The sequence below is a fragment of the Opisthocomus hoazin genome, chromosome 1, assembly GCF_030867145.1.
Source record: "Opisthocomus hoazin isolate bOpiHoa1 chromosome 1, bOpiHoa1.hap1, whole genome shotgun sequence".
NCBI lineage: Eukaryota > Metazoa > Chordata > Aves > Opisthocomiformes > Opisthocomidae > Opisthocomus > Opisthocomus hoazin.
Window position 1 is genome coordinate 133,324,094 of NC_134414.1, and position 72,089 is coordinate 133,396,182.

The window sequence follows — 72,089 nt, forward strand, 5'->3', positions numbered from 1 at the left end:
AGTCTGGAGGGGCAAGCAGCAAAACCTGTAGGTTTACAACTACACCAGCAAACAGAGCCTGGTCTTTTACCTTTACTGGTGTCCTTGAGGACAACAGTAGCTCAGCTGCCACGTGGCTTTGCCATCCTTGTCATCTGGAGCAACAGCTGACCTGCCATCTACTCACCACGAATTGCACTCCTGGTCTGATGGAAAACCAAAAGGAAAAGGAAAGGTAAAAGGCTCCCAGATGGGGCGAAGGCTATCTCTTGGTCACCTTGGCTGATGTGATAGATCACCAGCCAGCATGATACTAGGATTAGTGAGGGAGGGCACCTGGCTGGCAGACCGTTTGGGAGCTGTCTTTAGGCAAATTCAGACTCTCTAACATGACGTGACAGATTGTTAGCCTCCTCTGTTAGGGAGAACGTGATGACCACTGACAGGTTACTCTGGGATCTTTCTGTTAGTATAAATTCTCTTAGTTCAGCAGGGATGAGGAAGCATACGTTCTCTATTGCTTTCAAATTGCCTTCGTAAATGTCAGCATCACCAGCCACCAGAAACGCGTTCCCTACAAACTTGGCTGTAGCACTGTGAATGAAGCTCCATCGTGATTCCTGGCATTTTCTTTTTACCGTGGAACTTCTGAAACATAACATTTTCCTCAAGTGTAAGCTCTAAAATTACCATAATGTTGAAAATATCACTAGCATCTTATCGAACCATAACTACACCATATAGTCCCAGTGAAAACTCAAGGTGATCCTCAGTAGTGCTTGTCAATGTCGAGGAAAGGAACGTAGAGAAACAAGGTGATCAAACAGTACAGGGGAGCTCTGTTTTGGATCTAGCCCACTGGCCAAAGTGATATTCATTCAAGAGAAAAGGTGCAACAATGAAGTAGGGTAACAAATGGAGGAGAATTATGGAAGTTAGTGTTTCTCCATCTGGAGAAAAAAATAGGGCATTAAGTTATGCGGCATCTCTAGTCAGCAACATATGTTTTGGCTTCTTAAATTAAACCTCAAGTTATCCTTGGTTTCTCAGTCAAGCACTGTCTACATGGGGCTTTAGTACCATGCTGAAAAAAAAAAAGTTTGTGCTATATTTAAATGCAGTTCCAGTTAAACTAGTTTCAATCTGACCGTGTAAAAAGGAACAACTTCTTTAAAAGCCATTTAAACTATACAATCACACACCTAGGAACTGATCTGGTCAAGCATTGTCACTGAGTGGGAACATAGGCTGGAATGTGGCTTTTAAAAAATGGTTTGGTTCCCATTTACACGGACTAGACCAGTTTTGTTGAAACCGAGTCAGCTGGAATCAGGTTTAAATAGGCTGAATTCAAACCTGGGTTTGGAGGATGGCTCAAAGCCCACTTCTTCAGGTTGCAGTACTTTTTAAAAACTAGTGCAAATGGCATCTTATCACAGCATTGCAAGCATGCAGTGTTCCTCGCCTTGTCCAAATATGGTTGCCATCAGGTCACAACACAAGGGAGGAATATGCAGCAATCAGTCAGCCCAAACAGCTCTAACTACAGAAGTTCTTTATTTTACCACAGCAGGAAAGGCACTCTGGGCACAGCAGGCTCAGTAAACCCTCAGCTTCACTTTTTTTCCGGAGCAGTCCGCTACTCCTCTTTGACAATTCAAATCCACTCTGACAGTAGCAATACATGCAGCTGCCTTAAACAATAAAACAAAACAAAACCTCACCTAAACAAAAAAGGGGAGCATTGGCTCATAACCTGAATTAACTTCAGCAGACAGACTTCATTTCCTCCCATATCACGCCTCTGTAGCTGTCTCTACTCTTACAGAAGCAAATGCCACTTTACAAACTAAAGGTGCTCTTCTGCCACTGGGTTATGCTGGCTCTCAGATGAACTGTGCTTTTGTTGGGAATCCACTGCCTCGTTACTGGAAGATACTTCCAGCAGTTTTCATCTTACAGACTCCTGCAGATGGCTCAGAAAGAGACTGCGTGTTCTACTGTCCTGCCTGGTTTCAAGGGAAGAGTCATTCAGTAGTTCACCTAACACTACACCAGGGGGTATCTCCAGTTCTTCTCTTCCAGTTCTTTCAAGCCAGGATGGATGAAATCTAAGAGCGGAAATCTCAGAGCTTGCCAGAAAAACACATCCTTAACTCTAAAGTCTCTCCTGGTTCCAGACAGACTTGTTCCTTCCCACCCAGGACCTGCTTCTTGTATATTACTCCTCCTCTAGTTCTTGATACTTTTCTCAAATAAGGCAGCCCAACAAACTGATCAGCAGCAATCTGCTTTGCATTGTGCAGCTCTGTGTACAGTCTGTACTTCCCACTGCTTGGTACTACCGAAGCCAAAATGTCTTACCTTCCAGTCTAAGGAGAAACTCAGGGCATGAATAGATTTCTGACCACCCAATCACTCTAGACTTTCCTTAGCAACTGGGTGACTACCTCCCCCTTTTGTCAATGAAGCTTCTGTGTACATTAGACAGGCGGTCCCTCCACTACAGGACCAAAGCAGATGCACTCATGTTTTACATTCTTCTCCCAGTTGCTATACAGAGCATTTTTCATGATCCTGTTCTACCTTCTGGCTGAAGTTGTAATTATAGTGTGACTGAAGAGATTCAGCACAAACTTTTGAGAGTTTACAGACCACAAAGAGCTACAGAAGAGATGGATCTTGCTGCACATTACTACTGGTTTCTTTTTTCTTATATTATGCTTGTTACAAAGTTAATGACCAAGGCATAGGCCAACATGCATCTTGACTGTAAAAATATTTTCCAACTTAGGATTCCATTTGGTTCCAGCCAAAAGCCTTCGTAATGCTTGACTATCTGTTTGAGGACAGAAATCAGACCAAAGATCTTAAAATGCTAGACAGTAGCTTTGCCTAAGCAGGAATATTCCTTATTGTACTGAATTGCATGTAACCCTTTCCTGTTCAAATGTCCCTCCTGCTCCCTCTGCCCCAAAGGCTTGACTGGAACAACTTTAATCGAGTGTTCAGGATGACTGTTTATTGCACTGTTCCCATAACAGCCTCGGAAAGACGTGCTTTTTTTCAGTGACCTTCCCCTTTGGTAAGCCTGCTTTGTGGCTTCACTTCTCGAGCTGAGAGATCACGCTTACACTGACGGGATGCTAATCACAGTTGAACCTCTCTGAAGAAATCCTATCTGACAATGCAAGTTTTGATATCTGAACTAGGAATTGGTATCTTTATGTTGAAGCCTCATGTTGTTTGTCATTCTGAGCAGTTAACTCTTAACTCTCTCACAGCCCCAAAGAACGGAAAAGAGGGAAAAAGATCTGTAGCACCCTGAAACCTGTGATGCCTCTTCGGTTTCTCTTATAGTGCTTTTTTTTACCTTTTTTTTTTGTACAGAAGCTATCCAATACAACTATCTCAGTGTCTGACTAGTTGCTTAAAGTAAAGGTAACCCCAGTTCTCTTTCAACCTGGTCAGGTTTACGGTACGTCCTGTCTTCTGTGCCTATCCCTTTCTCTTCTCCCTTCCTGCTTAATTGGCCTCTTCCAATCCCACCACATGTAAATACATTTCAGTAGTGCAATGCAGTGCAGTGCAGTCATACTTAGTGCAAAAATAAAAAGCCTTCTCCAGACCAAAAGAGCACAAACTCCCCCACCCCCACCCAGCCCCCAAGAAATCAGCTCTCAGTAAAAGTATACGAATGCCCCAAAACAAAGAGGGATTTGCAGTCGCCCAGCTGCACTTTCACATGCCTCATTTTCTCTCCTGCCACTCAATGCAGAGATGTCATTAGCAGATAGGACAGTAAGTCAAATGACAGACATTGGAAAGGAGACAAGCCATTGCTTGGGGGCTGCAGAAAGAAGAGAGAACTAAATGGATACAGCAAAAAGGTCAGTAGTGGTTTCACACAAAATTGTCAGATGCAAATTTGCAAGGGCACACCTTGCACAGGGCATGTGTTAAGTGTGGATAAAAAACCCCCAAAGCTTCCCTGTTCCCAGTATACAGTCCTTCTTTTAACAGTGCCCAAGCTAAGGTTCTGTAGTGCAATCAACTCTTCAAAGCGGCAGTTCTCTCTGGCCACCCTAAAACAAATGGACAGATCAACACTAACTTCAGTTTTCTCCCTCTCATGCAGACACGCATGTGCATCGAAAACTCCCTCCCCCATCCTGCAAATACACAAGCATGGATATACAGGATTTTTTTTATGGCCCTTCTAGGGCTATGGTGGGAAAAGCAGGAATTTTAATGACAGGCATATAAGCTCTTAAGTACCTTAAAATGAAAACACGTAAGAAAAATAAAATAAAGCTCACTAATAACAAGGGCAAGCAGGTTACTGAATCCAAATCAGCCCATACCTCCCCTAGCCTATCTATCCCTTTTAACAAAATAAAATATCTGCCAGGCCTTGCCACTCATTAAGATATCACTTGGGAAAACACAACAAAGACTTTGGGGTACTCACTGGTTTGGAGCTTAATTTCAGTTTGGACAGCCACAAGAGTCTCCATCTAACCCTCGCAACTACTAGAAAGGATTGTGGGGAACTACTAAAACAGTGTAAGAGGCCACAAAAGCAAAGGAGCAGCAAGAAAGGAAAATATATGGATAAAGAAACACATGAGGGCAATACTGCTGCTGCTATACTAATCTCACTGTAATTGTTCAGCATACAGAGGGATATTGCATGCCACTTCACTTAGGCTCAGGCACATGCTTGCTCAAGCCGTCCGCCTCTTCTCCCACTCCCAGTCCCTTGCTGAAGTTGGCAGCCCACCCCAGAACGTAAACAAAAGCAAATACCAACAAATAAACCAAACCATAACCGAGAAAGCAGGTTCCTCCTCTCCTCTTCTCTCTTAAAGACAGAACTGTGCCCTCCCCTCGAGGCACACAGATACATCGTTTCATCCTAGTGCAGAACAGATTAACAGCATTTCACACGCACAGAAATAAGGAAAGAACCTGAGACAAATAATCTAAATAAGGATGCAGGGATCCTGAATATTCACCTCTAAAATAGAAAAATGCCAGGTCGTAAGGACTTTTGCTGCTTATCAATGAGCCTATCATGAAAAATAAACAGAGCACAATGGAATCACTGGCCGTGGCAAGGGGACAGCACCTAAACCCAGTCTCTCCGGGTGCAGACACACAGCGGTGTGTCCCATGCCAGAGCACACATGAGACGCAGAACGGATAACGCTTGCTAGGTCTTCTTCTGCAATGTCTATAAACATCAGTTTAGCCAGTATAATCAGCAGCAATGAATTTTCTTGCTGTTCAGCTGTGTGTACTTTGAGGGTGTCCTACCTGTCTGCTGAAATGCTAAGTTCACACTAGACTACGTGGGTTCCCATTCATCCTCCTGCATACCCAATGCAGTAGCACTATTTAAAAAAAAAAAGTCCACAAAAAAGCTTGATGTATAATCTGAATTTGGGCTTATAAAATCAGATATTACAAAGAAACAACGTTATTTCACCCCCATGAATACGTGATCACCATTACATAAAAGGTACAGCCAGAGCGCTTCTGCGTAAAGCAGTCACAAGCCTAGAATCAAGAAACTCCAAATATCCAAATACTTCTACATTGTTCCGGCAATAGAAAAGTTACACAGCAAGGGTGTAAGTCATGGAAAAGCGATTGCTGTGTATCATATATTTACACTAGCTGTTGTGGCTCACTATTTAATTGTTTAAGATAAACACGCCATCACCAATCAAACACCAAGAGGCCACATACTTACGGAATAAAAGACTCAAGGTTATTTATGACTCTCTGGACAAAAAATAGTCCCATGCCTTGTTCAAAGGGAAGCAGCTGTCCTGCCCTGTACAGATCTTTTGAATTAAGCCTCCCAGCAAGAAGGGGATACTTAATCACAGAGCCCTTAACACAGGAAAAATCTGCCTGGTGGAGTGAAATAAAATCTTGAGTCAGTTTCATGAAGAATAGAATCTTTATGCAGTTACATGCATTTATGGGGCATGCATTACAGGGAACCTGTAATTGTCCTGTGACATCTTCAAAGGTGTATACGAAACTAGTTTTTAGGACTATAGCTTTCTGTAGGACTACATATGCTTTCCCTGTCAGAGAAAATGCACTGAAGTCAACAAAAGGGCACGTGAGTCCTGCCTGTAGAATTTAGCCCACAGAGTATTGGTCCAATCAATTTTCAGGATTAAGTGCAGACCTCACTGATGCTGACAAGAAAGGTCACGCGTTACATCCTGCCTGAACTGAGCAGCCTATTTATGTTATGTTTGACAACAAAAGCTCATTATGGGTGGAGTTTATGGGAAACCACCAATTGTCTGCTTCATTTCATCATAAGAATTTATTTGAATCTGAACTTTGGAGCAAGGATCTAGGGGACTGAACATTCAGCACATATGAAACTAGGAATAAATTCCATATTTAAAGGATCCTTATGAGTTTCACTGCAGTCCAAGCTACATCCTGGCATCAGCAAAAAGGCAACAGGGCACCCCAAAAGACAATGAAACCTGTTCAAGATACTTGTGAACAAGCAGTTCTGACTCCAATAAATGAAAGTGTGACACCTCTTCCATCAATAAATAGGAACCATAAATTATTTCAAGGACATTATTACACTAAAAAAAAAGAGAAGCAGCAGATACTGGAGATTCAGTCTTTTCCTCTCAGTGGCATGGGTGAAGAGCAAGTCTGTTGTATGGAATTCAAGCATTCCTCTCTCCTGGGAAGCCCCCCAGTCTTTGGTGCAAGCACCCCCAAGATAGGGGACTCTCATTCAACCTTGCAGCAAAGAGCTTTAATATCACTTTCTGTCCCTGCATAGTAGCACAGAGTAACATTGTCTTAGTACAAGGTTCTCCCTCTCGTGGTGACAAGTGTTACCTACTTCAACTGTTGTGTTCCTCAAAAGCTGTATAACACAGAAAAGAAGTGCAAAAAGGAGCTGAATATAAATGCTCTCGACCACAGCAACATGAGACCAAAGCTTGCATTAGCCCTGGAGGTCTACTTGGTCAAGGAGGAGATGGAAAACAAAAGTAATAATGACAACCATATACTGGAATAAAGCTAATATTTGGACAGAGTCTTCCCTTGATGTTTCTATCATACAAGGCAAGTCTCCAATGCAAGAATCTATAAAACTGTAAAGCCAGTATCAACTTCTGTTTTCTCTCTTAGAAAAGCAGAAAATATGCGCATACGAAACAAGTTTCTTAGAACATCACAATTCTCAAGACTAGCACTTCTTCAGAGAATGAAAAAGAAAGGATACATGTTCAAAAAAAGCAAGATTGCTGGATTCACAAATGACTGACTGTCTTTTATGTAAAAGATATGTTAAAATAGTGTTCACCAGCTGATTATTTTGTTAGTTTCACTTTCCCTTAGGCAATTGTATCTGAACACACTGCGTTCTAAAAGTACAATCTCTAGTGTGGATAATCTACCTGTTTGGTACCATCCTGTTTGTAAAACCACTTCTTAGCCTAAAAATATAAACTGTAAACTGTATAAGATGCAAAATGAACTGAGGTGTTTAAAAAAGCATTAGGAAAAATAAAAGGCAACAAAGAAGTTAAATCAAGAAACACATTAAACTAGTAATTATCCTAAATGAATTACTGAACCTTACAAAGGATTAGCAGGGGAAGCTTGGAATGGGTACGCAGCCATTTAAATGATCAAGTATTCTCAGTGAAGAGAGAACGCTCTCCACGAAAATAAGCATGATTCAGCATTCGGTCAAAGGAAAAGGCAAAGACCATGGTCAGAAAATGTGGACCACTGAATCAGCACTCTGTTGCAGCAGCTAATTGGAACTAATTTGGGAAATGGCACCTGTTTGGCTTAACGGGACAAAGCCCATCCTTCATGTAACAGGGTAATCTAGTTTTGGGACCTGCGTAATTAATATTGAGAGGATAGTCTCTTCCTTCCCGTATAAATTGGTATACACAGAATAAAGAAAAGCCAGACTTAGAAATCACTGCTGGAAGACCATAACTTTTAAACTGCAAGTAGAAAGGAAAGGGATGTGGTAGTGGCCTCCACGTAAGTGCAAATGGCAGATGACAGGAGTCTGTAAGGAATGCCAGCACTTGATGATTCCCATGCTTGAAGTTCTCATTTTATTATCCCAAGATGTGGCATAGGTAACTCCTTCCCTCTCTTCCCATTCCTAAATAACTTTTAAGTTTATTGATTTGCAGTGACACAGATTTCCTCATTCTCAGTGAAAGCACAATTTATATTTGATGTGACCATCTCTCATTTCTCCCAGTCTTCACAGTTAGGAGAAATGAGATATAACAAATACCTCCTCCACAACCCTCATCCACTTGATTTTGCACATTTTCATTTAGGATTGATATGTTATCAGTCAAAGGAATGAAGGTCAGCTGAGATGTACCTGAACTACAAAAGCAAACACAAATTCCCATGCTCTGGTAAGTCTGTACTCTTACGAAGTTTGGATCTAGACTTGCTGCCTGGGCCATCTGTTGCAAGATGAAAATACAGAAAGGACACCCCAAGCCTCAAGGCTTGCATGTCAATCAGCTTCCTCTGGCCTATTTGAATCTAGCTGTTGACATATCCCTAGTGACATTTTTTTCAGCAGCTCTGTGGTGACAATTAAAATCTAGTGGGACCGACCCAAAATTCAGAACGAAGAGCAATGTGGTGTCAAGATTATAAAGGTAACACTCAGCTTGGAAAAGTTTTGAACTGAAACTCAAACTTGAAAAGTTTGTTTTCGTTGGAAAAAGTGGTATAAAGTGGATAAGTAAAGATGCGATTGGAATACACATATAGTGGTGGATGGAGGTATTTTTTATCCAATTCCTGGCAAAATCCACTGGTCACATTTAAGACAGTTGTATGTAACTTCTCACATTTAGTATAACTGTAACATTCTAACCCAGGTTTAGTATGGAGGATCATTTTTGGAAATCTTAGAACTTTAAAGGAACAGAACTTGTGAAGAGTAAAAGACCACTTGCGGCATCTTTATCCAGGGCTAGGAATGGAAGAGGAAAGTCTGACATAAACTTCTACAAATGAAATAACAGGACATATTAGAAGAGCGTTAATAGATAACCTTAATTGTCTGGATTAGTTGTTCTTCTGATATGAAAGGGTAGCAGGGAACAACCTCTAACTTTTTGTAGAGCCTAATACTGTTTTACCTTTTCTTAAAAAAAATAACTTTCCTACATTTTGCTACATAGAGATTTTAAAAAGCTTGAAAAAAATACTTGTAAAGACAATAAAGAAGCCAATAATATGAAAAAGCACAGTAGAGCTGTAATAATGATTGTTAAATGCTTGAAATAGCTGCAGCAGTTGATTGGGTTGTGAATGATACATGTGAAAAATAATTTTTCTATGATCATAGGCAGATGCAAAAGTTAAATGATTATACTATGTATATATATTGATATAGAATTGCTATATATATTGTGTACTGTATGTTCTAGCTTTCAGAAATACTGTATTGTAGTGTACTGTACTTAACTAAGCAGATCTAAATAGCAACTTGTCATTTTCCACAAAGTCACTAGTACTGTTAACAAAACCCAAAAAGTCTATTTTCTCCAGTAAAAGAAATACATACTGTTACAGTCACAGACATCTTGACTACAGAGAGACAATGTACACTGAACCAAAGAAAAACCCCAAATCAAAATACAAACATCACCCCAAAATCAACCAGCCAAAATTGTTGCATTTATCATCTTATTCAAAAGGGGAAGGGAAATGCCACCAATCTAAGAAGAGGAATAACATTTACTCAACTTTGTACGAGTGAAAATGAATGAAAAATTCCCCCCAGAATCTCCAATTACCCTTTCTGGGACAAGGAGAATCCCTCAATCAGGCAAAAGAGTTAAAAGAATAAAATGCTACTTTTAGGGCCAACATGATATCAAAATAGGCAGCTGTAGCTAAACATACTTATTCATCCCACTAACTAAACGGATGCAAAATGAGTTCTAGAAATCCTGCAGTTCTCACAGATTACATACTGAATACTCTCACTGACCAACTTCTTCTCCTCCTCACAATCTATTCGTCTTCTAGACACACTAACTATGTTCCTGAAAAGATTTTGATAAAGACCAAGGGAGAGAAAATTAATTATTAATTGTTAATGACTGCACACTTGGAATGGATTACTCAGACTACCTGTGAAGATATTCATAGTCAACATGTTTCAGAGTACATGAGGTGGGGAAAGAGCTGTTTGATATGGTGCTTTGGATCGTAAAGACTCCAGACCTGGAGTATTTTAGAGCCTATCAATACATTGTGTTGCTAACTATTTAAAGACTTGATAATTTCTTACTGTTCTTTTTAAGGGGAGCAACTGGCAAGTTAGATTATTTTGCTTGGATTTTATTCCTTTGTCAGGTGAACATGTTGAAATTTAATGGAAACGAGTAACTGAACTCAACAGCATTGTTTCACAGCTGTCACCCCTCATGGATGCCCAGCTCTGCTAGCGAAGCCTGCTGATCTGGACTGTTCTATTTATTTTCTGGTTGAAAGACCACACAAGGCTGTGAGAGGCACACTTCAGCCTTCCCTTCAGAACAGGTACTCACAAAAATGCACTGGACCAAATCTGGGTGTCACATTTTGAATGAGGGCAAACATCCCATTTGGGCAAACATCCAGTTAAGAGCATTTGGCTGACAGAATGCCTTTTATGAATATTCATATACATATATACTGTGTAAGTAGTGCACTTTTTCTTCATAAGATTCATGTAGATTCACGCCAATGCTCCACAGTTAATGCTGTAACTGTTGTTTCATCTAAACCCTCTCCTGAATCACGCATGTCCACACACTCAATTAGCAACGTCCGTAAAGCCACAAAGAGATAGAGAGCCATCTACCTACGCATGCACACATACGCATGCATACTCACACACACACTTGCATGCGCACAGACAGAGAGGCCACATAGTTTGTTTTTATTCAAAGATCCCATAGGTACCAAGAGACCAGGTGACAAATGAAAGTAAAGGACTTCATGGGAAAAGTGAGAGGAAGAAAGTCGTGATGTATTTCAGGGCAGTTGGGTGAATGTAATCCTGCTTCCTGAACATGAGGGTCCTCTCCAGTCTAACAGTATATATTCAACAAGGGGGCTGAACTTCTAGGGGACTTTATACAGTTCAAGAAAGAACATGGCAATATCCAGGTGGCAAAAAGAAAAGGAGCAAAGTGAAATAGAGAAGGTGCATAATTAAATGTATAGATCTCAGAAAGATACCTGTCTGTTTTGTAGGAACAGGACACTGCAGAATCAGGCAGTGAAGCACAACAAGAAGGATCTAAGCTCTGCACTTCCCTCAAGTGTCATACAACTATGAACTTGGCAAAAAATCACAAAGTCAACTGTATGAAGTGTGCACACTGTAGAAGTCTGCAGTTCTTCCTGGAAAATACCTAAAGCAAGAAATGCTTTGCGACACTGGCACCAGATTTTCCAACATGATAAAGTCCCAGTGGGGACCTTATGGAAGCGTAGGGGCTACTGTGGTACCTAAGCCCAACCTGACACAGGGCATTTACAAGAGATGCTTGAGGTGTGGCTGCATGACTGTGCATGAATTTTCGCAGCACAGAGGGCTCAAGTGCTAATAAAGTTTGCATGAGAAGCGGAAACAAGAATGTCCCTATGGGCTGAACTGGATAGGAGTTGTCACACATGATGGGATACTGGTGGTTCGTTTGTATAATAATAGTGCTGCAGCAAAAGGATATTGTTGGAATGGTTTTTCTTAAAAGAAATCACAGCAAAACCAATCAAAGGGTCTACATTTATCTCCAGTGACACGCATGCAATCCCAAAAGTGCCAATACAGGTTGCACTGATAGAAATTAAGAACAGAATTTGTCACTGGTAAGTAGCTCTTCACTGGATTTCTCTCTCATGAATTCCACTGGCATCGGTGAGGCTGGAGTCAGTAGTCAAATCACAGCCTTATCCCCATATTATTCATTTTGTTTAGGAAGAGTATTTACCCTCCATTGTTTTACAGCGAGCTGATGCCAACCAACCCAATCAAAAGGAGGAGATCGCTTTGGGAGGGGAACAAACCTGGAGCTGTAACTGAAGGTAGGAAACAGCTGAGAAGCACCATCCAATATGAAGAGACCACTATGCCTCACTAATATTTCTTTACCTCTTCCCTACCCTCTCAAACAGGAAAACACAATATAGCACATTTTGTATGAAGGAAATGTTTTAGATGAAACTTTACTACAGGTACAAAACATCAGTACACTCCATACTGCTCAGATGCATTTCTGTTTTAAGGCAGCAACTGTATATGAGGCTGCAGTGTATTCAAGGCTGTAGTGTATTTGCTTCCCAAAGAAGTATCTTACTGCTCTTTGCTTTTTGAAAAATACTTGAGGACAAATAGGTAAATTGGGGGGTTAAAATACAGTTAACAGTGTTTGGAAGACCTTCTTTTTCAGCTTACTTCAACGTTACATTTCTTTTCCTAGGAGAAACATTTAGAGTTTTCCTTGGGCACATGTGGTTGCGCACAAACATCTCAGTTCACTGACTCTGGGGAAAGGAAGTCAGTGAAGTAGACTTAGTTCTAATGGTGGAAACTGTGATCATATATAACATGAAGAATCATGTCACAGTAGCAGAGTTCTGCAAATCTTGAGTTGGCCTCTTCTTATTTTAAGCACTTTCAATGAACAATCCTTGGAGAAACTGGCATTTAAAAACCATGACTAATACTTCTCCTGATGTGACTTTCCTAGAATTATGTTTAGAACAAGGTTGACCCCTTGCATTTTAAAATAAACCCAGAAACTCTTCAGTTGAGTTACCTATCACAACATGAATAGTGATTTAAAGCACATTACAGGTCCAATTTACTTTTTTACCTTATTCACAGTAGATCAGTCAACTCTGCTTGTCCTACACTTGGACTCTCTCGAAATGCCTGGGGATCAAACACTAGTGCAGAGGCTGAAATGCAAAAAGAAGCCAGTGCAATTGCTAAATCTATAATGAAAAAATATCTATTCATATTTAATTTTGTATTTTTTCACTAAAACCATATATCTTAAAGCAAAATTATCTAACAGTATCCTAGTAATTAAAAATATTTATTCAGAGTGAATATCTGTCCAGATACTGGCAGACATACACAGGGAAAAAAGTCTTTCACTCACCAAAATTTTGCACTTGCATAACTACTGTTTTCATCTTAGTTACTCCTGATCTATACCAGAGGAGGATCAGAAATAGAAACATTGAATGCATAACATTTCTTCTGTTCCTAGAAGCACTAATGTAGTTGATTAGTTATCAGCACTGGGAATAATTAGATGGATATACACTATTACCTAACATATCTGGTTTCTCATCTACATATTTTCTTAGAATAACTAAACAAAGATTCCCCCTTGTGCTTCACAACAACAGGTCGAAGAGAATGAAGCATACTTATTTTTCAGACAGGCTGTCTGTCAGTGTCTCCCTTATGGATCAAATACCTCTGTTCTATGCTAAAGAAAACCTCACTGCCTTTTGTTTTGTCCAAGTTAGTTTGAAGAATATGCACATACCTAAAATTCCCTCCAAATTTCCCAGCTTAGTCATCTGTGAAAAATCTCAGACTTCTTTGCTCCTGCTGAAATGAACTGGAACATTGAGTAGCTTTGAAGGAAGTTAGCTGAGACCTTATTACTTGTAGCAGGAGAGGTAAGAAGGTTAACAGCAGTAGAGAACACTGACTTGGCACGGCCAGAACAAGGCCCCGATGGTATTAATCTAGCATTAGGCCACCTTCATACAGCCACACCTTGGCTGTCTTACTGGCCATGCTGCAGAAACCTGGCATTTCCAGTGTCTGTCCCTCTGCAAGGCCTTCCTACCTGATCTTGGTTTCTGTCACCGGGACATTCAAACACTGGGAAAAGTTTTCATTGCATTTACAAACTCCAGACTCCAGATTTAACGTATTATCTGCAATTTCTCTCATAAGCCTTTCTTCAGCAGAGTTGTGTGATCACTCAGGGGCCAGATCCTACGGAATGACAAGCCTCCTGGGAGCAGAGGAAGCTCAGAACCTCTCAGGCCCAAGTTCTCATCACATTATGCCTCCTTCACGAATTTTCACAGCCAGCATAAAAACAAATAAGGGAATGTGAAAAGTAGCTATTTTGCTTCAGGCTGATCAGATGCTGCTTCAGTTAGGCTACCTGCTGATTCATTTCTATCAGGTTTATTTCAATAGCTCAGAGGAGCTGCATTCTGAATTGAAAGGATTGGATTATCAAGGTCTAGTTTTCCTTGACAGAACAGCCACCAGGTCCTAATTTGATATTATATTTCTTTTTGAGCAGCAAGTCATCTTCAGCAGTGAGAACTGGAGGATTTCCTTAGCACAAGACTGTCAGAAAGGGCCACAGATCTACAGTCCTAAGCATACTGATGGCCTGGTTATGTTTGTAAAGGTTTGGGTGCTTCTGGTTTTGGATTGAACTCAAGACTCCTGCAAATAGTATGTTTTGTACCTTTGCCCTATGGGATTTGTTTTCAATACTAAGAGAGGCAGGACATGCTAGCATAATACTCACTAAAGGCAACAGATTTGTTCCTCCACCATGTGAATGATCCAGCATTAATCGAGTAGCTCAAGGTCGACTCAAATCAATCAGTTTGGGGCTGGTAAGAAGCGAGAGGCCTGATGGTATTTGGGTTATTACTCAGCTCTCCTTTGGATGAAAAAGAAATCAAAAGAAGAAAAATTGGTACCACTTGGCCTCTTTGATCTTTGAGCAAAGGGAAATCTCATTCTCTTAGAAAGTCAATTAAATGCCAGTTTTTCCTGTTAGCGTAATGTGACTTTGCACTGCTTTTGAAAGTAACTATCAGTATGGTCCAGGAGTGGACCTAGTGGAAGTACGACAGTTCCTAAGCAAGTGTCCCCAGAGCAGCTCCTGCAAAATATCTATACCTATTTCCCTTGTGAGAGACAATTCGTAGGGGTTTTGTGAGGGGTGGGACCAGATCGAAATATCATATTACTAGTTCTAGACTGGTGTACTCTACTGGTGTGTTCCCATTATTTATGAGTTGTACTTGCTAGTCTCCTGCAAGACATCACTTTAGGAGAACCTCACTGATGCACACGCCCCACACACACACATGCACACACTCAGTAGCTGTTCTCTCCTTCCTGACCAGCAGACACTGACGTTGTGGTCCTGCATTCCTTGTGGATTCAGATCTCCCAGAGGCAGACTTCAGCAGAATGGGCAAGAAAAGTTCAATTTTGGTTCTCTGATATATGATTTCACGTAATACAAGAACAAGGGTGTTTCAATGAACAGCAACAAAATTAACCTGAAAAGGAATCATTTCAACAAGGTGGTAATTAACCTGAGGAACTCACTTCCACAGGATAGCACTGGGCCACCTAGTGATTAATATGCTAGATCTTTAAAGGATAATGAGAATTATCTGCCACAATATGTAATTTTTATATGCGATAAAAAATTAAGGCCATAAATTATTTTGTCTTTAGGTTATAAGCAGATACATAGATAATGAGGGTGATAACATATATTCTCTCTTAGACTTATTACTTTGTAATTATCCAAAATGAGTCTTTCATCTTCATCCAAATCATCTGTAACTGGCCATGTGTCAGAGACAGAATACTGGGTGAGGTGGATCACAGGACAGATCTGCTCTGGCCAGTCCAGCATTTTTAATTGACTTCATGAGCCTCAGCAGCAGTAAGAGAAGGCACTTACCTCTCACTCACTCTAAGGCTTCCTTTATTGCACTTCTGTCTTGCAGTGAGGCCTTGATTTGTATGCTTGAATTTATGTCCTATTTAATGCCCTTTTCCATTGCCAAAGCAATATAAAAAGAGCTTTAGGGAAAGTGAGAATCAAGCTCAAGGAATGCAGGATATTGTATGCTCCATCAGAGGGATGTGTGCCACAGTCTCTATTTCTCATCTATATCATTTTATCAGGTGTTTTGAAGGAAGCCTTTCAAACATACCACGATGGATGCGCTCAACACTGTCAAAAGCAGTTTGCAGATCATTATGACTGCTAGTGTACAACAGGTATTCTTTCTGCTAAGGAATATTATAGCAATAGATGACACTTGAAGGTATCTGCAACATTCAGACATTGCAGTTGTTTCCAAGTAGTAAATAAATATTTCAACACATGGGAGGAAGCATTAAAAAAGAATTTAACATTTTGAAAGATAAAGGAGTCTATGCTTGAGCTCCTAAGTTCACAGAAGGGCACTTAATAAGTGACCTGATGAGCACTTTCAGCTACATTTGCAGTCATGCTGCAAGTTGCTGCATGTTTTACAAAATCAAGTCACTAATTTTTTAGCCCGGAAGTTCAACAAAACCAATTTATATTTCAGGCAATCATTTGTGGAGACCTTGGCCTAAACTCTTTGACAAATGGTTTAGAATTCACTCTAGTATGCCTTAGCTTTATTTTAAGAACTTTGTTTATTTTTTTAATTGGCACGCTTCATTCATTCACAACTGATCTTTAATTCACTTCAAATTTACTAGGCCCCATAATAAATTTGCATTTTAAAGATGATGCCTGTCTGATTTAGGGAAGGTTGAAAATTGAAGAATTAAAATTTAGGTAAGAATTTTCTCTCTAAACACAACAGTATTCAGATTTTGGTGGAAGTAAACCCTGATTCTTATTTGCTGTGTACTTGCATATCTCTTCTGGTATGAGAATCATATTCCAGAGTATGCTACATCTTAACTATAGTTCACCAGATTTAACAATGGCAAATTAAACAGCTTTTCCCCAGACCTCAGATGACAAATGAGCAGCTAAGATTTTTAAGCTGTGTAAAATTCTTCATTAATTCCTCATATGGGAGAACACCAAACTCTTCAATACTAAGGATCTCAGAGTAAGACCTTCAATCCCTTTGTATAGGTTCACCTTCCCCATTTTCTTCCACACCCTTGTCTTTAGAACCTTTATTTTCAGCACAGATTTAGCATGTCTTTACATGGCAGATATTAGTTCTCCCTCTCTGTGTTTCAGGCTTTGTCTTTTCACTTCTCAGTTTACACGCCAGCATTGCTTACACCAGTGTGGTTATGACAACAATATTTGTTAACTAATTTGTACTCCTTCTCCAGTCCCCTTGAACTACTCAAACAAATTGGTAAGGAAAAAAAGATGTTACCATATAAGAGACTCATTTGCTCTGGAACTCGCCTCAAAGTCTCTTTATGCTGCCTACTGCAGCTGAGAATGAGGGTTTCAACGTTTAGGACCTGCTGAACAACACTTTGCAGGGTATAGAAAGATTCTGAGACTGAATTACCTGTCAGGTTTTTTTCCCGAAAATATAAATCAGCAATGGAACAGGTGTAGAACATAGCAATGAGGTTACCTGTGCTGAATCACAGACATCTGATACAGAAACCACAGGTGTAATGAACACGCAAAATGGTATGTGGAGATCTACCAAGTCAATAGTTACAAAGTTGCCCAGCATAAAAGAATGCCTCATGTGAAATGCTCAGTGTTCACAAGCAAAGTTTTGTAAACTTAAGAAAGCTCAATTTAAATATAGACACAAGTAAAAGCTAAACTAGCAATTCTTCTTTTTTTTTTTTTTCTTTTTGCATATTTTTTAGGTGCTTCTTTTCTGCCTAAAATATAAAGTCCAGAGTGCAGCTGGTGCAAATCCTAGCTATGGATTCCAAGCAAGACAAAGAGTGTCAGACACTGATCCGACTGAACTAAGGACCCATGTACTTTGGGAGTTGGCTTTGGGGGAAAAATTCTCACACAGATACACAGAAGACAACTAGGGAGAACACCAGCCCAAACACATTAAAACAAAATACAAAACACCAACATATATATGCAGATCAGGAACCAATCTTTCACACTGATCCTACATTCCTTGCATAGCTGTGCATATGCAGAGAATGCGGGATGTGGCCCTTCAGTAGATATTTTTGCAAATGAAGAAGGGAAGATTATTTGCAATGGTAACACTTTAAGTCATTTTGGCATTAGCACAAATTACCAGGGGCAGGATCAGATTCCCAAACAAATATGGAAGCTCTCTAGCGAGCAAGGCAGGGATGAGAGAACAATACAGCAGATTAATTCTTGTCCAGTGACGAAAAAAAAGGAAAATTCTAGTTATTACACACTTCCAAAACTTTCGTTACTTTTTCAAATAAAAAGAAAGAAAAGACTACAGATTTTTAACATCTCCTAAACCAAGGGAACATTGCTACAAAAATCTCCTTCTCAAAAGGAACTGCCCTTCAAAGGAAATAAACTCTGAGATGGAACCAAAAAAAGAAACAACAGAACCTTGGTAAGAGTCAAAGAGAGAACCACGTAATTTAAAAACAAAGTAGCAGTTCAAATGATACTGCAGGATGAACAAACTCTAGTAGATAATCTCACAGATGACTTCACAGAGCCCCTCATCGACCCAGGTAATTCTTGATTCCATTAGAAAAGAGAGAGAGAAAATAATACTAGAAAAGAAAATTAAGAAACATCCTTCCTTTTTTTTAAAATAATAATCAAGATCATCTCCCCTCCCCCCCTCTATCTGGAAGCAGGTTAGCTAACCTTAACAGTCTCAATTTAAAATAAAATATATATTTATATATATTCATATATATAATAAAAGAGAAGATATTAGTGGCAGTGTATGCAAAACAAAAAAGAAAACAAAGAAAAATTACTTTTAACAATCTCACTTTTTTTGTTTTTTTACACAAATACTGTTGTAAATATATTAAAAAAATCAGCATTCTATCTGGTAAACGTCACTTTTGCCCCTCTATAAAATTTTGAATTAAAAAAAGTCCCAAGAACTCTTTTTTTTTAATTATTATTCCCCTCCCCACCCACCCTCTATTCCTCTTTCTTCCACAAGAATAAATCCTGATGAAACTTTTTTTTTTTTTGCAAAGATTGTGGGAACTAACCCTTCTCTTGTACCTAGATCCATAGGTTGCAACCTCTGACATCTTTGATTTTCCTCTGTGTTTCTCTTTGCCTTCTGTGAAAGTCCCTCTTGATTGTGCTGAGGCCCTGGGCTCAGCGAAGACACTGAATAAATTACAAAAAAGCCACCGTTGCTCGTTGTCTGAATCTTCTTGGTTTCTGCTGTAAGGTGGTGGTGGTGGTGGTATGGGAAAAGCAGCGGGGAGAGTGCGCCAGAGAGCGTGGGATGGAGCAGAATCCAGGTGAGGAACCTCTGATTCTTTTTCCCCACCCTGCAGGGACTCCACACTATCCAAGCCACACTGCCTTGCACTCCCCTCAGCCCTTTCGTGTGTTTGTGGATGCGTGTGTGTGTGAGAAAGCAGACGTGGTGGAAACCAGCAGGGCCTTGTTTCCTCTGGTTGCTGCTCAACCAGAAGCAAAATATTCCACAGTTCTAACTGGATACTGTGAAGTCCAAAAGCTGTCAGCGTTGTGAATTATGTCCATTGAAACACTGTGAGCGGTGTATTTATAACGACAGTAGGCCTTGTAGATTTGTAATATATTTTGTTTTGTTTCTTTTTTTTGTAGTGCTCTTCCCAAGTGAGAAAAAAGAAATTGTTTTTTTTTTTTTTGTTTTTTATTTTTTCTGTCTGTTTTTTGATTTTTTTTTGTGGTTTTTTTTGTTTGTTTTTTTGTAGTAAAGAAGGGTTGTATTTAGAGGCCAGTAGTTAGAGATCCAACCAGTGGAGCTCATGAAGCACTACCTGGCCTTAAGGCCACCATCCGAGAGAGGCTGGGAAAATTATTATTCACCCAGCCTCCGGAAATGTAATGTACCAGCAGGCAAAAAACAGTTCTTCATGTAGTACAAAAACAACAAAACGTAACGAACCCAAAAAAAAAGGAGGAAAATAAAGGTAAAAATGAAACAAAAATCATTTCTTAAATTCTAGTGCCATAGCTTTTTTTGTTGTTTCTATTTGTTTTGTTCATAACAAAGAGAGAGAGAGATATTCTACTTATCCGTCTGACACATGCATCCTCATGTGGTCGTTGAAATGCTCGATTTGGTCAAACTTAGCTGGACAGACAGAGCAGACGTATGTGGTCCCCTCCGTGCAAGCCACCACCCCGGCAGGGACGGCCCTCGTGCCGGTGCCGGTGGCTCCAGGCGTGCCGTTGGTGGCACTGTGCAGAGCCACATGCCTCTCCAGCAGGGTCTTGTGGGAGAACTTCTTCTTGCAGATGTAGCACTCATAGGACTTCTCCCCGCGGTGGAGGCGCATGTGCACATTAAGGGAGCTCTTCTGGGTGAAGCGCTTGTTGCAGATACTGCACTGGTACGCCCTCACGCCAGTGTGTGTCACCATGTGTTTGATTAGGTAATCCTTTAACGAGAAGGAGCGCCAACAGATGCTGCATTGGTGGGGTTTCTCACCTGCCCATTACCAATGAGAAAGAAAGAGACAGAAAGAAAAACAGACAAAAAAAAAAGATAATACAATTAAACCAGCTCTGTACGACTCTTTGCAACAAACTAACGGTAAGTTTCACAGAGGTCTTTGGAGAGGTGCTCTGGCTAAGAAAGAGTAATTCTGTTAACAAGCATGTTTTGATACACAAAGTCCTTTGCTACCAGAGGTTTCAAAATGCTTTACAAAGTAGGCTGTAGGTATTTCCAATCCACTCACAGTAAAAAGTTGCTCAGGTGACTTCTTCAAGTTCACACAGTAGGCACTGACAAGGACAGGACTAGAGTTAAAAGGTCCTGGCATCTACCACCAGCTTCAATGGCATAGCCTGCCCTGCCCACGCTCCTGCCTTGCTCCTCATGCTCACTTCTAGACAGGTCTTAGTCAAGTTACTTCACCTTTCACCGCCTCCATCTCCATACCTGTATGCAATGAAAGCGTGGACAAAGCTAGTGACTACCAGATAGCTGACCCGTAACATACTTGTTTTTGTCAAGCTGCTTTAAATTTCTCAGAAGAGAAATGCAAGAGATTGGCAAAGTAATCCAACTCTTTATAAAAGCTTTACATCTGTTGCCCCTTTTTCTGGTCAAATCTCATAGCTTAAGCATGGGTAAGATTAACTGAAAAGGGTACCTCAATACACAGAATTGCCTAGGCCAGACAGCATCATGCAAAGGACAACCTAACTGATAAATTTCCAGTGCAACAGACATGAAATTTAGATGATTTGACTGTCAATTAAATAAAACCTCTTATCACGTAGACCAGAGATACAAAATACTTATGTCATCTATCACATTGCCTTGTGTGCTCCAGGCTGTCGTAAAACTGATTCTGGCAACTTGTATTAGTGAACTCTGATCATATCCAGACAAACCAGTGACTACAAGGATTAATCGAAAAAAAAATTTGGCTGAGCACATATGATTGGTTTGTCCAGACTACTCTTCATTCCTCCTCATGCTCAGAGTTCTTCTGGGAGACAATACCACAGCCTCATGTTTCATGGTATCAGGCAACATTTCCATTATACGTTGCTGTACTGATAATGTGCACAATATCAACACCCTGAATCCCCCATCAAAAGCTGCTTTTTAATTTCTTTTCTGAATCACTTGTGGTATATTTCAGGTGTGGTAATTCATCATCCCCAAAGCTGTCAGGGAGAGAGATGGTACCATAGCTCTGTAATGATCGAAATGATCCTCTGTTTCACTGACTGAAAAATGACTTTCCTTTGGTCATTCCGCAATTTCCCCTCTAGCGGAGATCCTTTTTTATTTTTTTTACAGACATCCTGCTTCTGCCTTTTTACAATCTGTCTGGCAATGTTTTAAATCCTGAAGAGTCAGTCTTGAGGGACCATCACATGCCTGTGGTAATGTATCATTTACTCTTTGTATAGTGAGATTACAATATGCTACTTATATTCAATTTTAAGAGGAGATAATTAATATGGATTGGATGGGAAGAACCTAGTTTTTCTCTCTCCTGAGTCTCTGTTTCTTTTTACTTCACAGTTTGCATGTATGACAGTGACATCTGGGAATGAAATCCACACACTGCTCTCCCTTGCACTAATGATGAGTTTGTCCCTACTTGGTGAAAGACACTTGGTCAAAACACATTAAATCCTTACTTTCCTGCTGGCTTTGCCAAACACAGTAGCGTGTTGAGTACAGACAGACCAATATGTGGAAAATGATAGTGTGTCAGTTATAATAATATCTGATTAACTTAAAAGAGACTGATTATTATTTACAATGCTCATTTTGGCCTTACGCAATGCATGTCCCAGAGTTTGTAATAAGTCAGTCTCCTCTGCTCTAGACCCTGTTAAGACTATGCCATAAGAACATACTATTTTTTGCCTGCATGTTTCTAAGATACACTGGGTTCCGGATTTCTAATCTTAGCTTCAAAACCTTCCTGGGATTTCTTCTCTCCTAAGAATCTCAAAACTTCGTAGGTTTTCTTTTTTGTATGCAAATGTATGTGCTTCCTAAGTGAGCACTGTAGACTCTTTAGTCCCACGATTCTTCATCTTTAAGTCAGAGCAAACTGAACTAAATGTGCATATTCCTCCTTATGTTTTTTTATTTCATATTTGGCTGGTCTTAGACAGCAACACAGGACAGTTATGGAATATTAATCACAGTGTGATACGCAGGAGAAGGCAACAATGGTCTACAAGGTGCATGGACAATGCACGCATTCTAGCACTGTATTTCCACAACACTGCATGTCTTGGAGAACAGCACTGTGGGATACACTAAAGCCAGTCTGCAGGGAACATGGAAAAATATCCATCTCTAGTATGTTTGTGTCCACATGAAAGAAGAAAGACAAGTAGGTTTGAGCCTGCATTGCAGTGCTTTCATTGCATAGAAATCTACATCAGAGTGCAGTTTCTAGAAGCATAAAAACATACAGAGACTTGGAGGCCTTTAGGTTGTTGAATTCTTGTTTACGATTGGACTCCTCCACGGCTTCTCTTGTGAGCCCTCCAAACAGCAAGACGAATTCAAACACGTGCATCTCCCAAATCTTTCTTTTTTTCTGTGGATCTTTTCCAGAGCCACTCTGCCTGGCTTCTTTTAACAGGGCTGAGGAAAGTCACCCTGACAGCGGCAACAGCTGCCTCCTCTTAGTTTTCGCAATGATCCTGTCCAGCACTAGACAAGGCAGTCCTACTTCTTCTGAGGCTATACATATGAAGGTTATTTTCAGAAGGATTTTCAGAAGCCCTGCCCTCTGTTGGTTAAGGTGCAATTATTCTCCCAGACACTCCAGCAGCCACTTCATTCCTAAATGAACTTGGAAATCATTTATCTACCCAGTTCTCTCCTTGTCACCAAATTTCATTATTGTGGGCATTCTCAGACCCACACAAATAAGGTATTAATTAATGATTGGAAATGCCTATCAATTTCCTTGGTTGACTTTATGCATAGTAGCTAGGAATGTTTTAGGTCAGGTCTCTCAATATTAGTCTTTATCTGACTCCAAATACCAAATGCAGTGCACAGCTGGGGGTGGGGGAAATAAAGCACCTAATCTCAGTGAAAAAGCTTTTCTAGCTTTTAGAACAAGGATGTAGGCAGATGTATTTTACTGTGTTCTGAAGGGGATATTTTTCTGAACAACATAATACTACCTAGATAGTATTTTCGCTACTCATCCACAACAGAAAGATGGATAACATAAACAGACACAAAGGGTAATCTGGACATTCAGGATCCTTGATCCTTGCAGTCATACATTTTGCACCAGTCCTAAGAATTGGACCTTTTTGCACACTGCCTTAGATGTCCAGAGAAAAATTTCATTTAAGTGGTAACTATAGATAAATAGAAGTTAAAAGTCTACAGACACACATGGAAGTAAAATCTATTGGATACAATAGGAAGGCATGACTTACACTCCTCCCATACCTTGGACAATTTCTCCAGGTTCTACTCCATGTATCACAAAACCAGCATTTATTTTAAGATCTGCTGTTAACAAAACCACTGCTTGGTGAGAGAAATATTTACTCTTTCTCTAAACTAGAATTTCTCTCCAACATCAGAATGAGCTGAGGGGTAAAGCAAGAAAAATTTAGTCTTGAACCCAGGATAACTTCTCCATGTAAGATACATATATCTCCTTGCTTTGAAGTCTCACAACTTCACAAAGCTAGAAAAGGCAGTTTTGGCTCAGTAGTAAATATGGTTACCTATATCGTCTCAAAAGACCATATACTAAAGCAAATGCGTTTTTAAACAAAAAGGGTGCTGATGTGTTCTTCATATATTACTTTAAATTTTTCTCATTGAGCCCTATGTTTCTGTACTTGCAGCTAGTGAAACATCTGACTTACCAAGAGACACAGGATTATAGCAATCAGCTTCAGTGAAGTACAGAAAAACTTCCTGAAAAAACTCCAAATTTACTTTCAGATACAGTTTTCCTTTAATGACTTATTACAGCTTCCTCATGCCACTTCCACTTCACGTTGCCTGGTCAGCTTACAGGGGACAACAAATGCTTACGATTTTCTTGGATGGGTGCAGGATATATTTTATTACAAGTAAAATCAGCTTGTTTCTGCATCATGCACAGTTAGGCCTCTATAGCGGACCTACACGTGTCCGCAGGGGCTCAACTTCAATGCCGTATGCTCAGAAAGCGTTCAGTGATACCAGCTCCCTGGATAACCTCTCCCTCCTGTTTGTACTGGGGGCCAACAGGCTGGGAAACAGAATCTAAGTCCATGTTTGTCAAGGACTTTCTCTGGCTTCATTTATAAGCCAAAGGGACATACTCTTACCTGTGTGTACAAACATGTGCTTGACGTAGTTCTGTTTGGCGGTGAAAGTCTTGTTACAGAGAGTGCACTCATAAGGCTTTTTTTCACCTTGCCCACCTGCTGTGCTGTGGCCCGCAGATGGGGCCAAGGGCTGTGGGGCTGGCAGCTGGGCAGTAAAGGTTGACAGGCCAGGCTGGGACACTGTCACAAACTGTGTCTGTTGGCCAGCTAAAGGCTGGGGCAGGCTGAAGAGAAAAGGCTTAGGGCCACTGCCAGCAGACTGTGTGGTGAAAAGGGCAGGCAGGTAGGTGTTGCCAGCTGTGCCAATGACCTGAGTGTTGCTGGTCAGAGTCAGTGGCATCCTCAGATTGCTGGTGAGGGTTTCTGTCTGGCGTAAGTAGATCTGTGTGGTTGGCAATGTTTGGGCAACAGTTGTGTTGACAGAAGGCTGCAGAATCCCCTTTTCGGTGCTGTTATTGACTGTGAGCACTTTGCTGTCCATTTCAACGTCATTGTTTCTCTCTGGCGAGGAAGAGTTGGCATCTACATGCTGCTGCTGCTGCTGCTGTGGCTGAGTGCCATCAGCGGGGACGTCATTTTGATCTGCTTGAGAAGGTTCTTGCTGCCCATCCCGGCCCAGACCAGCCATAAACTGCTGTTCCATGGAATCGGGCTCAGTGCCAATGGAGGAACTGACTCCCGAGTCAAAACTCTCCCCTTTGGGCTCACTCTCAGTGCCTTCTGCTTGGTCAGTGTCCTCAGTGCATTCCTCAGACTCATTGCGCTCAAGGATCTGCACCCTCTGTTGGCCATAGTAGTCATAGTCATCCTCCATCTCCTGCTTAATATGGATGTTGCCCATCAGGGTTTGAATTCGGACAGGGCGTGGCTGCTTGCGGCAGTGTGTGGTCTCCGGAGTGGTGGAGAGGTACCGCTCCATCTGTTGCGACCGTTCATGGATCCGGGTAATCCAGCTGGGGTCTTCCATGTGATGGTCCCTGGGGAGCCCCAGGGCTGTTTCATGGTGGCTGACCACAGCCCCACTGTAAAAGGAGCGCTCCCCACTGCCATTTTGCATGGAACAGGCATAGAGGGCTGAGTAGATCCTGTCCACACTGTGCTGCGAATGGCTTTGCAGGTAGCCAGACTCTGTGTCAGTGCTCTGCCCCGAGGTGCCTGATTCAGGTGTTCCCCTGGGTGTCTCCTGGCCAGAATCCTGAATCACTGGGTAGACGTCTCCCACGTTTTGTGAGACAATCCTTGTGCACTCATCAATCACAGTCTTGATCTGCAGGATGCTGGCAGCTGTGAGGATTTGGAGGGCCTCCGACTGTGAGACCCGTAGCACCCCGCTGTACATGAAGTCAATGAGCTTTTGCACAGACTGGACTGACACCACTGAGGGGATCTCGATGTCACTGTAGCCCAGCAACAGCTTGTCCTGGAAGAAGGGGCTGCCAGCCGCCAGCACACAACGGTGGGCGCGTAGCATGCTCCCGTGGATGCGGACCGTCACGTCACAGAAGTGGCCACGGTTGCGCTGCTCGTTGAGGGTCTCGAGCACAGAATTGCTGAAGTTGTGAAGATTGATGCTATGAATGCGCTCTGTCATCCCCTTGCAACTGATGTTACCTGTAGCAAAGCAGGTGACAAAAAAACAAGAAAAGAACAGACTGAGTCTTGTCCTCTGCAGAGCCACAGTCAGGGCATTGGCGAAAGTGACTGCCCACTGGGTAAACAAAACAGATTATACCGTAAAAATCACACAAAAAGGCACCGCTAAGAAGACATCCCCTTTGTAAAGCTAGAAGTAAACCTCACTACTCATTTGCATAAGTTCAAGTCCTGAATTTTTGGACAAAAGCGGATGAAGAGAGGTGTAGCTGGGCCTAAATTCCAACCACATTCCTGGGCCTTGAACTTCCTTGTCAGCTTATCTGGCTTTAAAAAGCCCAGACCCAGCCAATTGTAAACAACCAGCACATGGATTAAAGCTGGATTTTAGGCTGTTTGGATGTGGATCCAAGCCAGCAAAGATCAGATTCTTACTTTAATGACCCTTTACACCAAGCTGTTAATACGGAGAGTCTATATGCAAATGTGATTTCTGTCTAGATTGGTGTTTTAAGGAACATGGATCCTGTGTTTTATGGTACAGTTACTTGTATCAAAAAAACTGGCAGTCACTTTGTAAAATCCAAATCTAGTTCAAGATTTAGGCTGTAAATGTTCCTAAAATCCTACGCACAGTTTTGTCTGGGGTTGTGGTTTAGAACATTTGCTACCCAATAGTGACAAACAGTCCTCTGTAAGAACCCAAAGCAAAAAGTTAACACGAGCTGTCCTCTTCATTTTTACCATATCCCAAGTTCTGACTGGCACCAGAATGCCATCATAAAAAAACAAATGTTCTCCTGCTGTTATTTACTTGACAGAAACTGGAAAACTACAGACATTCACTCTAAGGAAGACTTTGTCTTAGTTTGGCTGAATAATCTAAATAGAGAACAGTTTAGAAAAGCATCAACCGATTTGGGTACAGAGCCAACGTATCCTTCAAAATTAACTTTTACAAGTGACTAAAAAGTAACTTCTTAATCTCTTGATCCACTTTTCCCTATCGCCATGTTGCTTACTTTAGTCTTAATGCTTTTTTGTTTCCCTTCCTATTCTTTACTCATTTTTTGTGTATTTAGATTTTGATGGGCAGAAACGACGGTTTCACCTTTTAACTGTGAAGAACCAACTGCCTTTTGAATGGTAAACATATAAAAAATTGTTAATAATTTCTTTCTCTTGGCATTTGTAGTACGTACATCAACTTGGTTCCCAGAAAAGTACACAAAGTAATGCAAAATCACCACTAGTATTACAGGCATTTTGTCTTGAATATTTGTACAAAAGCTATAACCCCCCCTTGCCACAATTACTTCCTAATGTGTGAGAATCCAAAAGTGAAATTTGGTAGGAAGCATGAGTTAATTAAACTAGCTTATTGTCACTGTCTGTTTTAACAGAAACATACAAAGCAAACAAATGGCATTGAAAGTGGTTTCATATACATGCCTTTTAGCCCAACAATGTCCCTCTGCTCCTGCCTAAAGGGTGCTTTACATCTCATACAGAGGCAGCAGAACACTACTCAATGCAATCTGCAGGAAAATGTGGCGTCCTCCCTCCTCTGCCTTTTCCTTCTCATTTATCCACTCCTGACCTCTCAAGCACCCTCTACCCTGGTGGCTCAAAGAGAAACCACCTTGGACACAGGTGGTTATTTTAATTCTCTGAAGTAGCTGAATGACAAAAGGGAGGCATAAAGGTCAGGAACTGGAAATCCTGAGGGTCAAGCTGTCTGCAGAAGCCTGACGCTAACAGATGTAAACGAGCCAGTACCAGAAGGGTACTATTTTCAATGTGAGGTTAGGGCACTAGGAGGGATGCTCACACAGCGGAAACAAGGAGGAAACCACTAACAGTATCATGGAGGTTGTGAATCACACCTGTCTTCTTCATAAGCTCTGCCAGGAAAGCTGTTTCCTCCTCTGATGAGACTGATCATAGGACTGGAAAAATATCTTTGGGAGACTTTCCTTCAAGGGCACTGCAACTATTATTACACAAAATAACGTACAGATGAGATGTATGCCCTCCTCCTTCCAGATAGAGTTATTCTTCAGAGGCCTCCAGGGCAGTTCCAGATGCTTTCCTTCCCAACATGCCAGATCACATGAGGATTCAAGATGTATTTAAATAAAAAAGTCAGAATCCTTGATCTGAAAGGAAGAGAACTTGGTAAAAGCTTTATGCTGGTGGGAAAACTGAAGGGTGAAAAATTAATGATAAATAGATGACACCTGTTTTCAAGACCTACTTGTAGGCCATAGCAAGTGATTGCATAGCTACCTATTTATCTGCATCTCCCTTTGAAAGGCAGCCTAACAGTATGCTAGAAATCTTTCCATCAGTAAGCATCAATTACTACTTGGTTTGGCCCTAGGGCTCCCTTTTCATGCAAACATGTCTTTAAGATGCACTTCTGGAAAAGGGAATGACCTCTAGTTTATGTTCTAGCTTATCAAATGAGGTATATGATAATAATAAGGAATCTGCAGCAGTCTAATTCAATAAACCAAAAATCCTGCCTTGCCTATTCCACAAGGTGGAATATTCCACACATACCAGAGGTGTCTTGACCTGAGCAAGTACAAAGAAATCTGTTTTGTTCCTATGCACCTTGGCAGATAAAATGAACTTTTTGAGTGGACCTCTGAAAAATGCATCCTCAGGACCAACTCCTTTTCAGAAAGCTGTGATACGTACCATGAGACCGGGTGACATCCCTGGGAAAGTGAATTCTGCCACTTATCCACAGACTATGGACAGAAAGGAGGAAGGGCAAGGTTCACCTGTAAGTTTCAGCAGCCCTTCTCAAATCCTGGCTGGGGGAAGCGAGTTGTGTAGCCACAATGAATTTGGTCATTAGCTAACTTGATGAAAACAGACAGCTGGGTTTAATCAAGGCTAAAGAAAAGAAGTTTATATGTATTTACGACAGTGATGTGAATAGCTCTCCTATAGAACTGATCTAGGATGCACCTTGAGGTGTAGGAACTGGTCTGAAAGTCAATCGAGTCACTTCATAAAAGGCATGGAGTACTTTTTGGTTGCTATTGATATACCAGAGTTTTCCCTTACAAAAATCCTTTTCTCGTTTCTTTACTTCTTCAAGTGAAATTAGAACATCTACCACTTATTTGACTGAGAAACAACTGAAATTCACTCCTTAAGGACAAAACAAGAGGGGTGGGTGGAAAAGACACAAAACAAATGATACAAAAAGCTAATACAGATTTTGAGGATGTTTATTCCAGGCCACCTTCCTTGACATTCAAGACTGAAAACCATACCTATTCAAAGTACAGGCAAACAAATCATTTGCAATAGTGTCAGAGACACTACTACACAAACCACGGAGGTACGAAAGAGCAGCTTTAACAAATTCCAGAGAATGGTCTGTAGCAAAACCCTCTGTCCCATGCAGCTCCTCTCCCTCTCTGCAAGAAACTGTGTCCAGATCCAAGTTTTGTGGTTGTCCCTTACTGTATGCTGTTCCAAGCTGAAGTCCAGCTCCCAATAAAAGGTAGACTTGCCAATGCAGGTTAAGTTCTAAAGTAAATGCCACATTCTGACAAAGACTTCTAGAGCCTTGTGCAAGCCAGAAAGTGTGTCAGCTCTTCACAAGACTCAGCTACACACGCGCACACTCACCTAGTCGTCACTGCACAGAATGCCTGGCTCAGGAAAATGACTGCTGTCTCAGGCTCTTCTCAGGCCTGCCACTCTTTTAAACTCGAGACAGTGAGAACCTTTCTGTGAAATTCAAGTAGTCTTTGTTAAGTGCCCCCCCCCTTTTTTTTGTCCAGTAAACATGATGTAGAGGTCCCAATGGACTTACTCTGAGAAACTCCTGTAAAATGGTTTTGTCCCTTTTCTGTGAAGCAAGTTCTGATTGGAGGGGTATTCACCAACCATATAGGAAAGAATGGGTGTGAAAATGCAAAGGCCATTCTTACCCAGATGGGCAATGAATAGGCGTTTGCCAGTTAAAAAAAAAAAAAAAAAAAAAAAAAGAGAAAAAAGCTGAAAAAAAGCAAAGGAAAAAAGCCCAGACAACTGCACAGATTATGCACATTTGCAGTCCTCCTGGGATGCAATTTGAAGCTGGCATGGCATAAAGGTGAAACATATTACTGTGCAACTTTGAAAAAAGCTCCGTTTGCCCATATGCAAATGTACCGATTAAACTGTCAGGCTATTCACAGAAACATGCATGGAATTCATCCTCAACTAGTAAGAAGGAGCACAACGTGGATGGGAAAGGAAAAAACTTTTGTTTTGTAATACATGACTGAGTGCTTAGACTAGTGTTTCCCTAAATCTCATCCACCCCTCCCGCTGACTTTTATGCTATGGGCCTTCAAAAGAAGGCAGATTTTACCATGACAATAACAATGACAACCTCTCCAAGTACAGTAGCAAAGGGAAAGGCAATGGCAGAAGGAAACAGCAGGCAGTGGACTCCTGGAAGACGCTACAGGGAACGTGGAAGTGCAGCACTGAGATACATCAAGCACGGCTTGAAGGCAGCTTTCTATTTGCCAAAGCTACCATACATAGACCTACATAAAGCTAGAAAGGTATGGCTCGCAAACGCCATAGAAGATGATCCCTGCCAAAACATAGTGTAGTAAAGCTATAAAGATGCACAGAATACTGAAAACTGCAAGCCACGCACAAATGGATATGTTGCACATTTTAAAACGTATTTAGCAAGGTTTTTTTCTGCAGCCACTAGATGTCCCTTTCTGCAAAGCCAATGCTTACTAGCTCTAACGCTCGTAACTGAAAGATATCCCAGAATTTGATTTTCTTTAGTGTCCTTTAAAATCACAGTAACTGAAAGCTCATTGCACAGTAATGACTACCATTTCTAGAAACACAGTGATGATGAACCCACCACAGCTACTGTAACTCGGCAGTAGCATAGTGCATAGCCTTCACCTGAAGCAAACTGCCTAGGACACTGGAATCCAGGCTGTTTTTGGAAACTTACTATGTGGTCTTTCACAGGAATAACTAGCAGAGTGAACCCCAAAGGCTCTGTCTTGCTTTCATACTTAGGGGGCAAAGAGGATAACTGTCTTCTATCCTTGAGAATTGGTAGGCTTGCTGAGACAGATATAGATTGAGCTTTTGCCTCAATTTTCTGCAGCAGCATTTGGAAAATTGTTTGGCAATTCATCTCACTGATACTCAGACAAGTTAACGTAGTATATGTTGCTTGGAGATGTTGCAGGTAGAATCATCCGCCTTCAGTGTAGTCCGTGTCTATGCCATGAGGGTATGATGGCACGGCTATAGCAGCAGAGGGTCTGCAGACAAGGGCTGAGAGAGGAACTGAGAGAAAGAGTGTGCGTATACGTGTACCTGTGTTTACAGTAGAGGTATATGGGACTGGAACCCAAATGTGTGCCTGGGCACAAAAATGGCTTTTGAGTATACCCTCTTTACTATGAAGTATCCTTGGAGTTCCTAAGGTAGCAAGAATACAAACTGGAGTGGAAGTGGGAAAAGTAAATACTCTGGCTAAAAATGGAATATTTCTTTAACTTAAAAATAGCTGAATGTGCTGTAACACTTCAAAGCCCTTCGTCAGCAGACTGTTATGAATTGGAGCTAGTTTTTACCTGGTATTTTACAGTTGTAAGTAGGATGCTCACCATAAAGAGGTATAAAGGAATCAAGGCACTAGAGTAGTGTGAGAGGAAAGCTTCATTTTTGTAAGCTTGGAGAACAAAATCTGACGACACCTGTAGAGTTAATTCTTGATCTTTCTGTAGTGCTCCTTGTCTAAGGAATGCAGGAAAATTTGTAAAGATTAATTAAGGCAGGAAGTCCTGCTGCAAAATTGGGTGCATGATGCTGTCTCTGTTCTGCATGTGAAGCAAACTGAGGCACGGACATTGCCACCCTGCAGATTGTAGAGCAAACAGGATTAGTGCTGATGGATTCTTCCTGCAGCATTTCAGACAAAGCATAGAAAGATGATTCAGTGCCCGCTCCCTAAGTGTGTGTAGGCTGACATGGAGGCTTTTATGCTTGACATAGGGGATGTATGTCCACTGGGTATAGAAGCAGTTTTACGTACAAACACCTATGGTTTAGTCTTCAGTTTTATGTAAAATGGATATCTCATCATTAGGTAGGTGCTAAAAAGGACAGGGCAATTAACTGTATAAAACATCCATAGAAAATTTGCTGAACATTCTCTAGTCTGAAGAAAAAGCCTGTCTCCTGAATAAAGTTTAAGCAAACTCTTTCTTACTAGCCATCTACTCAATAAGTTTGATCCTTGGAGAATAAGATCATGTTTGTAAGTGCATTCATTTCTGTCTTTCAAATAAACGTAGTTATTAGACTATGAAATTTAGAGAAGTTTGACAGCTTTCAGAACGCAGTGATTCTTTCTTCCATAGAGTATATTACTGACACATTAATAGATGTTATGCTGGTAAAAATACAGTACTTCCTGTTAAATGTAGACTGCTACATATTTTGATTCTAACAACAATCTGGTAGGGTTAGGGCAATTCGTGTAGTGTCATCTGGTGTTTGTTTTGGATAGATATTATAGAAGGAGATACTGATTTTCAAGATGTTCAAGCAGATGATTGGGTGACAACTCCAGCAAACCTTTAAAGCAACAGAAAGCAAGGGCTGCTCCTGGTCAGATCCCCTGCTGAGGATACAAATGTTCTTCTGTGTTCCTGAAACTCCATACAAGCTTTTCCTCTTGCAGGCCCTTGTTCAGAATGAGGCCACATATTCAGGAGAACCAGGCTGAGCAAGATTGGCCACATCGGCCTCTCTAGCATAATTGAGATACACTGAGAAGTCAGCTGCTACCAGGTTTTCAGGCTCTGAATTTAAGTCACTTCCTTGAGTGGAAAAAATGTTGTTCCACTAAATTTGGTCCTGGAGAGTTGGAACCTGATGCAGGACTAATTTTATGTGTGGAAACACTACATATGATTTTTTGCTGTGCTAATCCAGTTTTGGTTTAGAATAGCTAGCCTGAGAGCAACAGAAGATAAAACTTAATCATTAGGAAAAAATCGTGTCATTGGAGCTGAAGAAAGCAGCCATGGTTATGGTACTAAGTTTCGGACAGGAGACACCAATGTATTGAAATGAGAAAACTTCCTGTGGAAACTATGGGGCTATAGTAGCTTTCATACGTTGTAACGGAACTGCTGTATTTCCACCGAACTGTCATATTTATGCAAGACTTGAGATTTTCATTCCAAATTAAGGATTCTTTACCAAGACATACCTTTCTTAAGGAAAATTCTGTGGAGTTTTGTGTTGGTATCAGGGTTTTGTTTGCTTGGTTTTATTTGTTCCACAAGGCCTTTAAAGAGTATCATATATCAGGTATCTTGGGCAATCGTTTCATTCACCTCACTCAGGTAGAGTACTTTATCCACTTTAGGGTCCTGCATTTTAAATGATAGAAGGACAAACTAGGTAGAAGACAGAAGATAAGAATGAGGAGAGTACATATAACCAGTGAGGGTGATTGGGAGACCTGAATTTGTATTTTCTAGGAAAGGTAGGTCAAAAGAAGAAAAGTGAGGCATCTTATATGAGTGCTGTAAAGAGGAAAGTGGTCAATAGTTCTCTATGTCTGCTGCAGGAAAGGCGGAGTAAGTGGTTTCAAAATTGAATACTAGGAAAAATTTCTTGCTGTAAAGATAGTAGGCAGTCTGTCTGGGGAGGGAGTGGAAATCCCACACGTTGTTTTTTGCAAATGTGTTAGACAAATTTCTGAAGAGGTAGTGTGAGTAAATTGTTCCCACCACAAGGGAGAGGTAGACTAGATGACTGTCTGAAGAACCTAATGCGTCCTTTTGGTACAGCCTGGAAGCTGTGGTCATCCAACACTTGGTGTGGAGATCAAGGATTAGAGATTTCCAAAACTACGCATGGTAGAGGAGTAGAGTAAGGAGAAGTTGATAATGCTTGTCTCCAGCAGCAGCAGGTTACTTAGGTTTGTGGTGCTACCAGGAAATAGTGGCTGGATTACGGAAGCACAGAGAAACAGCTCCAGAAGCAGGAAGAAAGCCTGCCAGTCCTAACTTCCACATCTTTGTCTTAGCCCAGGATGTTCTTCCATCTAGGGACGCACTTGTCATTTTGATGCTAAGAACATAAAGATACCATATTATATACGATATGCAATGCCTCCAACTTTTCTACTGTCTCTCAAAGTGTGTATTCTTCTCAGTGTGGGGCCTGAGAAGCTTGTCAGGAAGACAAACTAGGCAACAGTATTAAGCTTGTTCCAGTTAAAGAAGAACCACCGAAGCTGTCGTCACAGCTGCAGTAATGGGGATTTCAAGACGGTTCCCATATCATTACAGAGATGTTAATTCCTGTGTCCCGGCCAGCTGCAACCTATTTCCATTAGCAAAAGGCAGGATCACCACACAGCATTTTAATGCTGTTTTTCGAAACATAAAGGGAGAAAACTGTGCAACTGCCCTCTTGTAATTGGAAACAGAGAAAAAAACGTGGCCACATGATGGCACCATTTCCTAGGAAGACGAACGAGGCTGTGTTCATCCATTCTTCAACAGGGAATATTTTCATGTTCTGCATGAAAACTGTTTCAACCGTGCTCGCTTGTTCCCAGAGAGCTCACGCACAATCCTGCCAAGCCCCAGCACGGCCCAACTGTTGTAATCGGCTATAACTTGAAGGCAGTTTGGCTCTTTAGAAGTCTAGGTGCATCTACTGCCAGTTTTCCTTCACAGTGCCAGGTGCTGTTACTCAAGAGGGCTTGCTGCATTCATTATGGGACCTGCAGCAAGAAAGCCACTGAACAAGAGGTGAGATGTGTCTGCAATGCCCATGAAGTTACGGTGTGAACACTCCCCACTCAGACAAAGAATAGGTGGATGCTTCTTGGAAAAAAAGGAACACATTTTTGGAAAATGTAAGCAAACAAGGTGATTTATTTTGCTATTCTATGGTTCTGATTAAAAGCTTCCCGTAGTCATTAAGAATACCTTCAACTGCTTTAAGGGCTTTTGTTTAAATCCTAATAGCGTATTTCAGACTGAATGCCCGGAAGGAAAGTGAACAGGGATTGCTTTGGGTCTTCTCGCTGTGGTGGACTGTATAAACTTGCACCCTCCTTCAGAAGCATTGTTTGGGGAGAAGAAGGGACTGGAGTTGGAGGTGGGAACTGAGTGTGGAGGAGGAATGAATTAGAAGGATAATAGGTGCAAATATATTAAAACATGTCTCCAAAAGAGACAATTGCTATTCCATTAACTCTTTCACTTGCCCTGTACTGTTAGGTTTTTCCCCCAGGCGGAAAGACAAGGTGGAAAAGCTTATCAGTTTGAGTGTGGTTAAATACAGTAAGCCTGAAAGCCTGTGGGCTTTGGTTAAAAGGAAAATATAGATTAAAACCTCTTAAGATAATTACCTGTTTAGAAGGTTTCTATTCAAGCTAGAATCCTCTACAGGGAGTGTTTGTAGCAGTCTGTTAGGAAAAGGGTGCAGTCAGAAATGGTTGACTTTGGTGGGAGAACTGCTGCCTGTGGAAGAGCACTGCTTATACCCTCCATGTTTCCAGAGAAAGGCCTGTCAACGTAGGAGACTTTGTTCTGGTCACAGAACTACTGGCTGATGGGAGAAACATGGAATGGACGAAAAATTGTGAATGCCAGTCCTCAGGGCTGGGATAAGGATTCTTTTATCTCTTCCCATGGCTGTGCCTCAGCCCCGAGCAGAGGAAAGCTATCACATGAAAACGCTAGATTTTATTTAGTTAGTTTTTCCATTTATCTTTTTTTTATCTATTAGTGAAAGGGTAATTGTTAACTAGTACAACTGGGTGCTTTGGAGAATATTTAAACCTAGAAATATCGTGAGACAGATATTCACACTGTTTTAGACTGTGGCTTCTTTATTCTGAGTTTACGGGATGAGTGGTCAAGCCTGCTTATAATTCAGATTTAAATATCAGTGGGAAAAAGCACATGCTCATGTCAACGATGCTGAAGGCCACAGAGAAAATTGCTGCTCTCAGTGAGACCTCCGCAATCCCTGGGAGCAGACTTGTTTCTAAAATCACCTACTTCGATTTGATAGGAAGAGAAATGTATGGTAGAATTCTTTAAACTAATAAATGAAGGCAACAACCAAGAACATGGCATTCATGGGTGGCTTGATATCATCAGATGGATCTGTGGCATTAAATGGACATTGTCAGTTCCAATGCTTTTTTTTTCCCCCCCCACAGGAAAAAAGCCCCGGGAATTACATGTATACACAAGTATACAGACTCCAACAGGTGAGACTAACACAGTGCATGAGAGTTATTTCTCAGGTCTGCCTTCTGGCACGTTCTACCCTCTACTCATCCAAAAACATTAGAGATAGCATCTGGGAGTTTTACTTCTGAATACAGGGAATATGGCCTGTTTTGAAACGCTGCATAAGATCAAAGCACAAAGTATTTTTGTTCATGTTGACACCATGCACACACAGGCACGAAACTGTGGGGAGAAGTCCCTTGCTCTGTTTTTATTTCCTCTATCATACCCCTTTTCACACAAAAATTGCTACTTTGTGGTTCTTCCTCTATCTGTGTAACATCAATAAATTACACGTTATCACTCCTATCATCTAGTTATAAAGAGCCTTTCAAGATTTTTAATAGATGCACAATATTGCTACACTTACATTTTTGCTGGTTAAGAACTCAAAAATAGCTGTTGTGAGATTACTCTTAATTTATACTACTTCTCTCCTGTGGGCTTTCAAGAAGCAGCATTTCACCACATGTCACAGATTGATACAGAGTATATATTGCGCATCCCAGCCAGGCAGAGATCCTTTCAGTGTTTAACACAACAAAGCTGGGATGAGTAGGGGTTCTAGGATTTGTTTATCCTTTTTTCATAGGCGCAGTTAATTCCTCAAGGAGGTATTTGTGCTGGCAGATTAACTAGAAATCTTGAATTCTCTTTGTATTCCAGTTCCTGAGTGGTAGATATATAAGACTAGATCTCATGTTATTTTAGCCTTGTAAATAACTCCGTGGACAATGAAAACAGGCACAGAAAAACGTAAATGAAAAGATGACGCAATGGCATCCCCTCTAGAAACAGTAATAATTGGTGTCCTTGGGAACCCAAACGCACAGTGCCAGCCAGAACACATCGCTGCGGCCTGCCGTGCACCAGGCTGCCAGGCAAATACCCTCATGCAAATGAAGGAGTTCAGTGGCACTCTGATGGCTTACAACTGACTTTCACCTGTGGACCAGATCAAACACCACATCTCTTGTGGAAATACAGTGATTTTCACCCACAACACCCCCTAGCACACTTTATAAAGATTAGTAGGCGGTATTAAACAGTATCTTGGTTTTCTATTTCAGGTTCTCTCCCAGTACCACGTTAAGGCTTCACTTCAAAAAGGTTTTGAATGAAAGAGCTCTCTTTGTCCAGCTGAGAACAGTACAACAATTATTTTGGTTTTCTCTCACTGGAGTACTGCTTTGGCCCTGCCTTATTCTAAAGTTATTGACTCGGATGACAGCACCAAGATTACACCGCTACTCTACCATAGGCAAACAAGAGAAAAGAGAAAGTGACTATGGAAGCTTAGATTAAAAAAGCAAAAAGCTCCAGTGCTAGACTGATCACAGTGGTAAAAAGCAACAGAAGGTGACCATGTCTGTCTTTACATCTGTAACTTTGGAGCTGCGTAGTTGCAACATACCAGGCAACTAATGCACCAGTCAATGTTTCTCGAAGCATGGAAGGTGTCTCCCTATAGCACACAAAGGACTAACCTTGAGAGATGTAAGCACTGAGTTATGCAGGGTTTTCACAACACACAGTAGGACAAAAGGAGATGTGGATGTGACTGCTTTGGTTTCATTCAAGCAAGAGTCACCTGTCAAACACTGGAAAATCTTTTATGTTTGACTTGGCAACATGAAGTGTCCCTCTGCAGACCATATTAGGGAAATGGTACATTTGGTTTAGTCTTCTCACCCAGTTAGGACAGAGGAGATGACAGCAGTCGCATGCGTGGTTAAGACAGGAAATAACAATGATTGGCATGATTATGTTTGACATCCTTCAAGTAAACCATATAAAGTGGCCATTTTGGTATGTGCATCTTCAGGAGGAACAACTATTAAACAACTATCTTCAGGAGGAAGCTAGTCCATAAGAGTCTGAAAGGGAAGGATAAGGAATTAAAATCCATAAGATCAGCAGGGAGGTGGCCTTAATAATACTTTATTAATGTCCATACGCATATCCAAGGACAACAACTACAAAAAAAAGTAGAAAATGCTACAATGGTTAAATAACAAGATATAAGAGTTCATTAAAGCTGAAAATGTATCCTTCCAAACATGGAAATCATGCCCAAGTGACACTAACAGAACTGAGCATAAACTGTAGCAGGCTAGATGTAAAACACAGATTAGGCAGGGCAAAGAGGAAATCTAAAGAAAAAAACACTAAAGGTATAAATACAAATACTGCAATACAGCATTACTTAAACATCTCAGACAGAGAAAGCTTGCAGGGCAATGACCGGTACTTAAGAAGTGCTGAAGATTATATGGATTGATAGATTAAGTAGGCAAGTAGTAGACTCCGTGGGTTAGCTAGACTACTGATCTATGAAAGCAGCAATCAAAGAGGTTACACAAATTCTGCAATGGAAGTGAAATTATTGTTTCAATTCTCAGAAAGAAGGACGATGGAAGAAGGTAAGCTAGCTCAAGTGGGAGAAGAGCAAAACACTGTTCTGGAGACTGTTATTTAAAAAAAAACCGCCCACATGCAAAACCAACCAAAAAAGAAAATACCAAACAACAGATGAGTACTAGAACATCTTCATACATTGAACAGTGATAGACAGTTGTATAGTATTCATCAGTCACCCATTTTACGAGTGAAGCAGTTGAAACACTCATCCAGTGTAAAAAGGAAGGATTTCCTAGAAGACTCACAACTTGAAAGATGGTAATAACAATCCGTGGGGGCAGACTATGAAGATAGGAAGAGGTAAACTCAGAAACAGACTGCAGATACCTTACTGGACAGTAACAGCATGTCTCAGTGGCTGCAGCATGACTTACAAACAGAAACACCACAATATTATCAACTCAGTCACCTCAAAATCCTAAGAATGGAAGCTGTGGAATTGTAAAGAGCAGTAAGACTTTTTATCTTTTTCCCTGGTACTCAGAAAGAATAGATACCCTGGGGACATATCTTCAAGTTCTCCCCTGAAATCATGAAAGCTAGAAACTTGCATGGCTGTTTTAAACCAAAGCTGAAATTATGCATGTTATCACTGAGAGTTCTCTAAATGGAGAGCAGTAAGAAAAGTACTGAATACCACAAGAACTGACAACCTAGCATCAAGCCAGTATTACAGGGTCATCAAATACGAGAATCAACATTTAGGATAATTAGACAAATTTTCAAAAGCATCTATGTGTTATAAATGTGATTTATGCATCAGTGCAACTTCGGCTGCAAAGTCACACAGTGGCTTCTGAAAACATACTCACTGACTTCATAACTGAAGTACCATATGCTATTAGTCATTTCTCATGAGAAGAAAAGCCCGAGAGACCAACCTGACAAAACTCACTTAGTGTACTGATTAGGAATATAGAGACCAGTTCCTATCTGTAGTACAACACTTTATACTGCCAGTTCTTCCGTGTATTGTGATTGCTTTCTCAACAGAGGCAGGGTGAGCTCAGCTTAGTTATACATATCTGTACTTGTATTTACTTCTGTCTCTGCACAATTCAAGCAACATATATCTGCTTCTATGAAAACACAAGTCATTCCTGATTGATATTTCTTTGATAATCTTACAAACAGAAATAAAAACCTACAGGATGTAGAAACCACTTCTGACTGTTAAAAAGAGAAGCATTTACTAAACAAAACTTCGAATGTTCTGCTAGATGAAAGTGTAAGTGTTGTGACATCAGTATTTGAGAACTACGGATGTCCATGCTTTCAGTTTAGCTTGCTACAGAAAAGGCCTGTATCGTTATTATTATGCCATCTAAAATAGGTATCTAAACATAGATCATTTCTTAGGTCACCAAAACCAACCTAAAAATACTCAGCATTAGCTAACACATACCATACATAGATTAGCAAAAACACAGATGAAATTACTATTGACATACTGCCTGCCTCTGAAAACAAAGATGCTGGTAGAATCAGGGCCTCCCTCCTCCCCTCTGAGAGTGGAGATCATTTGAACGCTCCTGAGCAGTTCCTAAGGAATCATAGCCGCAAATGTCCAGAGGCAGCGGGAAGACCCTAAGGGCATGTAACTCTTCTCTTCCTGCCACAGAACCTCAAGCAGAAACACAGGAAACCTAAAACAACAAGATGAGGCCAAACCACCTTCAGATCCACCTAGCCTCTATATTAGCCCCAGGCAAATCAAACTTGTTGATTCATGGGAAGGGAATAGTGGGTCCCTCTACCTCCTCAAGAAAATGAAAACCTAGCGTTTCCACATCCACTCTCAATGCTTTGTGGAGCTCAAAAGGAACCTCACAGGGTTCCTTTTCTGCCTTTCTCCATTATGCTGGAAGGCTATCCAGCTACAAAAATCATAACTTAGGAGAAAAATAAAACAGACTGCCTCAAAGTTCCCATCCTGTGAAAGATAAAAAATGCTGGAACTGGACCAAGTCAGACATGTCACTCGAACATGGGGTTCAGATGTGGTACATCACTGACAGTGTTCACAAAGTGCAATCTATTTAATGCATAAAAACTCCCCGGTCTCTTGCTAAAACATAATTTTAGAAAGTCCTCCCCCATCTCAACGCCTCGCCAACGATTGTTTCGTGGATTTTTCAAAAATTATCCATGCCTCACTTTCCTTCCCGAATTTCATTCCCTACCAGAATCTCAGGTCTCTGCAAGAATTCCATGTTCTCTGAAATGATAAAAATTGCTTCAGCAGTTTTTCCAATGATTGTTCAACCTGCCTCTCAGTCTCATGGAAACTCTTTGCAAAGATGTTGCTTTTCTCTTGTCTGGAACAAATTCCTTCACAGATGGACCATCTAATGTCTAAGAATAACTCTTTTAACTATCAATAGAGACAAAGAGATTCAGTTGCACTGTTCCCGTGGGATTCCTTTGAGTTTGGACACATCTGTTAAGATGCATACATCAGAGCTTGAATGAAGTTTTTGTCTGATTGTATCTCTGAGAACTCGTGAAAGTTTCTGCCAAAATGATCTTATCTCTTGGCACTTGCAAAACTTACATAGTTATAGATGCTTTCTGCAGGGCTCCTGAAGTGAGTGGCCTATACAGACTAAATCAGTTTAAATACAGCCAAGTCCCGATGACTTCCTCTATCCATAAGCAAGAAAGTATGTGTAAAACTGCAAACAATGCCAATCTCATATGCTCTCCCTTCCTTCGTAACCTTTCCAGATCCTGTGTCTCCATGCTCGTCCTTGTAGCTTTTTGCACAAACACCTTTCTCCTTGGTAAGCAGCTACATCTGTATGTGACAGCTGAGTAGCTAGAGGTATAAGTCATTTGGAGCTCCATCAGCTCACTCTATGACTTCATTCCAAATTTATTCAAAGTGATGCTTTTTATCCGTCAAGCTCTACATGAAAACCGTTATCTCGGGAAGCACCTCTTCCTCTAACTTGTTTCTCCAACTGCATCGTGTGAGCTAGTGCTTCCCAAGACTGAGAGAGATGGGAACTGGACACAACGCATCTTAGGTTCTGGATTTTGCTTCAAGGATTCATCTGCGCTGGAAATACATCATAAAGTTCAAATCCAGGTATCTAGGACCCAGTCCTACCAGGCTCAGAAGTAATGCAATTTCATTGCAAATAAGTGGCACCAGAAATAGCATGCAGAATGGACTACACTATAGAATTAAGCCATAAATTGTGTCACATATGACTTTACTTGGAATTTTTTTGCTAAGTACTCATTTCAGTAAGACTGGCATTCAGACTGCTGCTTAGGCTTTCGCCACCTCTGCCTTTTACAGCTGAGGAGCAGATGGCTATCACAGAGTTTTTGTTTCCTATGCCTGGAAAAACTATTTTGATCTGAATCATTCCAAAAGCACCCTGATTTTCTAAAGTAGATTGGCTTCTGAGTATTTCTCATAATAAATATGTGGTGTTGTTTTCTGCCAAGCACTAGAGACTGCATGCAAAACGGTCAGTGAAGATTTCAAACTGATTTGAATAGGTGGCCCATAAAATCCACATCTTTTTTCCAGATACATTAATGAGGGCTTATGGAACCATCTGTACATCAGTACATTTTTCCAAAAATTGATATACACTACCATGCTGACTCTTTCTGGGTGTTTCTGGTATTTTCAACAAAAATTCTTCTCAAACTTCCTGTCTAATCGTAGTTTTTAAGTATATTTCAATTATTTACCATCCACTAGAAAACTCTCCACCGGAATGAAGAATGTCCTTTGAAAATTAAATATAATCATTTGAAAATTAAATAATCTGCCCAGTTGTGGAGGAAGAGGCAGTATGTCGGTCTGGGCAAGGGAGAAGAAACAATGTTGTAGCATCTAGAAAGTAGAGAGAAGGATAGGAAGTGCTGCTGGCCCAAAAAGTGAAATATCACTACAGGTCCAAAAGCTGTGAGCAAAAAAGATGTGGCAATGTAGGTCCGAGAGGAGAGGAGGAGAAGGACAAAGGGAGGAATTCTAGGGTGAGGGGAAAGAATCACTCCAGAAGACAAGGGAAGCAAGAGCTAAGGAGAGGAGTTTGTAAAGACAGGGAAGCCCATTTTTAAGTGTTTGGAATCACAGACATTAATCTCTTGGGTCAATTAATGTATTCCAGCACTACAGACTAAGGCAATATTAAAAAACGCCCACTATACACAACCTAGGAAATAGTTAGAGCAAATATGCAGTAAATATTCATCATGCCTCGTTTTTAGTTCATGTGAGAAACTGGCATTGCTATTTCGCAAGGACATGCCAAACACTAACTATGTGCATGCCGCCCCAAACAAATACAGTCTGATAAAGGTTATAACCCATCATAAATAATGGGAGTTCTTCCACTGGCTTCAAAGCATGTGGAATCAGCTAACAGAGATCAACACCACAAGACATCTTAGCATTTCTTGAATTTTTGCAGGACTCTAACCATATTTTGGGAATTACATTTCAACAGTTCCCGAGACAGGACAATATTCATGCTGAAAATATTGTTAAACTTCTATTCTGAAAAAAACCAGCTTCAGTTGAAAGGAGCATCTAACCTGGGTTTGCAATTTATTCATACTGGTATAATGAATTTCATAGGAATGGAAGGTGATCTGGGGACATGAAAAACTTTGGGGTCTGAAAGCCTGTTTGCCCTCAGAACAGGTAGAGCATGAAGAGTTGCAGGCTCCACCTCCCCCTACTGCCCTCTGCCAATATTCCTCACCCCTGAACTTGGCCACCTCAGAAAGCAAAAGCAGAAGTTCATTCTCCAAGTTCCCCACAACCCCTGCTGGCCTCTGCCCTAAGGTTGCTTTCATGGGTTTCCATTTGTACTGTCAAAAAACATCAGTGTGAGGTTTCAAATCCCATTTACTAATGAACTCTTTCATCTTTGTGAATGGGATAAAGAGATTCTTTGTTTGAAAATAAGGATTATTTTTTCTTGTTGTTCTGCTCATTTTTTGCATCTTTTCACAAGCTTTTTGTTTTCAGAAAACATTACCAGACAAAACTGTACCCCAGTTTTAACAAAGAGCCTGACATCTCCAATTTGAAGAGAATTCTTGTATATACTAAATTGCGTGCTGCCTGCTGCTCAATGGTTTCACATCTCTTTCTTCTCCCCCAATCACCAGGTGAGATTTAGGAAAGTCTCCCCAACGTTTTTACCAGCTCTGTTAAAATCAAGATCTCTAGAAGAAGCTCATAATGAATAAAGTCAAAAGCCAACAGGAATGAATTGCATCTAAAGTGATTTTGATAGTGATGATCCCTATAACCCAGCTGCTTCCAAGCTTGGCCCTGAGGCAGGATTTTTAAATTAAAAAAAGAAAAGAATATACATACTTTTAAATCTGATTTCTTTATTGTCATGACCTGATTTTTTTTTATAGGCCTTTGCAAAGTCTTGTTGGTTTCTACGCTCTTGAAACCTGGTGTCATCATCTTTCTTTCTCTTTTTTCCCCACCCCGTAAATTTTACAACACCTTAAAACCACCGCAGAAGAGGTAAACTATATATTCTAAAACTAGTGAATGATGAGGTTCACATCACCCTGCACATTCTTGCCCAAGAGACCTCCAGCAGGGACCACTGTGAAGTGACAAAGTTTTGAAAGGCTGACAGGGTAAGTTCCGACTTTCCAAAATCCAGTTTTAATCCTTCACTCCCTTATTTTTGTATTTTTTGGCAAAGTGGAAAAGAACATTTTTAAAAGGCCAGTTAACCCATGCTGAGTAATCTGAAAGTGAATGCATTCAAAACAAGAGCCTTAAACTGGTACAAACACACAAGTCTACAAAGATTTTCCAGACTCTCACAGACAGATCCTCTCCACAAAACACTCTCCCCTTTCTTGGTGGAAATCCTTTACAGTCCTGAGTGTCAGAGCCAGACACTTACTTTCTTCCATTGCAATACAGCACAGGCTGAAAATCCCCATCAGTAGATATGCTTGGGTAACAAAAAACATGTGATTACCTGGAGATGAATAACTACAGCTCTAGCTGGAAAGAGACACACTTCAGGGGTCTTCCCTTTTTAATTTGTAAGAAGCAGCAACCTGACCCAACAACATGCTCTCAACTTCCTCTGGCTGACTGTATTATCACAACCTTAACACAAAACGCTGTTTCAGTGATAATTCCCCAAGAAGGGAAAAGGTAAGCCCTGAGGAAGTCCTGCTCATGCCATTAGGGAAAGAGCATCCAACTGGAAAACCTGGTCTGCAGTAAGAAGTGTTGTTTTCAAGAACCCCGGTGCAACCCAGCAGCGTGTTGGTGTACTCACAATCAGATGACCCTGTGTGTGCGTGCAGGTTTGTTGGTGAATGTGGTGAGTGGATGAGGGCCGGGCTCAGAGACGGAACAGCTTCAAGGTTCAGGCAGGGAAGGCCCGGCTTGGCGCTGCATGCACCCGTCTGAGTAATCTCATTCTCCTCAGACGCCTTCTGGTTTTCAGCTGTCTTGGGTTTCTTCCTGAAAATAAACAAAGAGACCTTTGAAGGGACTGACTGCATATTTGGGAAAAGGCATTTTTAGAATCTGTTAAAGATAACTTTCTCCCCCCCCTCTTTTCCCTTACAGGGAGGGAGGCAGAGAAGACTTTCCTCCATGCTTCTTGTTTGGAAACAAGCTGCTCCTTGTTTTGACTCTGATGCAATGGCCCTGAGACTGTGTTATAGCAAATAGGCCAAGCACGGAGCTCCTCATTCTGCCCCTACTGATGACATATAAAATAAAACTCGTCCCAGTGGTTTAGACAGTTGGAGCTCCATTTGACAAATATTAACCAAGGCTGTATCATTGTGAATAGAGTTACACAGAAATGTAGTAGATTTGTCAGAAAAGCAAACAAATACGCAAGTTTCCAGTTCAAAACGAATCAGCGCAGAGACTCGTTTTGTAGGGAAAAGCACTAAAGTAATTTTGAGATGCAGAGGTCATCTAAGTAAAGCATGAAGATTTGGAGCCTGAATCAGGCTATGAGCACAGTGCATGCGAGCTCTCAACTCCTCCCTCCGTCCAGGACTTCCGAGGATTTTGTACACACAAGGAATGAAGCCTCAGAGGAACACTAAGCAGGTAGTTCATCACCACCTTTGTTTCACAGACAGGGAAGCTGAGGCACGGAGAGAAGTGGTGGGCTTCGAATCACGCCGTGAGCCCTCTGCACAGGGAGGCAGGCCCCCACATCTCACCGTCACCCCTCCGTTTTACAGGTGAAGGCGCTCCCTCCTCTGCTCCCCAGGGCAGGCTGCCCAGCCAGCTCGGGCCGCGGCCTCCAGCCGGGCGCGTGGCAGCACTGGTGCCCGGGGAAAAGCCCGGCAGCTCCCGCCGTGCATCAGGGCGACCACGGCCGCGCTTGCGAGAGAGCAGCGGGAGCCGAGGAGGCCGACGCCGTCCAAACAAAACGCCGTTGTCTCCTGCCGGCACCCGAGGTCAGAAAGCAGGCCCTTCTCGAGGCAGCACCTCACGCCACCGGGCCAGCAGGGTTTCGGGGCACCGTCCGGCCCGAGCGAGGGCTGAACCAGCGCATGGTGGTGCGGCGGGAGCCGAGGCAGCGCTGCCCTGGGCCCAGCCGGGCCCTACGTGGGCGGCCGCAGCCCCCCACCCGCCAGCAGAGCCCCTCTCCGCAGGGACGGGCGCTCCTCCGGGGGGCCAAGGCGGGAGCGCCCCGAGGCACGGGGGAGCCTCCCCTGCTCCCCCCCGCGCCCCGCTCTCCCGCACCCCACAAAACGTGGTGTCGAGGACCGGAGCGGCCTCTCAATTTTTAAACAACTCGATCTCGCAGCAATAAAAAAAAAAAGTCCCCGTTCCCGAGGGGTGCGGGGGGCAGGGCGGCGCGGAGCCCCCAGCCCCACGGTTACATAAAGGCATTACATAAGGGCGGCACGCCCGGCCGGGGGCAGGGCCGGGACCCGGCGCCATTTCCCGGCGGCCGCCGGCGGGGGGCAGCAGCCGCCTGGGCCCGGCCCGTCTGCCCGCCCGCCGCGCCCCGGCCCGGCGCCTCCTCGGCCGGAACGCGGAAGCTGCGGGAGAGGAGGGAGGAAAAATTCTAATTATAATTAAAAAAGAAGTCAAACGGGCCCAAAAGAAACAAAACAAAACAAAACAATTCTCTCCCCCAGCCGAGGAGTAAACAGCGCGTCTCGTCACTCCGAGCTCGGGCATCCTTCGTCCGCTCCCCGTGCTGTCACCGGGATCCACCTCTGGCTACGCGGATGAGGACGCATGAGACACAGAGCCTGTACACCGGCACACACATGTTGAAGTATCCGGACGGAATACGTTCTGTTCCTAACAGCCTGCAGCGATCCTTCGCGTGCGAACTGTGGCACACCCTCACGCTCCCTCGTTTCCAGGCGCCATGACTTTCCCACGCGCAGCCAGCACGCACCGGGGACTGCGGGAAATCAGCGTGCGGACCGGCGTTTTTCTTACAGCACTGCTACCCGAGAAGCTTTCAGATGGCATGGCTTTTAGTCCAGGCAGCAAAGGACGTACGTAGGGTTAGGCCCCGGATGTGCGGGGTAACGCAGCCCCTCGCACCCGGCAGCTGAACTGCCGTCCCTGAGGTCTGTTTTCGGCTCAGAGTCCCCCCGAGTTACACACTCAGCCTACAGCCGCTGACTCCAGCTCTACGTACACACAAAGCCACCTCCCCCGGGCAGGACACTGCTGTTGTTTTCAGGGTAGGGGCTCAGTCGCAGTAAGCACAGCCATAGTTGTTTTGTTAGACCAAGCACTGGCTGATGCTTCATTGTGTGGCTGATCTCGTGTGTGCCTCCCCGGCCTTCAAAATTCGTTAGAGGGACAGGTTAAAACATACTTCAGCAAGGGGTGGTGACACCAGTGAGGCTGTGCACATCACCCCCTGCTTCTTCCCTTCCAAATCCATTTACTTTCTACTTGATTCTTAAGGCTGACACTATGTTATCAAAATGCTCTTGCATCATCGCTTTTCCACATCAGAGTCTTGGTGACTTGTGCTCACTAGGATGGGAAGAGAAGCAATGGTGCTGACTGGCACTAGAGGTGATACCTCTCCACAGCAGTTCTACGTTTTCTCTTACACCATTTAGACATGCCCTGCATCTCAGTACCATTTGAAAGGAATGCAGGCTTCCAAATGAGGAAGGCTGAGTAAGGGAAACAGCCAAGTCAGCTAAGGATCTAAAGAAAACTTTTCAGAAAAGAAAAATCCTGGGGACACTGTGATCAAAACTACGTCTGAAGAAGCCCAAACAAGGTTCTTCTCCAGTCTGCAACACCAGACTGCTGTTGCCAACAAAGGACAATGGGCAAAGCCAGAAAAATCCTACTGCTGTAAGTATATTGCTATCCTTTTGTTCTACCTTATCGCTCATATAAAAAGCTCCAACTGCAGTGATCTTCACCTATCTATTCTAATTAAATATTCTTACATTCACTTACATAGTCTAATTCTACTGCTATCGTATTGCTGTAGTCTTCACAGGGAGAGTTGTTACGGGCTGGATCAGGCTGACAAGCCAGGTTATAGCATCTCCATCCTTGGAGATTTTCAAAACTTAATTGAACAAGGCCCTGAGTTACCTAATCCAACTTGGAAGTCAGCCCTACTCTGAGCAGGGAATTGGACTAGAGACCTCCAGAGGACCCTCCCAACCTAATTTTGTTTCTGGTTGCACACTTCTTCTGTGAACACTTCCATCAGGAAGCTCTCTAATATATCTCCATGTTCCAGAAGGTAAAATGGCACACTAACTGTGGAAGAGTATGACTTCTCTCAGCTATGTCAATACCCCTGGAAGCACAGGGGTAGGCATGAGTATGAAACAAGTAACAAATATTGTCTGTGGAACCTTCCCAAATTATACCTATTTACGTACCATCCCTAGACTTCATTGATTGACAGTCCTGTGTCATTATTTCAATTGTGAGGGTCAGTCTACCTTGCTACTGTAGTTCATGTGATTATGATCTTCTTGACAGACTAACCCTGGAAACAAGAAGTTTGCTATTTACTTGTTGCTAAGGGCAATAAAAACTGCGACTTATTTGCAACAGACTTGGGAATGTGCCCTTGGAGCAAGGGGCTCCAGTCTCATCTCCAGTTATCTCTAAGCTCCATCTCCACGTACACCTGTGGTGTATTAAAAGTCCTCCCAAATACTGCACTCATTCTTAAAATTGTCAGAGGGCTACCATTGTCTTTGCTTCTTGTGAAGGACAGCAGAAGGCCAATACAGCAAAGAGATGTGATGCACAGACTCCCAGAAGCTGGGGACAGAAAAGATGGTGACCTTTCTAAGCTAATCTAAGTCTTGACGATCACTGCAGAATGCATATTTACTACAGATTTATAAGAGATTTATCCAGTCTGTTTCTAAACATCCTACCTACTCCATCTTTTAAATTTTCTAGCCTATATCCAGGTATGTTCTTAGGTATGTATTCACTTTCAGCATTCCCTTGTATTTCTTGTGCTACTTCTCATTATGTTCATTTACACCACTTAGAAGATATTCTCCCCTTTCTCAATTGTATGCTCTCTGGTACCTATTATATGGCTAGCTGCATCCACTGTCATCCCTGAACTGCATTGTGCGTATCAGCACTTTCCAGCTCATGTGTAAAACAAGACCTACAATCACTGCCATCTTTTTATTTGTTTTCTGAAACTCCTCTGCCACTATCTTTATTGCAGTGAGGCAATCCCTCCTCTCCATGTACCTTAACACTACAGTGTCATACAAACAGGTCTCAGATGGTGGACAACCTGCAATGCTGCAGCTACTCCAATGATCTGGGCACTGGCAGCAAAATAGAATAGCCTCCTTTCTGTTTAATTTGAAGGCAGAGGGATAATATTTTGGATGTCCTAACCTCAGAGCTATCCAGAAATTAATTACTACTAAAACCCCTGCTACATTTCCCCCTTCTTGCTGCCACTCATGCATACATCCTTCTCTCCCCCAACCCTCCGCCTGCTCTCCACACGATTTCTTTGCATGTATCTCCCTTGCAACCGTTATTTGAGTTTGGAATGAATTTCCCCTCAACGAATTAATGTGTTCCTACAGCTGGGCCACCAAATTAAGTCTCTGTAATGTATGTTGTTGTACTTCTCACATGGCAGCTATAACCAATGCTTGAACCTTCGCTTACACAGGGAACAGCTCCCCATCCTGCGGAGACACCAGGTTAGCAATGAACAAATGAGCTCAGGTATAGGAACCAGCATAGCTGCGCAGAACCTACAGTAGCATCCTGGCTCTCAGGGGAAGCTATGATAATGTGACTGTATGAGAATAATACTACCTAATGAACAATAATGAGGCAGTTTTCAGCCTCTGAATACAGGGAGGGCTGGGTCACCAACCAGACCTTTGTTCATCGCATACTAAACAGCATGGAGGGAACACGCCACAGGGGTGCTGATGTTGTTACAAGTGCTCCTGCTGGCTGAGTCTGCCCACCCATGTTCCAGGCATTATTTCTCCTCCTCACAGATACGGCATCACCTTCTAGTAAGTGCCCTCAGGTCAGAGGTGCCTGTAAGTGCCCAAGCACTGCACTTAACTCACTAGTGTACGGTTTGGCTATAACCTTAGCAATTGACAGAGATTGTATACAATCAACCCCCCCAACCCCTTGGCTTTTCAGATCCTAAAAATAGAAGAGTGTGAAAATAGTTCACGTTTGATTTTAAGTGATATTTTCCCTGAGTGTTCTGCTGCACATTCTTCCTCTGCCTGTGTGCGACTAACGCAGCTCCTGATATCAGTGCTTATCACTGCCAGTGTTGTGTCTCTTCCAGACATGACATTGACAATACATATTTAGAAACTGACAAAGTGAAAGAGAGAGATGAGTACAATCATTGAATAAAAAAAAAAAGCCCAAAAGAACAGCGAAAAGCACTGAAATCTGCCCAGAGACCTTCACCTCAAAATTCAGGGCACACTGAACACCAGAGCTGAGGCTGAAGATTCCTGAGACAAGCTTACTTTAAACCACCTGAGCCATCCCAGTTTTCCTGCCAGAAGTGTTGCTTCAGTAGTTAAAAGTCCTGCACAGGCTGACTGCCTGAATATTCACACAGCTTCTCTGATGATTTTGCAGCCACATTGATCTTCATGCTGTTACAGCTACATGACTGGCAGTTTGTTTAAAATCTCTGATTGCAAGTTTGTGTCATACAATGGAAAACACAAACTCCTGAAAACATCGCCATAAAATGTAATACGAAAGAGAAATCCCAGCAGAACACTGCAGAGCAAGAATGGGAGGCACAGAGAACTGACAAGAGAGGCCCAATATTCTAGTGCAATAAAAGCCTGGAAAATTTAATCAACACAGAAAAGTAAAATAACCTCCAAAATCCCTTACAGGAGACTGATTAACATAATTAAGTTAAACTCAGAGATTAAGTTAAACTAAGATTGAAATTTGCTGGGTCTGTTTCAGACCTGAAGTGGGGCTTATATGCCCCCAAAGTTGTCCTTTTTTTTTCCATCTAAACCACAAGTCTCATGACAGGTAGGCCCTGCCTACAAAACTTGCCTGACTTGCAACCTCAGAGCATCTTGGCTACAGCAACACTGTGACAATGCTGGCAAGCACTGAAAATGGCTCATAACATATCAAAACTATGAGCTCTACGGGGGGGGAAAAGTGCAAATAACACAACTGACAATTTCAGAGCATAATAAAACCACCATGCAAAGTCAAAATTCTCTCAGGCAACTTTCCTTATGTAATCCAGCCAAAGCTACCAAATTGTAATGGCCTTAAACCATAAATGACTCAAGGCCTGCAAAGAACAGTGTAAACCTTTAAGGAGTTGCAGTAAATTCAACCTGTGTTGCATGAAACACCAGTGAGAGGAAAGGTGTCTCATTAAAATGTAGTAAGAATAAAAAAGAAGATAAACACTCCAAAGACAAACATGGATGAACCAACCAGAACAGCACGAACTAGAGCAGTAAGCAGGGAGAACCTGCCAAACTAAAAGATACAAGTAGATCAAACCAGCCACTGCTGAACTATGCTGTGAGGCTATGACTTAAATATTTAACAGTTTTTTATTGACATATTTTTTGCCCACATATTTCCTTGCAAATTTCAAAAGCAAAACATAGCTTAGCCTCATCAGTAATGCTCACAGGTGCTGCAGTTTGTTTTTGTTTTTTAAAGATGTCTTTTTTTCGCTGAAACAAGAAGTCTTTTATAAGAGATAAAATATACTTACAGTGGTTTCCAAATGGTATCACTCTTCGGGTAAGTTACTCCAAGCCTTGGACCTAGTGCAGACGTTCATTGGGGCAGGGAACAGAGAGAGGCTGTGTCTGTACCAGAAAGAACCAAAAAAAAGGAAAGGTCAGGGGGAAATAATAATTATTTACTGAGAGCAAGAAAACTTGCTGCAACGCTAACTGGCATTCTCCGCTGTCAGTACAGCTGGCTGCAGCCTGGTAGGGCCGAATTCTTCCCACTTCAACCCCTCCAGCCCTGGCTGCAAACAACAACAGAGTCAGATGCTGGTTATCCCGGTCTGCCCATGCAACCTGTTCTGGTGAAGTGAGGAGGAGAGGGAGAATTAGCCAGCAGAATGCTATCAGTAGGATTCATTCTGAGAAGCTGCTCACTCTAATGGCATGAGCACGGAGCAGTGATGGAGAGCTAGCACAAACTTGGCACTCAAGTGCATCTCATCAGAACAACAAGGCCAGTCCTGTTCAGACCAGCAACAAACACTTCCTCAGGACTGAAAGGCAGGAAAACGAAGGCAAAATCCTCCTTCGCTGCTTTTGCTGTCTTTCCATCACAAAAATGATGGTTTGTATCAAAGCAGAAACCCCACTTATCTACCATCAGCCACCAGCTCTCTGTGGTGAGACCAGTGAAATAACTTATTGTCAGCCTTTCAGGAAAGATTCAGCTCAGCAGCAGTTTTATGTCTGAAATCTCCTGAGCTAAGGACGGAGTTGGACTCAATGGACTAATACAGAAAGGGACCCAAAGCAAAACCTCAGCTCCAATACTTGTTAGAGGGTGATTTCACCACCCAGACATACGTTTTTGGGAGTAAATACATTTTTGGGGGACTTAAATCCCTCTCTAGGCTAACAGAACGCCTCCTTTGCTAACTTCTTATGATCTTTGGGTGTTTCATTGTGGATGCTGGAAGTACGTCTGAAGATAACATCCAGGGACAGAATTAAATCCTGCTGACTTCACTTATGCAAAGAACTCCTAGGACATCAGTGTATTCAGTCCTACCCACAGTGAAGCCAGTGGTGCTATTTCCACGAATAAATGATTTTGCCTACTCTGATCAGACAAGAAAAGCAAATATTTGCTTTATCAAAGAAATCAAGAAGGTGAACAAAGAATGATAAGAGATGTAATTGTTATTTCACAGGTAGTTAATGTCACTGCGCAAGTTGGAATTTATGTCTGTAACTGCAACACCATAAAAAAACCCCACTGTTTGTGCAGCAGGAACACTGGAAAGAACGCCAGCAGACACAACGAAAGATTTTAGATGACACTGTAATAACGTACTTCACAAAATACACATTCAGTTTTATGTTCAAGTTAGACATTTTGTAACGATGACGTTTATTGGTGACTGGGATACATGCTACATACTGATTTCAACAGGCTACGTGAAATCCGGCAGCTAAACTCCACAGGGGCTCAAGCAAAATTTTCTTTGATTTCAGTTTTTGTGGGTTCTTGCCTCTTGAAGTCTGCTTTCAATTGCAGATTGAGTAAATTTAAACATGAAAAAATAATCCTCAACTCAGCCTGAACCTCTGAGTTGAACCTCACCAGGGCTTGGGAGAAGAACTCAGTATCAGGTTAATTCAAAAGAATTTCATAAACCAGTGCCACCTTTGACCACTACCAAGGGTTCAGTTTCAAAGGTGCAATAACTCCCAAGGAGTCTGTACATTTAGGTCCTTACCAACACTCAGCGTGGCTTACTTTCAGGCTTTCCTTCCCACTTGCATACACGCCCCACCTGTTCTGTTAATGCTGACCTTGCGTCTCATATCCACTTTGCACACATCAATCTGTCTTTTATCTGGCTATTGGTCACCTTTTTAAGGCATAAATCCATGTGCCTTAAAGAGTGCCCAGTACTTCAGTTGACATGCATTTTTAACTTGTATCAGAAGCAGAAAAATCACAAGATCAGGTCTTTAGTCTGTACTTCAGCAGCACTCCTGCTCACTTCACTCCTAATTTCACACAAGAGAAGCCTAAGAACTGAATGTACTAATCCTGCATATTTTGTCACCTCTCTTTTCGTGTCATTATTGCTCTTCCAATCTCTGGGATCCCAATCCAAATGGCTCTCTAAAGTAGCACCGCCTAGCACTCAATCTGGCTTCACATCAAGGGTCAGGCAGACAAGTTGTTAGAGACAGGTTGTTCAAACTCTTCTACAAAATCTGGGCACTAAAATCTCCATGAAAGGCAACACTTAAATTATCTTTATTTTTCTCCATCATTTTTTCTATGGCCTGGGAAGATACATCTCTTTTTCTCCAGTGTGATGAGCATAAAGCACTGAGATCATCATCAGTTGATAGGCACATTGTAAGTACATAAAATCAACAAAGCTGATGGTGCTTCAGAAGGCATGAGGAGCGCAACAGGGATGGAAACACCCCGAAATATTTATAAAAGTCTTAATCTAGCTAGGGAAAAACTAGAGAAAATGATTTTTGACCATGAGAAGATTAGACAAAAAGAGAGACAAGCAGGACAACAGAGGAATGGGATATGTGACATTGGGTTAAGTCACTTCTCCCCTTTCTTCAAGGGCTCCCCTATCCAGAAAAGAAAAGCATTAACATTTCTGCTCCATGAGGTACTGTGTACTTCATTAAGATTTTGGAGGATAAGTTTTCTGCATGAATGCATTCCAGAAAAGCAGATTCTTATTACTTAAATATTACCACTAATGATAGTAACTTGGGCATTTTATATATGCTCACTTTCATTCCACCTTGCTCTTCCCAAGCTTTATCTGGTAATTTAGAGGGTGTAAGAAACATTAATCATATTACTGTTTTTATTAAGGAAGGTCCATTTTATGACAGCAGTGATGTACTACAGATCGTGATTTAAGTTGTACACTTTAGGTCAACTCTATACTGCCTTCAGTGGAGTTGCAGTGGGCATAAAGTCAGGAGGAAATGTGGTACTTTACATAGTAATGCTGATGATTAATAGCCTCCTGGACCATAACTCCATATTCTGAGGTACTGATCCTCCTTCTCCTCCCTCCTGAAATTTGTGTCTTGACCCTTTCATCTCTTGTTAGTTACCTTTCCGGAGCTGTTCATTAATCAGCACCATTGATCTGATGTGTTCTGTCATACCATATTACTTAAAACACACCTAAGCAGGCACTGGCCTGACTCTGTTCTTTACATACCACATCACCACAATATTTCCTTTACAGATGACTTAAATATTATAAACTTCAATTTCCTGCTGGTGCTAGGTCCTGAAATTTTCCTTTTCTAGGTTGGTTCCCTGCAGGACATTTCTGTCTCTCCCCCTGCCTGTACTTCTTTCTGCTCAGAGACACCATCTACTACCTCCAGTATTCCCTGTTTGTTAGGGGCACTCATATGTCTGACCTGCAAGAGACAATCAGCAGAATAGCTCTTTCTCTTTGCTTGAGACCTGGTACCACAGGCTTCTGCTACTTTCTCTTAGCAAGTTCTGATCAAGGGGACTCAATTTTTTAGTTAATTGCTATTTATTTTATCCCCGCAATACTATTTTCCCTGATATCTTCAGAAGTCTACTTCCTTCTGCCTTTTGTGTGATCCCTATGAGCTTCTTGTGAGCTTATTTCTGATTATTCTTATTTGCAGTGCTGGCACAGTGCTGTCTATCATGAGGCAATGGAAAATAAGAACTTGCTAGTGCCACAGAATTTAGCATGTCTGATCTTAATCCACATATTGCACAGGCCTCCTGAGTAAGGTGGGGTCAGTTTTAATTGACACTTTCACAATCATGATACATTTTCAGACTGAGCTGTCTAGGCTAAATGCAATTCTTTTTTGGTCACTTTTTCTCTCCGAGCGTAGCATTTGGGGTGAAAATCTTAAAGTAGCAACAGGAAGAAGATGAGAACAGCAGCGTTAGCTATCAACAAACGTGAGTCAAGAGTCATCTTGCTTCATGAAGTGGGTTATTCCAGATGAATTTTTACTGTTTCATTTCAAAAGGAGGTACATCCTCTGACTAGGGCAGACTGTGGCATTTATGTTACATGAACAAGGCTAGGCTGGTGGCTACCTCTAGGTAGATATCCAGTTAGAGTGTCTCAGAGATCTAGATGGAGGGTGATATAAAAAAGACCTTTCCAACAGAGGCCAGAAGTCGTACAATAGAAAACATAAAAATTTAGCAGCACAGGACCCTATCAGAAGGTCGTAGCATGAATTTTTCAGAACAGTCAGGGCTTCATCTAGGAGAGGGAATTGCTCACTTCTGTATTCTACTGGGAACACTGTATGTCCACTATCAGTAATTGGGCCTGAAATTCAGAAATTCATTTGTTAATGGATTAGACATTTGGAGAAACACTGTTTGAAGAGGCTGGACCCCTCTAGCCTGGTAAAGGCAAATTTCCCACAAGAACACCTTTGCAAAAGTACCAGACAAAAAAAATCTCTCCCTGAAGTCCCAGGGGTACTTACTGAAAGCTGGAATACCAACGTAGTTTGTAGTAAAGTCTACATCACGTTCTCACTCTTTGTCTCACAAACCTCCTATTACTTGTCTGTATCTGTTTCTTTTCCCCTTCATTCACTGCCTTTTATCTGATACTATAGTATTTCACTTTCCTTAAGCTGCAATTCTTTTCTTAAGTTTGAATTTGGCACCTGGAATAGGCATTTTCTAGGACTCACTTTCATCTGTTGATTATTCTGATACTTCTATTTGCAAGCGGTATTCCCCACGCAAGAGCTAACCATACCTAAGAGCTGAGGTCCAAAAGGATACCTCTTCTCCTGCTGATTTGCCTTTCCACTCCCCATGCCAAATGGCCCGTCCTGCCCTGGGCAGTGGTACAAGGCCTCAGCCCTGAACTTTTGGAAAAGCGCTCTCTCATTTAAGCTATAAATTGGGGTGCTGCCTATTTTCCATTAATTAAGATCTCATCATGCTTAGTGTGTTGGGTGTATAGACCCCACACTTGCACAGAAAGGGGTAGACGGTGCCCAAGCAGAGTGTAGGTTGCTCTCTTGGCTGCACCTCGCTGCAGGCAGAGCATGGCAAAGCAATGTTAGGCAATGTTAAGCATCTGTTTGGACTTTGCACACCTGATTCGAAATGGTGAAGATAACTGGTACCCGGGAGAGGCAAATAAATGTCAGTAGCTGGTAGGCTTAATCAAAGCAGAAGCAGATCACTAAAAGCCCTAATGTAAGATTCAGCTAGACATTCAAATTAATACAAAAATCTACAACACTAGACTGAACCAGGACAGCATGTCAGACCATGAGTTATCTTTTGACAAGTGGTAAAGAGAAGAAACGGTATTGTACACATAGATGGACATATACATATGTGGTAACCATGTATACATATGTATGTCTGTATAGTTATATACACAACTATTATTTTAAAATTATCTTATTCTGGCAAAATATTGCTGGGTATAAAAACACAGAATTCTCTATATTCCTCGTATGGAGCTTTCACAATCGTATCTGAATGTTGAACGAAACCACATACTTTTCAAAGCAGTTCATTAAAGTGGGGTGTGATTGAGGCAAATACATAAAGTCATGATTTTATTGATGCTGGTGTCAAATACGGGGTAAATCTTCTGTGCTCAGTGGAACTGCACCTACATAAGCTTTCCAGGGAACAGCCCGATTTGTGGGTAGTGCTTGATACTGCTAGTGTTGCTGAGTCTTGAGTGCTAGTTTCCTACAGATACTTAGTATTAATAGAAGCAGTTTGAGAGTATGAACAGCCTCAGGCATTCATGTGCTGACACTGTAAGTTACAAGGCATCAGCATTACGGTATGAGACTTGAAAGGTTGGTGGGAGGGGAACAAGGTAAGAGGTTAAGGTTTTGAAGCCCTGAGCACTGAAGATGGTCAGCGCAATCAGAGTATTGCCTTGTTACCACAAAGGTGGCACTTGGACAACGTAACGCTGCCTTGCTACCTTAAGCAAGCTTCTCACAAAACCAATATAGCTGTGCCGCAATTACTACCAGTGTTTCTGCAACTGAAATATGAGTTGCCATCACTGCAACCACCAGAGACGAAGAAAATGTGTAGAAATTAAATTCTTACAGTAATATATCCGCCTAAGCTGCTGCTTTGGCTAGATGAGCCAGATTAGCTCATGACAGATGAGCTTCATGAACATTTCATTGCCAACGAACCCTGTCAAAATATTGGTGATTTCTCCGAATCTGTTCAACATCATGGAGATGTCAAACGAAATCTGAAAGGACATTATTTTTCAGGAAGAACAAAAACAATGAAAGCATACGAAGAGAATGAGCTGAGTTTTTTCCTCTTCCCCTACACATTGCTTTGGTTTCACTGAATGCTCTCCTTGCAAATACTTTGGCACAAACGCTGAAACCCATAGTCCCATAAATGTTGGTGAATTGATGCAAGTACTGAGTGTCCTCGAAGAACAGATCTCTGTACTTCAGCAATCAGGTTTGCAAACTGGTAGGATATTTTTACCTAGGTGCAGGGACTGTATAATCTCAACACATAACACCATTTAATGAAGACTTAGACACTGGTTCTGCCATATGACCCACCCTCCTGGTCACAATGGTACAGCACTTGATGCATCAATGTCCAGCCACCAAATCTGTAGTTCTCATGCTGAAAGCCGACCTCATTCACAAGTCTGAAGTACATTGTCATGAGTATGGAAGATGATACAAAATGGTAACTGACAAAGGTACTGAAATCGTGTTTTTTAGTGGCTTGTCGCTTGCAGAAACTATGTGATACTGTTTACATTCATTTAAAGTGTAATTCCATGTAGGACAATGGAATACCACCAGCTATAAATATCAGTGGATTTGCTCCATTTGTCACAGAACCACTCCCCTCAAGGTAAACTAGGAAATGAAATCTTCATTCATATATCTGGTTTTCTTGAGCACCAAACACCAGCTTATCGAATAGATAAACAGAAAAATTGAACATCGTCCCTCCCCCCTCAAAAAAAACCCCAAACCTTAGCATCATCTTGAAGGTATTCTTCCCTCTCACTGAGCTTTTATTATGTGACTTATTTTACAAGTAGAGGAAGAAGCTTGCAGGATTTTTACCTGCCTTGACTAGAGGAAGATTTATATTATAAAACGTGTTTGCATGCATTCTGAGGGGCAAGGTCTGAGACACGGAATCTTTTCCTTAAGTTTTAAGATTTGTAACACCACTGCCCGAATGCTGAGCTAAACAATGATGTTACTGACAGTCAAGAAAAACACTGAAATGATTTTGAATATTTTTTTTTGTTTTCGATGACTGTCTCCTGTCTCTGAAGATTTCCCTTGCAAGTCAATCATTAAAGAGTCAGCAACCAACACGCTGAAAAGACTAGGTAAAAAGCACCACGAACATGTTTTCCCATACCATTCTTCCTGTGTGATTGCTGCCTCTGGCCTCAAACTGTACAAATGAAAGCTTGTTTGATTTATGTCAAAAACTATATACAAAATATCACACAGGATCCACAGAGAAACAGAGTCACTCTGGGCTTTGGTTTCATTATCCATCGAGGAATAACTGACTACAGCCTTGGAGTACGTAGAACTGATCAAAGCATTTGCTTCCTCACAAGCTAAGAGAAACCCACTGTAGATTTCCTGTTTCATGCTTCAGTGCCAAAACACAATGAAAAAAGTTCTAGATGAGCATGTGAATTATTCTAAAACATTGTTCAATCAAATCTAATGGTTATGCACATTTGTGAAACTCATCATTTGAAATGTCAAGTCACTGACAGCAATGTGTCCTGAGGTGTGATATACATTTGTGATAATTATTTGCTTTTTAAAGTTATGTTTCACCTGCATCGAAACAGGATTTTTCTTAAGTGTGCATGAAATGTAGAGATGTCAGTGCCAGCTGCTTTATTCAGATTTGGGTTTTTAATACCCTGTGCCAGGAAAACACAGCGTCAGGATATGGCTACAATGCCATTTTTAAGGCACACTCAGTTATTTTTCACCTTTCTCCTAAAACTGTATGCAGTGTGGCTGATGGAGAATGATTACTAACATTAATAGTAGCTGGAGTGATTTCTACTCTGTACAGTATATACAGCATGATGCATTATGGAAAATAGCTTAGCAATAATTGTTGTTTTTCTTACTCTAGTATTAACAAATGATAAACTCTTGGGATTTATTGGAATGTTCAGCTCTCTTCTGTGGCTCTTAGAGACTATTTCTCTGGTCATTTGAAAACTTTCTTGAATGAAACTGAAGGCAGTTGGCTCTGTTGTTGGCTAAGTTCTGCTAACGTAGGAGGGCTGTCTCCTGAGTGCTAAAAAGACCATTTCCAAATCTTCAGCATCTTCTTCCTTGACAGCAGAAGTTACTACGCAGAACGGTTTAGGTGATGCTGAAATGAAATTTTACAGGAGATCCACCGTCTTCCAAGAGGAGACATGGCAGGGAATGGCAGTGACTCAAGAGGTCTCAATACCAACTTCCCCACCTTTTATTTATGGAAGGTGACACTCTGTAAATAAGCACCCCACTGGTGTTCGCTTTGGTATTCTGAACACAACCCTTTTTCATATCAGGAAAGCAATTCTGCGAGGACGAGCTTGGATCTTTGTAGACAATCTGGCAGCTACCTTACTTCTGCTATCTCCCAACAGAAATTTTCATAAGAAAATGGCCCAGATGAACAAAATTACAAAAGCGCTTGCAGATATTCTGATCTCTGCCACAACCAGCAAGAAGTACTGTAGGAGATGGATCAGGAATCTTAGCTGTAGGGGAGCTCAGAGCTATTCTAGTTCAATCAGATTTCACAATTTGCTCTAATGAAGAGTGCTGGCAGAAGTTCAAAGCTACTCCAGGTCTTGACTCTCCCTCCACATTAGTATAAAAATGACTGTAGAAGTGTTAACTGCAGAGGAGCCAAAAGTTGTTTTGGTTCCAGCCTTTCCCAGCAGGAGTAACTGAGAAAATAGAGTAGGAGTGCTAGTTCTGCTCACAGCTCCTTCAGCCTCCTGCAGAACACCAGAGACGTTCCTGGGAACTCGGTGAAGTGTGCCCAGCGCTGTCCCCCCTCGCAGCTCCTGCAGCGTCAGTCGCTCCCCGCAAACGCCACCGATACAGCTGCACCGGCTCAGTAACTCCAGAAGTCTTCAGAATTAGCATTAACCTCCGCTGCTGATAACCTGACGGCTGTTTGAGAGGCAGAAGGTATCAGGAGGATGGCTGTGTTCAGCCAGCATTGATTTCTTCAGCCTTTTGTCTGTGTCTGCTTTCTGTCTGGTTTGGAGGTGGTTACTGTTACTACAAGTAGCATGAATCATGTCTCTGTTAAAAAACAGAGCTTCAATTGTCTTACATAACCCCTGGTAACTGCAGGTCTAATAATAGCAAGCCATTTCCAGGTAGTGAATCTGTCTGTGTCCCAGACCCAGGCACACGCACACACACGCATATTCATATTACTTTTTACACCTCACTTCGGGGAGGGAGTGAGCTTTTAACATGCAATATGACAGTTCTGAGCTGCAGGACCTGGCAACTATTATTTTAAAATGCCATTTTTCACTTACTGCCTTGAGAAGCCAGTCTGGTACATGCAATTTGCCTCACAGCCCAAGCAGCAAGAGGGAGCAAAAAGAAACAGCACTGTTTGGTTTTGAGAGAGCACTGAATGGCAAAGGTCATGGCTGCATCCTGACCTGAAAGCCTGACTCCTTTTAGATGTGAACTCTCCTTCTGTCTCTTAGAGAAGGCCCACATTTCGACAAAGCTGGTACTTCTCATAGTTACGACAAACCCTTACTTCTTCCACCCCTCAGCTTCCCCCTTGGAAAAGTAAACGACAACACCAACTCCTTCACTACTGCACGGCTCACAGATAATGCTGCAAATCAACAATGACGACTTCAAACAAAACTTCTTTATAAATCGAACATTTATTTGTTGTATTGTAACCCATGAGTGGTCCACAGAAAGAAGCAGTTTCTGAAGATTATTACGGTGTCACAAAAATTCTGAACTTTCATTTAGTAGGAGGTCAAGGAAGAAATTATTGCCGGTAACATTGCTGCTGTTCTGAAAGACACTGAACTGCCCATTCTCTTGCCAAATGGGACAAAATTTTGCTGTAAACATGCTATCAGATCAATCAACTTTAGTATCCTGATTCTGGTTAATAACAAACACAAAACTCTTCAAAGGGAGATGATAGAGTATCTCAAGTTGGAAGGGACACATAAGGATTATCAAGCCCAACTCCCTGCTCCTCGCAGGGCTACCTAAAACTAAATCGCATGACTAAGAGTGCTGTGCAGATGCTCCTTGTACTCGACAGGTTTGGTGCTATGATCACTTCCCTGGAGAGCCTGTTTGCAAATGGAGTGGTTCTAGACTGTTTCACAAAGCTGTCCAAAGAAACCAGTTCTTTCTGACCTCTCTTACCATCAATCATCATACCTGGGTATCTAAGATTAGATTATACGGTATTACCAGCATAAAAGCCAGACTTCAGCCATTCCAAACGTCTATAATCTCTCGGTTTAAGAGATGGATTGGAGCCAGGGATTTGGAAAGTCAATTTGGCTTCCAGATTTACTCAGCTTTGACGATTCAGTTTAGGTTCATCTCTTTACATTGTGGGCGTGTAATAAACAGCTAAAAACTTAACTGATGATGTAGTAAAAAATGTTCTCCTTCAGCTTTTTTATCTCAGCTCAGATAATCTTTCTTGAAAGTTTGTTGGAAGTATTTGAAAACAATAAAGCTTAGTGGATCAGATATCAGACTCTAGTTCTATGCCTCCTTCTGACCAAGGCATGCTGTATAAGCAGGCAGTATCTCTGGAGGAATTGTTACTTGCCTGTTTCTCAGGATCTATGGACAAGAGGTGACAATTTGGTATTGCTATTATGGGATCAAGCATATTACTTACATGAATCTCTGGATCCACAAATCACTTTACAGTAAAGTCAGAACTGAGCTAAATCTAAATCATGTTTGAACTCACAAACTGACTGGCCTGGCCAATAACTGCAGACCGGCTTTCACGGATGCCCTCTCACTAAGTTAGTCTGCAATACTCCTGTGATCTCAAACAGATTTCTGTGGGTGCAACAGGGAAAAAATTGGACTGGTACTTTTATTTGTTATCAAATAAAAGCCTGTGGTTCAGCAGCAATAAGCCTACTGTGAAAAGTCCAAAGACCCAAGCAAGTGAAAAAAACAAATCAAACAAGAAACCTGCTGAGTTGTAAACTGTAGTTTATCAGTATCATGCAGTCATGATGAGCTGACTGTGTTACTGCCCTAGGGTAAGAAGTTCTTACCTTTTCTGTAGGAAGTCAAATTAATTTGCCTTCACTATCCAGTAATCCCCTTGTCAAGCAGTAAGAAATTCAGATATCGGCTACTCTATGTTATAACATACTATTTAGAAAGTCGAAAGACACAACAAAACTAATGGAAACTGTAGATCATGCATCAGTTGCTATTGCAACATTCCTACCAGAAAAAGAGTATTAATATTTCAATTGCTGATCCTAACACTATGTCCCAGACTCCAGCTAAGCAGCTGAGAACACAACAGATCTTCTGCATTCAGGTTATTTTTATTACGAACGAAACTCCTCAGGAAACATTTCCACTGGTGGACCAGTAAAGGGTTAAACAAAAGTTGGACTCAAGTTTACAAAGCCATCTGAACTGGCTTCAAGTAGACATGAAACATCTATGCATCTGGAAAATGGAGCTTGCAATTGCCTGTTCTGCACCATCTGCTCTCAAGAACATTTTCTGCTTGGGAGTTGCATAAGCAATGAAAAGAAGCACACAAACAACTTCCTGTACCACGTTTTTGGTCACTTGTAATGACGCATTACAAAGTAAACCAGCTAAATATGCACAACTGTGCCTCAATCCAGATGACAACATGTATTATATAAGAGAAATGCCTGACACAAAGACACTTATTTTAAGATATCACGACACAAAGAGCACCCAAGGGGAAATAATCACTATATGTGAGAGTTGGGGGCAAGTGCCAGGGAGAGTTTTGCCTCCATCTCGAAAGGCTAAGCGCAGTGCAAAATATAGAAAAATCAAAAAGAGGAATTTTTTCTGTTTACAAAGTAAAATGACAGAACTTGTTGCATCTCCCTCTGCAAAGGGGAGTTCAACTTGTAGTGAATGTAAGCTTCTTGCTGTTATTTAATGTCACTTAAATGCATTTTAGATTCAAAATTATTCTTATCCCAAAAGCTTTAAAAAATACAATTTGTTTAGACTCGCTTTGTTTGCCTGTTGGGAAGCCATGGCCTGATTTAATCTTGTATTGTGGCATAAATAAAATAATATCCACAGGAATTAGAATAGTTTAACAAGAATAAAAGAATCTACTTCTCCAAACGGGTCCCAAGCCTTTAAAACTGTATATATGGATGTGTTGGACTCTCTCTCTTTCCAGTGACTGCACTAACGGAATCGACTGGAGACATATGGGGAAAAGCCCAGTACCCGTGCAAATGCAGGGAACCGCTGAAGGCAAAGGGGGACTGAATCACAGAATCACAGAATGGTAGGGGTTGGAAGGGACCTCTGTGGGTCATCTAGTCCAACCCTCCTGCCGAAGCAGGGGCACCTACAGCAGGCTGTAGAGGACCTTGTCCAGGCGGGTCTTGAATATCTCCAGAGAAGGAGACTTCACAACCTCCTCTGAAGCCAAGACCGAAGCAGGGTCTGTGGCTAAAGGAAGGTAGTTTGCCTCTACTTTGGTGGATTTTTGATGCTGAAGTTCAGACGAGTTTCCCCACTAATGAACAGACTCAGGCCATCAGTCCACAACTGTTACCACAGGGTCACTCCGCAGCATAGATCTGACCTGGTTTGGGCACAGGCACATGATCACGTTACTATCAAATCAGCCAGAGTTTAAGTCGCTGCAAGAGAACAGATGATATGTAATCTAGCCTGAATTCAGAGTGGCGCAGACAGGTGATATCTGATCTGGCATAAAGCCTGCCATATAAAGTTAATCCATTTGTTCTGAAAACATTCAAACCAGTATGTGAATTTATCCCAGATCAACACTACATGTTATATGGCTATAGTGTTTTTGATAGGGTATTACGACTCAAATCCACTGTGGCATTAAACCACAGCTTCAGAAACTTTACCCCAGAACTTTTGCGTGGAAACAACCAATTCTGTCCATCTACAGGGTAAATCTGTGGGTGCAAACAGCTCCAGGGGAGACAGACTCCCACCCACCTGAGAAGCAAACTGTCTTCGTAAAGACTAGTAAGAATAAAGGGGTTCATCTAAGAATAAAGGGGTTCACTTCCAAATCAGCATCTATTACTTCCCACAGGCCAAAAGGACTTAGACCACTGAATTTTCTTCTTACCTTCAAAATACTGTGGCTTTGTTGTCAATACAGGGTTTTCCTACACAATGGACCCTGTAGTCTAGAATCTGCAGGACTAGATTATTCTCAGGAGACCAGCCCATCTCCAAGAAAACATCTCAGCCTGTGGCAACAACGTCTTAGGTTAATGAACACTGTTTTAAGGTTTCACAATGTAATTAAGCAGGTGCACAGTTCACACAGGTCACCTCTGCATGGGAAGGAACATCAAAATGTTTTCTGTACCTACAACTCTTCAATGGCAAAACCTGGTTCATATCCTCTTCGCTACAGCATCCTTCTCTGCCTCCCTCTGCCACCTAGTCCCCTTCCTGACTCTAACGCCTTACACCTCCAGCCATCAGAAGGATACCATATGAAATTTTGTTCATAATTACACTGGCAAGTCTTCTCTGGTTTTCATGAAAGTCACATCCTCATAAGCGAGAGCAGAATTTGGCCTTCTGTCTTTTCCAAAGGAAGACTAACGATCAAATAATTTTCTCACATCTCTGTTTGCACTTTCACAGTCTGGTTACATTGATTTGTGTCTCGTAAGTAGACATTTCCTTTGTTGGTTACAAATCAATGTTATAGACCTAGCCTTCCTGCGCATTTTCCCCTTCCCTCTTACTGTGTGAAAAACAAAGTGCAGCTTCAATTCTTCTTGCTTTATAAATGTGAACTTCCTTGATGAAGCATAAAAGAAAAAAGCAGATAAAATTCCAGCTCTCCCTCAAAAAAACAGGAAACGTCTGTGCTTAAATTTCTAATTACCGAGATGCTTTATGGTATGATAAACACCTTTATCATTCCAGTCCTGCCATGGCTTTGTTAACCTAGTTATAATCCTCTCCTTCAGATACTGCATGATTTCCCATAGCAGCCCACTGTGATATCACAGACAGCTATGACTTCATGGCATAAGTAAGAAAAAAAGAGGCAAAGGTTTTAGTCTGCAGCAGGACTGAGCTGCCACACAAATCTCCTGGAAAGGATGGAAAAGAAAAGGGTTTGCAACTGATGCCTGAGAGGCAATGAGCTTTTTGACCAGAGTATGAAAATACAGCAGTGAAGACAGCTGGGTATTTTACTACAAATGGATATGCGTGATAATAGAAAAGGAGTAGTAAGAAACAGAGCCATCAATCAGAACATACCAAGTGAAAGAAGGTACAGGTGTAACTGTGGAACATCTCAGTTTGATTTGCATTTATTAAAAGAGAAAAAAAAAAGTTTAAAATAAGAGTAAAAGCAGCCTCAACTCAATCTCATCAATTTTAATACTATGAAGAAGTTTAGTAAGTGACAGTTCCACCAATTTGATGGAAAACTCATGGCTGCCAAAATAAAAATAGAAATAGATTAGACCTAACATCAATAAAAATAATAATAATAAGGTTTAGAGGATGTAAGATCAAAAAGGAAAAGAAAAATTTTACAAATACGAAACAAGGCTTGCTACACTACCATCACCACCATCAAAGAGCATTTTCAGAAGTCAAAAGGGAATTTTATTTATTTTAAAGAACAGCACTAGGAATCAAGAAATCTGGGTCCTACTTACACCTCTTCTGGGGAATCTATGCTCGGCCTTGAGAAAAACATTTCAGTGCTCTGTGCTTCAGCTTCTCTGAAAGCCAATCAAGATAATAACAGACTGACTGTGCAGGCGTTTTATAAAGCTTAATTCCTGAGTGTTGAGAAAATACTTTGAGGTCTTTTATGTAGAAACTACTATACAGGAGGAAAGACAAAAAAAGAATTTGAAGATTTGGGAAACACTTGAAACAGAGATTCCACAACTTGACCATCTCCTGGAAATCACAGGAAAAGAAGAAATCACTTCCATTTTTGGATTTTATTTCCAAAGGAAGCTTAAAGCTTCCCAGCCAAACAGGCAACAAAGTTGCCCTGCAAATAGCTTGAGAACCAGCGAGTAAGTGGTACCAGGGAGCCCCAGCTTTGCTGCGTGCTTGGTCAGCCTCACTCCCTGCTGAACTGCAACTCTGCAACACTGTACGCACGTGCCCGTTCCCGGTGAGATAATACCATGCTGCTGGCCTGATGGGAAGAGAGATGAGGAGAAGTTATGACTACTTGGATAGCAGTCTATCTGCACAGCCTCTTGCCAGCAGCAGTTCAGGCAAGAAGCCATAACTGGTGCTATAAGACTTTGGGGACCAACCATTCGGTCTCTGTTCCACCAGTCCATGACCCATGGCCACTACCTGCTTTGCTTGTTTTTAAAATGGGCCTGGCTTTCTAAAACTTTTGAGTATTGTAATAGTAGATGTGGAGGAATAGCTCTTAATAGGTTAAATCCATAAACTAGATTAGAAAGAAAAAAAAAAGAGAAACAGAATAAGAACACTGAAATTAAGAGAATTATAAAAACAAAATGACATTATTCTGATTTGATACAATTTTTCCCAACCATTTTACGTAGATGTAAATGACAAAAGGAAAATACTAAGCTTCCACAAATCAGATCTGCAGAATGAAATCTATTAATTGACATTGTTTTGGTAGCATCCATCATTGTTGCAACTCTTGTCTCTAGTAAGTGTTAATCCTAAAGGAAGAACTCAAGAGACAGAACTGTTGGGTTACCTTACTGATTAAGAATATAAACTACCGAAAAACCCAAGCAGTGATACACCTACACCACCAATTCAAAAGGGCTACCACAACCACGTTCACCTACAGGACAGAGAGAACTCAATATGCATTTCAACGCAAATGTATTTATAGCTGCTTGTTTACGGCATATGATGCCTTCCACTGTATTCAGCATTTTTTTCTTATCTTGCACTATCAAAGTTAGCAGACAGTGGAGAGGTATGTATCTTTTGCTTATCTTATCCTGAACAGGCTTCACTAACAAGGACATAAATTCTGTCTTTTCAATACCAAGCTGCAATTAGCACAGAGGTCATGACACTGCAGTTAGCACAAAGGTCACAGCAGCGCAGCTACCCAGGGGGTTCCACACTAGAGCTAAGCATGAACCCAAAGCACCCTGGCCACAGGGAAATGTATAAGCTTTTTTTATGTCTGCATATATGCATGCCAGAAGTAAATATTTAAGGAACAAACAACAGGATAAAGTGAGAATGAGAAAAACAATGATCGTAAGCATAACAGTGATCAAAATTCTAATTGCCAGATGGACAAAATAGGTTTACCTGGTGGTGAGCACTGTGGAGTGAAACGAAGTCTTGCATTTTACATTTCATGCATTTTAAGAAGCTGCTCAGATCATTTGTTTACCTTAACCTGACATCAGTTCAGTTGACAGTAAGTGCTAGAGCAAAATTTGTATTGGAATACAAACACCTTCAAAAACTCCAAGGTATCTCAAGATGGCATTTCTTTTTGGTTCCTTTTATATAGTTGTACGTATAAACATCAAAAGGTGAAACAGCTAGGTTCAAGTCACCGAAAGACTGGGGAGAAGTGCTGAGCATTTTGCTGCAGGTTCTTTTTACTTTAAAACTTCATCTCATGAAGACTCAGTACAGGATAATATGATTCACTTACCCTAACAATTTCAAAGAAGCCTTTGATGGACTTAGATAGCTAAAGGTGAGTGCCAGTGTTTGCTACACATTGGAGCAAGTAGCCTCAAAATCTCACCCCACAGGACTGGCTCCGAAAGCAGAGGGAGCTGGACTGTTAACTGCGGTATCTGAAACACATGTACCATGGGAGGATTATACTGAGTTCTGTGACAACTACACTTTAGGAAAAAGGGGGAACAAAGGGGCTGAAGGAGCTTGAAAGAAAAACGAATAAATTCAGATCAATGGAACAGGCCTGGAGGCTGCTAAAGAGGCTCTTTTAAGAGCCACAGATGATGGCCACAGTCTAGACTGAACACACAGAGAAAAGTCAAGACAAATCAGCACGATTAAAAGCTAAGTAATCACATCACATAACAGCGAGATACAGCAATAGTCTCTCTGTCTCTGCTCTGAGGTGAAATCACCTGGAATGTGACACTTGTTTCTGGGAACCTCCTCATCAGAATGATTGCAGAATGTTTAGAGAAGAGCCACATAAATGACCAGGGTGGTGGAAAGACTGAGCTATCAGGAAAAGAAATGAAGAGCTACCTCTGCACAGCCCAGTTACATGCCAATGACTAGCAGACGAAGGGAAAGGCATGAAAACAAGCTGCGTATAACTGAAAGGTGCAAATGTCAAAAAAGAAAAGAAAAAAGAAAAAATAAAGGGTGGGGGGGAAGAATAGATGGGAGGTAATAATAAAAAGATGTATGGATGAAATCAAGACCAGTAACATAAAGTTGAAATTCCAGGGAGCAAAAAGTGTAAGCCTCAAGAGTAGTCTCCCTAGGGAAGGAAGTGAAAGTTGACTGTGTATTTATAACTGCCCTAGACAAAACACAAGACATGTGATGCACACACCATCCTTCACTGGCCCTGGGGAGATGGGCTGAGCAGGTCTTGATTGTTTTTCCAGTTTGATGACTCCAAGGTACACTGTGTTTTTCTGGCCTAAAAAACCATCCATAAAAATATGGAAACCCATGAAACATACTTTGGCAGGTTAGATGATGATTAACCAGAAGGAGATTACATTCATGTTCATTGGATAATCCTGTGAATTAGACAGTCTTACACACAGAAAGGAGTAAAACAGCAAGGAGCAAAACTTAGCAGGTTGAGGAAAGGGCTCTTCTAGCATCAGACGGGACAATGAGGAGCAGCCACACAGCAGAGTGGATAATCCACTGCACACAAAGAGAGCAGCATGTATGGATCAGGCAACAAGATGTGACAATGAAGTTGGGGAAATGACTTTAAAGGATACGTGACCTCCTGAACCATGAGTTGGCCAGTTAGTCTACGGAAACTTTAAATGCTTGCATCACATAGCCAGAAACACGACTGCAAAAAGGGAGCTAGTACCTCTATAAAGCATCCTAACAAAGTGAATGTCAGACAGGCAGAGTGAGCCTTGTACTATTCCGTACTATTGAACCGTGGATATAAGCCTATAAAAGAAAAAATAATACTCCCCTTACCTGAGTATTAAAACACTGCAAAAAGCTGCACACACAGACAAAAAGTATCACAGAGCTATTCAGAGGGTGGCAACGGAGGGTGCACAGGTGTCTGGACACAATGAGATGAAACGCTGTTGTCACTTTCTCATCCACAGCCCCCGCAGCAGCGAGGAGCACAAACGGCAAAACCAACAGCTAAACCTGAGACATATAAGTTATCACATCAAGCAAACCAGATCCTGACTGATTTCAGCCTGCACTGGAAATAATCCTTAGATTTTTTAACTGGAAAGTAAAGAGCTTATGGGTGAGAAGCAAGGGGAAGGTAGAGACAGAGGAATAAACTTGCTTTTAGTGATAGTTTTCAGCAAGAAGGACAAACTCTGTCTTTACAGCAGTGGTGTTACCAAAGAGAAAAATCAGGCTAGCGGTATATTCGAGTGACATCTGTTATTCTTTTTGTATTTTCTGGAACCAAAGGGAAAAAAGACAACCTTCTTTGGACCAGAGACACTAACTGATTTAACTCCCCTGTGGCCTTACACAGGAGAGGCTACTTCAGACTTGGTGCTGCCACGTAGCCCTGACAATGCAGTACGTTCCTGACACTGCTAGCTCAGCCTGAGGTCTTATGAGTACAGCTCTACTGTCTGTGGGATCCGTGCATGGCATGAAGGAAAAACATCTCAGAAGTTTCAGATGACATTACACAAAGTTCATCTTTGCTTCTGAGTTATTCTTCCGCTAACCTTCCTCACTGGTCAAGTACGACATCCAGAAGACTCTTTCGCTTTGCTCTACCTTCAGGAGCACAAATTCAAATTCAGCATTAAAATACATCTTTGGAGAAGTGGAGCTGTTTGTACCAGCCAAGGTGCTTCCTGCACAAAATGGGAAACATAAATGCAGTACTGATTACTTTGCAAATCATGCCCTGAGGCTGAAGGTCCAGTGAAACACTGATTTCAGAAGCAATATCAGACAAGGTATTCTCAGTACTCCCCAGGCCATTACAAAAAAAACTACTCCCCAATCCCTGTAAAAATACATGATTTAAAGAAAGATTGGTTGTTTCTATTCACAGCCCAACTCTACAAACAGCTGTGCTGGCACGGGTGGGGGAGTTGTGCAATGAGTTGGCAAATCTGAGCAGCCGAAGAGGGAAATTTGTTCAACTGGTTTGGTCCCAGAAGCCCATGTATCGACAAACCACAGTCTTTGCACCTTAGTTTTCTGCAGT

General features: G+C 41.6%; 1 protein-coding gene across 2 annotated transcripts; it reads right to left on the reverse strand.

The window, feature by feature from the left end:
• Window positions 1-18,953: 18,953 nt before the first annotated feature.
• On the reverse strand, window positions 18,954-45,637 carry ZBTB20 (zinc finger and BTB domain containing 20). 2 transcript variants are annotated; one of them, XM_009939469.2, is made up of 3 exons: window positions 45,454-45,637; window positions 24,810-26,420; window positions 18,954-20,460 (listed from the first exon to the last, which is right to left on the reverse strand). In XM_009939469.2, the coding sequence occupies exons 2-3, from the start codon at window positions 26,398-26,400 to the stop codon at window positions 20,042-20,044; spliced, it is 2,010 nt and encodes a 669-aa protein (XP_009937771.2). In that variant the 5' UTR covers window positions 26,401-26,420; window positions 45,454-45,637; the 3' UTR covers window positions 18,954-20,041. The 2 variants fall into 2 exon arrangements, with proteins under 2 accessions (XP_009937771.2, XP_075292962.1); XM_075436847.1 differs by lacking the exon at window positions 45,454-45,637 and adding an exon at window positions 28,420-28,469.
• Between the last annotated feature and the right edge of the window lie 26,452 nt (window positions 45,638-72,089).

Coding starts and splice junctions, on each gene's coding strand:
- ZBTB20 (XM_009939469.2), bottom strand. CDS start 26,400: ATGACAGAGCGCATTCATAGCATCAATCTTCACAACTTCAGCAATTCT. Junction 20,461..24,809: donor GCACATGTTTGTACACACAG/GTAAGAGTATGT, acceptor GGTAATGGGCAG/GTGAGAAACCCCACCAATGC.